The 60,948-nt window shown below is 43.9% G+C and overlaps 2 protein-coding genes and 1 non-coding gene across 7 annotated transcripts; 1 reads left to right on the top strand and 2 right to left on the bottom strand.

Annotated features, from left to right (window-relative positions):
- Positions 1 to 8,078: 8,078 nt before the first annotated feature.
- Positions 8,079 to 15,804, bottom strand: LOC123628254 (bone morphogenetic protein 15-like). The gene is made up of 3 exons (XM_045537876.1): positions 15,613 to 15,804; positions 9,701 to 10,070; positions 8,079 to 8,206 (listed from the first exon to the last, which is right to left on the bottom strand). Exons 2-3 carry the CDS (start codon positions 10,023 to 10,025, stop codon positions 8,079 to 8,081), a joined length of 453 nt encoding a protein of 150 aa, XP_045393832.1. The 5' UTR covers positions 10,026 to 10,070; positions 15,613 to 15,804.
- An 8,777-nt stretch (positions 15,805 to 24,581) lies between these two features.
- Positions 24,582 to 31,659, top strand: LOC123628527. Of its 5 annotated transcripts, XM_045538284.1 has the most exons (5): positions 24,582 to 25,298; positions 25,991 to 26,734; positions 27,634 to 27,854; positions 28,482 to 28,561; positions 29,227 to 31,659. In XM_045538284.1, exons 2-5 carry the CDS (start codon positions 26,687 to 26,689, stop codon positions 29,484 to 29,486), a joined length of 609 nt encoding a protein of 202 aa, XP_045394240.1. In that variant the 5' UTR covers positions 24,582 to 25,298; positions 25,991 to 26,686; the 3' UTR covers positions 29,487 to 31,659. The 5 variants fall into 5 exon arrangements, 3 of the variants coding, with proteins under 3 accessions (XP_045394240.1, XP_045394242.1, XP_045394239.1); XR_006731685.1 differs by having other exon boundaries at positions 24,582 to 26,734; positions 27,677 to 27,854; XR_006731684.1 differs by having other exon boundaries at positions 24,582 to 26,734; positions 27,444 to 27,854.
- Positions 31,660 to 42,017: 10,358 nt separating this feature from the next.
- Positions 42,018 to 42,133, bottom strand: LOC123628927. The gene has a single exon (XR_006731807.1). It is a non-coding gene; the product is annotated as a U5 spliceosomal RNA (small nuclear RNA).
- Between the last annotated feature and the right edge of the window lie 18,815 nt (positions 42,134 to 60,948).

Below are 60,948 nucleotides of genomic sequence, written 5' to 3'. Positions count from 1 at the left end.
TGAGGACACCTGAATTGGGTTGGATTGGCCCTAATAGCTTCCTTAGGATGGGCACTTAACTAATAGCCAACAGATGGTAGCACCAGAAAGTCCCGTAGTGTTGTTTACACTGCCGAATAGGTCATAGTGATGACCCTCACGTTAAGCATCTTTCTTTGCAAAAGTTTTCAAGGTATCCTTAGGAGAACTCTCCCTATGGAAGCACACTCATGATTTCATAATGGAAGTCAATGGGTGTCATGGAATTCACTGTAAACACTCTTTAACATTTGAATCTTCCCTGTGGGAACTTGTGGGAATTAATCTATCCCACAAAGTAAAGCATAAGTACTTCATGCCATCAGGCTTTTTGAGAGCAAACAAATAATACTGATTCCATGACCAACCAATTCACTCCTGCCAGCAGAGAAATCAAATTGCTACAGGTTTATCTTTAACTCATGCGAACTTGATTTTAGTCAGCCTATCTCCCTGACAAACGGTTGTGTGTTTTATACCATGTTTCTTATTTTATTGCCAGTTTTATGCAAGACCAAATCCAAAGCTTGATAAAGTGAAGATTTAGTCTATCCAACATTTACTCACTATAGAGTCAGAGTCAATGTTCCCGTCAGCCATTTGTTTCTGGATGAACCCCATAGACTTGGATTAAAATCAAACTTTGGGATTTTATTGTGACAAAAATTACTGAAAAATGTCCCTTGGTGTTTGCATAAGAGACAGAGTTCAGTACTTTTAGTCTCAAAAATTGACCCCAGTTCTGATGCCCTTTTCAGTTGTCCCAAGGACGTCAAGGAAAGCAAGTTAATTCTGTGATCCTCTAGTTAGGTCTTGAACCCCGAGATGATTTCAAGAATGCTTGAATCTCTGGGGGTATTTGTTTAGAACAGGCTTAACTTCTCCAGGCTTACTTCTGACCAGGCCAGGTATCTGAACCCCAGGGCATCTCTGGTATAAGCACGTTTCTGACTCAGTCTCAAGGCACCTGCACAATTCAGTTTGATGGACCTCTCACATGTCAACATTCTTGGAGACTTTTGTGATTTTGTAACATCTTCTCTTCTACATAGTTGCAAATTGAAGAATGCTTTGGTTCCAATAACTTTCCATCATTTTTACTGCGATTGCCTTTAACATTGGCTACCTACTTCTCTGACCATGTGTACTGCAGCAGTGTAACAGATACAGTCCTGGTTTCCAGAATTTAGACTTTTAGGAATTACATTTACCTGCTTACCCCCCAGCCCTCCAGAACTCTTCTGCAGGGGACTTTCTGTTTCATTCTTTTCAATTTGTTATCAGAACTTGGGATTTGAGATATGATTCACAATACCATACAAATTATCCATCTGCAGTGTACAATTTCAATGTTTTTAGTAGATTCACAGAGTTTTACAACCAACAGCGCAACAAATTTTAGAACACTTTCATTACCCCACAAAGAAATCCCACACCCATTAGCAGTCAATCTCCATTTCCCTGGCCTGCCAGCCACTGGCAGTGACTTTCTGTCTCTATAGATTGACCTATTCTGGACATTTTGTGTGAATAGTATCATGCATGTAGTCCTTTGTGCCTGGCTCCTTTCATGTAGGACAATGTTTTCAAGGTTCATCCATGTTGTAGCATGTGTCAGCACTTTTTCCCTTTTTATAGCCAAAGACATTTCATTGTGTGGTTACACTACATTTTATTTATTCATTCATTGGTTAACATTTGGATTGTTTCTTCTACCTTTAGGTATTACGTATCATGCTGCTATAAACATTAGAGAACAAGTTTTTGTGTGGACATATGCTTTTATTTTTCTTGGATATATACCTAGGACCGGATTGGTAGGCCATATGATAACTCTAGGTTTAACTGTTTGAGTAACTGCCAGACTGTTTTCCAACGTGGCTGTACCGTTTTACATTCCCACTAGCATAGGGTTCAAATTTCTCTACATCATAACCAGTGCCTGTTACGATCCATCTTTTCTATTATAGTCATCTCACTCAGTGTGAAGTTGTATCTCACCATGGTTTTGATTTGTATTTCCCTGATGACTAATAATTTTGAGTAACTTTTCCTGTGCCTACTTGCCATTTGTGTATCTTCTTTGGAGAACTGTTGATTCAGACCTTTTGTCCATTTTTGTCTTTTTATTATTGAGCCACAAGTACTTCATATATTCTGGATGCTAGACCATTACCCAGTATATGATTTGTAAGCTTCTCCCGTTTTGTGATAAGTGTCCTTTAAAGAACAAAAAGTGCCCTTTCCTGATAAGTGCCCTTTAAAGTTCAAAATTCACAATTTTGATACAGTTCATTTATTTTTTCCTTTGATGCTTGTGCTTTCGGTATTATATCTAAGAAACCATTGACAAATCTAAAGTTACAAGGATTTGCCCCTATGTTTTCTTCTAAGAGTTTTATAGTTTTAGCTATTACATTTAGGTCTTTGGTCCATTTTGCATTCATTATTACATATGATATGAGGTACAGTCTGCCTTAATTCTTTTGTATACATATATCCAGCCGTCTCAACACTATTTGTTGAAAAGGCCATTCTTTCCCCATTGAATTGCTTTGGCACCCTTGTCAAAAATCAGTTGATTATAAATGTGAAGGTTAACTTCTGTACTCTCAATTTTATTCCACTTATCCTTACATCAGGCCTTATTAATAAGTCTTCTGATCTGTGAACATGGGTGTTTCCCCATTTATTTAGATCTTCTTTATATTTTTTAACAACATGTTGTAATTTTCAGTGTATAAATCATGCACTTCCCTGGTGAAATATATTCTTAAATATTTTATCCTTTTTGATACTATTGTAAATGGAATTATTTACCTAACTTCATTTTAAATGTGTTAATTGCAAGCATACAGAAATCCAATTGATTTCTGTACATTGGTTGTATGTCTCAGGGGATTTAGGGAGTCCGGTTTGCAAAGCTAAAATTATATATACCATGTAAGACAAACTGGATGTATGTGTGTTGTTTGTTTAGAAAATTTTAGATAAAGGGGGGCAAGGTGGCTGACTAGAGACATGGCTTGCTGGACTGTCTCAGAGGGAAGGAAGGATTTCGGATAATGGGGAGGAGAGAGGGGACACAAGTCAGGCATAGGTCAGAGAGACAACTGCCAGACCCTGCTGGGGACCTCCCAGAGGAAAATTGCAAAGCAGGGAAGGAAGAGGATAAAGGAAAAAAGGATATCGGCAAGGATCAAACCCAGAGAAACTTGGAGCCCAGTGAAGGGGTAAGGGGGGGATCCCTTTCTCCCTCCGGCACTCCTTCGGTGATCAGTGGACTACCAAGTTACTTGGGAGCATTTCTGTCCCCATGAGCCCAGGCACCGTGGTGACCAAGGAATTGGGGGGAGAACTTGCCTAATCCCAGAGCTTGGACGTTCTGTGCAGAGTTGCCCTCCAAGGAGAGTGACCTGAGAGGCCGGAGAGCCAGCTTTCTTCCATTCAGATTGTTGTCTTTCCCTGCCCCTCCCCAACCCACTTCAGGCAGGAGAGCAGTTTGAGCCAAGAATTGGCAAGTGGCCACCTCTCTCCAGTGGGTGGGTCCTCCGGTCTGAGGTTTCCACAGAGAGTGGGGCCCACACCTTTCCCCTTGAGGACCTGCAGTGGACCCGGGGTGCCCGATCTGGGAGCTCCCTGCACCCTGGGGTTTTTTGGAGATGCACGCTAGTGGGTCAGACGTGTAGGCCTGATCCTGTGCCTCTTGGACTCAAGCGGGTCCCTGGGGGACACAGGGGGAGGTTTAGGAGTTGGACTTGGCAAGGGAGGCAAGGGAGGACATGTGGGGGGAACTAATGGGAGAATACTGCGGGGGTCTGAGACGTGGAGATCTGGGGAAGCACGTATCTCCCCCAAAGGAAAGCCACACCTTCAGACTAGGGTGGGTCCTCCGGCAGGGAATATCCCAGCCTGCGGTGCCATAGCAACCAAGTGTGGCATGTTTGCAACCTGACACCTTTGCAACCAGACACTGGAGGGAAAGGGCAACATAAGAGGGGCAGAGTTCACCCCTGACAGCCAGCTGGGGAATTGCGGCCCTTCCCTCACCAGCAGACTTCCCGGTCTGGAAAGCCTGCCTTGACCCTCCTCCCCCTGGCTTTCCACTGTCGCTGGGAAAATGAACTTGGAGCCTTACTGAAGCTCAAAGCCGCGCTGTCAGACTAAGGAGGGTCCCCCAGTGGGGAAGATGTCAACCTGCAGTGCCCTAGAAACCAAGTGCGTTCAGGCACGCCCATGTGCAACCAGACACCAGAGGGCAGGGGTGAGGCAAGCAGGGAGGAGCTCCCTCCCAACATCCAGTTGCAGCCCATTCTTCATGAGCAGTCACCCTGGTTTGGAGAGTGTGCCTCCACCCTCCTCCCAGCACCTCCCCCCTAGCCTCTGGGAAAATGATCTCTGAGCCCTTCTGGGCTCAGCCAACCTAAACATGCCCAGTCTCCATCCCCAACCCACCACTGCTGTGGTGGAGATCAAGCAACCCCCCTGGGGGCTTCAGGGCTCCTCCCAAAGCCTGGGGCATTCAAGTGCTCCACCTCAGGGACTAGAGCTTATCACAGGCACAAAAGAACATCTCTGCAGTTGGCTCATTCCTGCAAGGATCCACCACTGACAGGAAGAACAACTCTCTAGCTCACTAGCTGGCTCATCCAAAGAAGATGTGCCAGTTGCCAATAAACATATGAAAAGACGTTGAGCTTCATTAGTCATTAGGGAAATATACATCAAAACCACAATGAGATTCCACCTCACCTCCAATAGTATGGCTAGAATATAAAAGAAATGATGAGTGTTGGTGAGGCTGAGGAGAAACTGGAACCCTCGTACATTGCTAGACTGTAAAATGGTACAGCCACTTTGGAAAACAGTTTGCTAGTTCCCCAAAATGTTTAATATAGAGTTACCATACGATCCAGCATTTCTGCTTTGAAGCATATACACGAGAGGATTGAAAACATATGTCCACACCAAAACTTCCACATGAACATTCATGGCAGCACTAATCATAAAAGCCAAAATGCAGAAACAGCTTGAATTCCCAAACTGATGAATATTTAAGCAAAAGCTGGTATATCCTACAATAGAATATTATTCACCAATAACAAGAAATGAAGTACTGATCCATGCTACAACACATCTGGCTACAACAAATCCAAAAATTTTATGATTTGATTTATGTAAATATCGATAATCCAGAGAAAAAGCAGACTAACGGTTGTCAGGGGCTAGTGGTAAGGGGTGGTAGAATGGAAATTGACTTCTAATGGGCACGGGGTTTCTTTTTATGGTGAAATTAGATTGTGGTGATGTTTGCACAGGTCTGTGAATATACTAAAAACACTGCATTTACACCTAAAATGGTGGCTTTTATGGTATATGAATTATGCTTCAATGAAGCAGGGTTTTTTTTAATGGGACTAATACCTCCCACTTCATATGCTATTGGGAGAATTAACTGAAGACATGAACTATTCTTTTCCAAGATTAGACACCCAAATATTTTGTGGAACTGAAGATAAATTTTGTCTGTGTCCCAACTTTGCCCAGAATTAGTTGTAATATACCACCAAGGTAAATGTGAAGGAGCTCCAGGCTCAGAAGCAAGTTTCAATGCCTGCTCCTTTTGCACCCACGCATTGAATGAAGTTCTGGCCTATTTGCTGGGATTGTTGGGACAAGAGGAACTTTGCTTTTTACTTTCCCTTTCCAGACCAAATAGCAATTTCTCCCCACCCACCTGGGCAGATACAAGCCCCCTCCTCATCCATATACCCCCTCCACTAGCAACCATGTCTTCTTCCTCTCAGAAGGTGGTTTGAAGTACAGAGCTCTTATTGTGGATTTGAGAAAAAGTGTTGAGCGGAAGCAATATTTAAAAAGAAAAGAGAATCTGTAATATCAGCCACAACTAACCCCATCCTGCCAGTATTTTTCTTGGGTATTCTGACAATTCAAGGCTTACTGGATAACAAGGCCAATTAATCCTGAGCTCTCCATAAATAGATTGTTTCCGACGCACTCAGGACTCAAGCCTAGGAGATTTTCAGAAAATCCCTAAGAACCCTTTCTGAAAATTCCTAAGAACCAAGATGCTAAATTCTTGATCTGATCCTATAATGAAGGTCCATCTTCAGGCCTGCTAGGTATTTGCACCTCGCCCAGGTAGGCTGGGGAAACGGCTAGACTGGAAGCCCATAGTTCATCTCCCAGGTCAACTTGCAGCATATATAATGATTACACCAACTGTCTTACTCAAGAATATGGCTGTCATTTTCTATTACAATTTAAATTATGATTTTGAAATAACGAGGCACAAAAATGAATCATCTTAACTTTATATACAACGTATATCTTGTATTGCAATGAAAAACTAGTGAAATGTGAACACTGAAATATTCCATGTTGGGAAAAATATATCACAAAAATGTCACTTTGTGTGTTTGTAGTCATCAAGGACCTACTGGGTGGCAGGCTCTTGTAATATATAGAAGGGTAGGACAACTGAAACCCCTCAGGAGGAGCTCCATCTTGTTGCAAGAAAGATAATTACAATAGGCCGTATTAAAGCAAATAGTGCTATGTGAACACAGAGGAGGGACACCTGCCTGAGTCTGGGGTGTCTTGGGGGTACTGAGGAGATGGCAATGTCTGAGCTGAATCCTAAAGATGAAGAAAGTAGATGGGGAAAAAGGATGTTAAGGAACAGCTCCCCAGGCTAAAAATAATACAATTTGTGTATTTATAGGTTTGCAAAATATTCAGTCTAGCTGAAACCGACTGTTGAGAAGGGATTGGTAAAATGAGTTAAATTACAATGGTCAGGTAAGAAAGAGATCGGGATTTACATTTGGCAGACACATGAACTCAACCTAAATTAGTCCCATCCCACTGAGAATGGCCAGAACACTGGGCAGGAACTGTTAGGCAGGGAAAAGAGTTACTGGGCTTCCTCGAGGGAAGTACCCGAGGGCAGACTCCCTTACAGTAGTTCCGGGTATAGTGATGGCTAGCAATGTGCCTTAAAGGAGCAGAACTTCTGAGGACCCAGCTCTGCCCCTCGGGGATTAGGGTTGAATTCCTGGCCATAGTTAAAAGAAAAAAGTGCCTTCCTTCCACCCGCTGTCTCCCAATCCCAAGAACAGTCAAGATTCTCTTCAACTGCAACAAAAGAATTTATTTATTTGCAAAACAGCCCAGTGCCATCACTTAAATACACAATCACACTGCAGAGATTGTGGAGAGCTTTCATGTGTTTATATTAAACTTTAGCCAAAAGATTATGGAATTCTGAAAGCTATTATCTTCGCTTTTACCTGCAGGTACTAGAATGAACAATCATACCCTCATACTCCTTGTACAAGATGTTCCCATTTGGGCCAATAAGGAGGACACTAAGGGGGACAAACTTATAAGGGACACACGAGGGCCGAGGGACACTCTGGTACACGAGCTCATTTACCAGGCTCTGAATAATGGCGTGATTCGGGGAATTGAAACCATAGAGAAGTACCCGAGGGCAGACTCCCTTACAGTAGTTCGGGGTATAGTGACGGGGAGCAATGATCCAGCGATCCCAGCCCAGCTGGCGAAAGCTGACTTGGAAACGGTGGAGGGAACACAGGTCATTTCCACGACCATTACGTTCCCGGGAAGAGCCAGGAAGCTGAGATGTAATGCTGCTTTCGAGGGGTTCTCTCCAAGAGGAGAGGACATTCCCCTTCTTCAGACTCATCCAGGATCCTGGAAGAAGACTGAGCATTTTGAACAATTTTATAGATCTCATTGATATATACTAACAAAAATGCAAGGTCCAATGACAAAGTGTCAGTCCATCGTTGTTCAATACCTCTACTCCCATTTTCCTGGTGACATAGAAAATGGAGACGTAGGACCCTGGGCCCCGTGTGATTCCAGAAACTTTGCCCCGTGTGATTCCAAAGCCCTTGCCAAACCTCTTCTGTGATATCCGTCTCTCTCCAAGATTCAGACAGCACGGAAGGCCTTGAGCAACCTCCTCCTGAAGGAGGAAAGTGCTTGGTTGGGCTTTTCCTGAACCCGGGCTACACATGGCAGAAGTGGAAGCGATCTATGTAGACTTCTTCAGGGTAAACAAGAATGGCTCTCACAAGCCTGTGTGCTGCCTGGTTTCCTGTGAAACGAAAGTCCAGGGTCCGTAAATGCCAGGGGCCTGCACAGGTAAGAGGAAACAAGAACAGAGGATTAGCTTCTTACCTCCTAGCCTGAATCTTCCTTACAAACCTGCTGAATATAGACCGATGGCTGCAATCACCCCTAAAATTAACTCAAGATAATAGCTATCGTTTATCGAGCGGTTACTAATGTACGCGATGCTTTACATGCATTAGCTCTTTACTCTTCCATAGCCTTACGAGATAGTCAACATCTCCATTGTACAGACAAGAAAACTGAGGCTCACAGAAGCTACGTCACAAAAAAAAAAAAAAGCCCACAGCCATTGTTTGGGTAGAGTTAAGGTTTGAACAAAGTCTGTTTCTCTAAAGTGAAACTGTCTCTTTTAGATCACTTACAACACTAGGCTCAGGGAAAAATCTCAAATGTAGAACTATTTTGTGTGTATATTGTGCATATGGGAGAAGATCAATCATATCACTAGTTGACTATTAAAGGTAACCAATTAGATTTGTTGAGACATACGTGGATTAACAAAAGTCCTCATGTCACATCACTATACAGATGCGGCTTTGGGGCCACAATCCAATATTGGGTGCTGTGACCTGCCATCATTTCAAATCTAGGATCACAGGCACTACAAAATAATTTGTTGATCCACTCCTAGCAGGACAGCTATTCTGCCATGTCTGCATTTCTGCCTCCCACCAACTTCAAGTGTTGCCTCTTGAGCGTCGTTTCCTCCTTTGGTCATTTCCCTATTAGCCCTCAATTTCTCTTATCATTTCTTGCTGGAAATGGTTCTCCATTTACCCTATTCATCTTACCACTATTCCCCTAAATACGATTTTCAACAAGGCCTTGACCACATAAGTATTTTTTTGCTGAGAAGTCTACTGGAAGTTTCAGGTCCCTTCCTGACTGAGAGCTTGAATCCAAACTGTAGCACTGACACCCAGTGGCCAAAGGGTTGGAAGGTTCGGCCCACAGCGCTCTGAACTTCAGCGCCCACTTCCTGGCAAGTGTCAAGAGCAAAGATTACAAAAACCTGGCCTCTTACGAAAAACCCTTCTCTCATCCTCAAGCATATTTCCATGTTAATTTCTGTATCATTCACCTAACCGTTCTTCTCCACTGAATCCGCAAGCCTGGAATGCACTGGTATTCCTGGCACATAGATAGCCCTCCACGAGAATGTAGTTGGGTATTTCTCAATCACAGTTTTCAGAGCTCTGTCAAGCAGTAAGACGTTTTGTCAGAAGAAAGAGGCTGACACGTCACTCAGTTGTCCTGGGTCCGGGGAAAGTTCTACAGTAGGCACCAAGGCAATCTGTGCTGAAGTTGAAGCCCCAAAGGGAAGTGGACTTGGAACCAGCTTCTCCCAAGCTTGCTATCCTTTGAAAACTAAGCCTGAGAGAACCACCCACCCACCAGACAACGAGGCCCGGCAGTAAACCCACAGCTTCCCTTTTCTCTACACTCTCCTCCACCTCTCTCCCCTCCAGAGCAGCATGAGGACATGATAACTCACCTCTGAGAGGCTCTGCTGCGTTGGCCGAGGGCCTCACCAGCGCCACCATGGTGGCCCCAATGGTGTGGTTCTCCCTAGGGTTCCCAAGTGGGTCAGCTGAGCTCTGGTACAACTTCAGCATGTATTGCAGTTGGGGTCCTTGGAGCTGTGGCTTCCTCTGCTGCTTGCCGGGAGCCTCTTCTAGCAGCTCCCGAACCAGGGGCCAGCTAGGGTCCTCAGCCAGGATGGCAACGTCAGGCTGCCCTACCTTTGCCAACGCGGCCCTGTGGTCGATGAAAAGCACCAGTTCCCAAAGAACAAGGATGCTAAGAATACTGAGGACCATCTTGAAAGGCCTGGTGTTCAGCAACAGGCTCCACCAAGGATGAGTCTAGGAAAAAAAAAAAAAGTAAGGCTGTATGTTGTCTCCCCTGGGAGGATCTCCTAAGCCAAAGGAGGTCTCCAATCTTGGTCCCTTATGAATCAAAACAAACATAAAGTGAGACAAGGCAGCATGAGAACAAGGGCTGAGAAGAAGATACTGCTTATTAAGAGGCTGAGGTAAATTAAAAGGAGAGGTCCATTCCAGGACCTAGTCTCTTACCTTCTCCGTTAGGCTGAAGGAAAGCAGCATTATGCTACGATACTCCTCAGGCTTATAAGCAGTCCCTTAATAGGCCCTTAAAGGGCCAGAATCCTCCTGCTCCCATCCAACTTCCATGCCTCTAATAAAGCATTTCCCAAAATACGGTCTCCTAATAATTTGCAAAGAAACTATCTGGGACGATGGATAAGAATGTAGACTCCTGGTCTGGACCCAAACACAGACTCTCTGGGAGTGGTGTCCAGAAATCTGGAACTTAACAAGTTCTCCAAAGAAATATGGAAATTACTGAGTGAACATGGCTGCTGGAGCTTGAAGATGCCTTAACAACATTTCTCAATCTTGACTGTACATTGGAATCACCTGGGGAGCATTAACTATTATGGATGCCATAATTATGTACCCTCCCTAGAGATTCTGATGTAATGGGTCTGAGGTGTTACCAGAGTATCAGGAATTTTTAAAGTTTACAGGTGATTTTATTTTTCTTTTGTGTAACATAATACATGTTCATTTCAATCACTCAAACTATGAAAAATACACAGAGAATGAGAACACTTATTCCAAATAAAACTTCAGAGAGTTGTTGTGAGGGTTATATTGTACACAGTAATGTACAAGTAAGGAATATAAAGAGATGATTCACAGTGGCAAAACCTGAATGGCCCAAATATATGAAAGATGTAATAGAAATCAGAAAAATAAAACTGAAAACCACATATAATATTAGGTCATTAAATATGAAATATCAAATTATGAAACAAGTATAGTTTATTATCTCTCAAACAAGAAGCAGTACAATTAATGAGACTGTGCACCTGAACTATCTACAGAGTGTTGCCGTCTTAACAGTAGCTTGTTTATGTCAGCAGTGAAGAAGCCTGGACAGCAAGTGGTGATAAAATCACCAAAGGCTTTATCCACAGCTTGTTGAGAATTGAATATTTTCTCCTGCAAGAAGTGGTCCAAAGCCTGGAAGAAGTGGTAGGTAGTTGGCGCAAGGTGTGGTGAATATGGTGAATGACAGAGAGTTTCCAAGTCCAGATGCTGTAGTTTGAGCAGCGTTGTTTGCATAACACGTGGTAGAGCGTTGTCTTCCAAAAGGATTGGCCTGTCTCTATTAACCAATCTCAGCTGCTTAATCACAAACATCCTCATAATTTCATCCAACTGGTTGCAGTAGACGCCCGCTATAATCAACAGACCAGGTTTCATAAAGCTGTAGTGGATAATACCGGCGTTGGACCACCAAACAGACATCATTAGCTTTTTTTGATGACTATTCGGTTTTGGACTGTATTTCGGCATTTGTCTTTATCCAACCATTGTGCCGAAGACTTGCGATTGTCAAAAATAATCCATTTTTCATCACACATAACAATACGGTGTAGAAATGGTTGGCCTTTATGTCATGACATCAGAGAAAGGTAAGCTTCGAGATGATTTCCCTTCTGACGTTCCTTTAATTCATGTGGAACCCATCTCTGCAGCTTCTTTACCTTGATGATTTCTTTCAAGTGGTCCAATATTATTGGAATAGTAATATCAAACCTTGTTGCTAATTCATGCATAGGTTGAGATGGATTCACTTCCACTACAGCTTTCAGCTGATCATTATCCACCTTAGTCTCAGGTTGTGGACTTGTCTCATTTTCAAGATTAAAATCAGCAGGACGGCTGCTCCTGCAGCCCCCGCGGGCGATGGTCTGGCCCGCCCCAATGCGCACTGTCTGGGGAATGGACATGCTTGAAGCTCTGACTCAGGGGGGATGGGGGGGCATGGGCAATATACATAACCTGAACTTTTGTACCCCCATAATAAGCTGAAATTAAAAAAAAGCAGGACAGAAGTTCTCAAACCATCCACATACTGTGTGTTCATTAGCCACACCTTCCCAAACACTTCGCTGTCGGCACTGCACTGTTTCCACAACGGAACTCATATTTGTAAATAACATGAATTATTTTTTTTTCTTTTTCTTTCATTTTTTTTTTTTCTGAAATGGTCTCACTCTGTTGCATGGACTAGAGTGCCGTGGCATCAGCCTGGCTCACAGCAACCTCAAACTCCTGGGCTCAAGCAATCCTTCTGGCTCAGCCTCCTGAGTAGCTGGGGCTACCGTGAGCCACCATGTTCAGCTAATTTTTTTCTATATATTTTTAGTTGTCCAGCTAATTTCTTTCTATTTTAAGTAGAGACGGGGTCTCGCTCTTGCTCAGGCTGGTCTGGAACTCCTGAGCTCAAACGATCCTCCCGCCTCGGCCTCTCAAAGTACTAGCATTCCAGGCATGAGCCATCACGCCCAGCCAATAACATGAATTTTTTACTTATCCATGGATTCACAATAATTGCTCTTAAAAAAATTGGAAAGATAATCACAAGCCAAAACGTGCATTTGGAAGACAGAGGATGTACCTTCACGAGAAACATAAAACAAGAAGCATCAATGTGAAATGTCAGAGATATCAACTGTCAAACTTAGTACTTAAGGAAATTGGAGATTTCATGCTCAGTAACCTAATACAACTCCACGTTTACTGAATTGGCAGCACATTAAAAGACTGACACTATTAAGTTCAGGTGAAGACAGAGAACACAGGTAACTCTCTTACACTACTAATGGGAATGTGATTTGGTATAATCATTTTGGGCAGCAATCTGACATTATCTCTGGTAAGGTTAAACGTCAGAGTGTGGGTTTCACGTCGAAAAAAATCATTAACCTGCTATCTCGCTTCTGTAAAACTGCTTGCTACAGACAGTGCCCCCAGCGTGGGAATGCAACACCCATGTTCTGCATGACCAGGCCCTAAAACTGCCCAGATCCTGTTGCACCAGGACATGAGAGTGATGTAATGCTGCTTTTTGCCCCTGTAATTATGCTTGCTCTGCCCCAGTGATTTTTCACCCGTGATAAAAGCTTTCCGTTTCAAAAGCTCAGGGCTGCTCTCTGTGCCTTTATTCTCCACAGCACAGGAGTAGTTGCTGGCCTGCTAATGAAGACTCCTAATTTGGCTCAATTCGGTCTTTAGGGTCATTTCTCGCATCTCAGACCGTAACATTTGGAGGCCTCAGCGAGATTCTGCCCTAAAATAGGGCACCTGGCCACCACCGGTGCCTGGAGACCAGGTGAGGAGTGTCTTGCCTAGGGGAAGGCCTCTGAGAGACGTGCCTCAGCGCCGGGCAGAGGCTTGACAGCGCGCCGGCCCCCGACACCATCAAAACCGCAAATTCTTCTGGACCAGTCTTCTGGGTCTGTCCACCAGTGAGTTCTTTTCTGGTCTGTTTCTGGCTCCGGAGTTGTCTGGTGCCTCAGGAGATTGGCTGGACGCAGCTTCACTCCTCAGGCATGTTCCAAGAGGTGAGACGTCACCTGGAACTTACTGTCAGGATCTGACTCTGTTTCCCCTTCTCCTCGGGCGAGTCCTGGGGATGTGAGACATCACCTAGGACTTGCGAGTCCTGGTCGGATTCCTGAGCATTTTCTTTCCGATTACTCTTCTATTTTCATTTCTCTCGGCTTCGATTCCATTTCGGTTTCACCTGCCATCTGGGTCCTACGTTATGTTTTGAACTTTAAAGAACGGCGCGCGCTTATCACCGGGGTCCGTGATTGTCAGTTTCCTACCAATCTTTTTCCTGAGTCCGGCCCCAGAACCGGGCCTCCCCCTCCCGCTCCCCCTTCGCCCCGCGCCCCCTCCCACTCCCCCTCCGCCCCGCGCCCCCTTCCGGTTCCTCCGCCTGGCGCCGCCGATGCCGCTGGCCGCTTGCTCTCTCCGCCCCCCTCCGTCTCTCCCTCTCCCTCTCTCTCTGTCCCTGCCTTTCTCTGTGTGTGCTCTTCAGATCTTTTTAGGCGGCTGAAATTTCTGGTTTTCTGGTTTTCTTTTTGAATGGGATTTAAAGAGTCCACTGTGGAATCGGCAAGGCGCCAAATTAATCCAACTGCACCGGTCAAGCCAAATGGGCAGCTCCCTGACTGCCCTTGGAGTCCGCGGGTCCGAGGCCCTTATTATCACAATCAAGAGAGGGGTGGATGGCCTATGCCGCCAGCACCATCTTGGGTCCCTCCGGGGCAGCAGCTACAGTAGTGAGTCCGATTTTTGCGCGCTGTCATCATTGGCCAATTGTCTTGTCCTGTCCTCCATCCTTTATGTCCACGTGTGGTGTGAGTGAGTGACAGTGTCACGGTTGCATGGCCGAAAGGCCACGGAGCTTGAGAAACCCTCCCCTGTAAAACAAGTCTGTGTCTCTGCGTGTCGTCGCCGGCACAGGTGTTTAATAAATGTAGACTGTGTATAAAAATTGTCTTTGAGACACACTACTCAGGTCCCCTGGAACTGAATGACTGAGTCAGCTTCTTACATTGCCTTTGGCCTGTTCGGGTTGACTCTATTGCTGGGTATCGGGCTTTACTCAGTGGCCCCACAGGATTGGGGGCCAGGGAGAAGGCTGTCATTAGTGGTTGTAGACTGAACTGTAATAGGTTTCCTTTTCTGGTTGCGATGTTGCTCCCCATTCTGACCGTTGCCTGGATCTTGTGATATTTAGGCTTTTCATCATGGACCAATCTCAGCCCTGTGTTACTTGCTCTCCTCTTAAATGCTTCTTGAGAAATTTCCAAGACTTTCAGTGTTGGGCCGGGCCCTATGGCTTTTCATTTAACACCTTTGACTTACAAAAATTTTGTGAACGCGAGTGGCCCACATTTGGTGTCGGACGGCCCCCGGAGGGCAGTGTCCAAGTTACCCTTGCCAACAGGGTGCAGGCCATAATGTTTGGAAATCCAGGACATCCAGATCAAATCCCTTATATACAGATCTGGAATGACATCTTAATAGACAACCCTAAGTGGTTACAGTCTTGTGTTAAACCCCACAAAAACAAGGCTGCAAACAAAACATCAGTTCTCTTGACTGGGCCCCCTTTAAAGGGAAAGCCCGGGCCTCCAAATAAAAGAGAAAAACCGAGCCCCATTCTAGTTGACCAGCCAGAGGATCCCCTACTACTGGGGCCCCCACCATATCCAGCTGCCCCTCCCCCGATCCAGCTCCTAGAAGAGTCCGTGAGCCCTGCAGCCCTCCACACACCCGGAGTGGCTCACACTATAACCCTTCCCCAGATCCCCCCTGGCCGGGGTCCAACTCCTCAGGGGCGCCAATCCTTCCTCTCAGACAGGTCCCTTCCCCACTGGGACCTGACTGCCCTCCATTCATGATTTATGTCCCCTTCTCAACTAGTGACTTGTATGACTGGAAAAAGCAAAACTCCTCTTTTTCTGAGAAGCCTCGGGGACTAATTTCTCTCCTGGAGACTGTCTCTTATACTCACCAGCCAACTTGGGAGGACTGCCAGCAGCTCCTCCAAACCCTCTTCACTTCTGAAGAGCCTGAGCAGATGAGGAGGGAGGCTGTCAAAACCATCCCTGGCCCGGATGGGCAACCCACAACTGTCCCAGTCCGGGTAGAGATTGTTTTCCCCTCTGCGCGACCAGACTGGGACCCAAATGAGGAACGAGGTAAGGAGGAACAATTGGTATCGCCAGACTCTGCTAGGAGGCATAAGGGCAGCAGCTAAAAAGCCGACTAATCTGTCCAAGGTAAGCGAAACCATACGGGGACCTAACCAGTCCCGGGCGGTGTTCCTAGAACGCCTTTTTGAAGCTTACCGCCTGTATACTCCTATAGACCCAGAGGCACCCGAAAATAGACGTGCCATTAATATTGCTTTGCCACTCGGTCGGCCCCAGATATTAGGAGAAAGCTGCAGAGATTAGAAGGATTTGAGGGAAAAATGCCGTCTGAGTTAGTAGAAATTGCCCAGAAGATTTATAACAACAGAGAGGACCCTGGGGCTGCACAGTCTAAAAGAATGGCCAAAATTCTAGTATCTGCCATGATGGAACAAGAAAAACATGAGGATAAAAAGGGGAAGGGGGCCAAGGGACAGGAGTGCAGCGACAGAAAAAGAGAGGGCCTAGACTGTGACCAGTGTGCCTATTGCAAGGAACGCAGCCACTGGAAAATTAAATGTCCTTACCGAAGAAAAAGGGGGGCTAAGCCTGTGCTGGTCCTCATGGAGGACACAGACTGATGGGGCCGGGGCTCCATCCCAATAAGCCCCCAGGAGCCCAAGGTAACTCTCAATGTCGGGGGCAAGCCTATAGAGTTTCTAATAGACGCCGGAGCCACACAGTCCGTTCTCCAACAGGCCGAGGGACCCATCTCTGAAAAGAAAACCCTTATCCAAGGGGCCACAGAGAAAACCAAGGCCTATCCCTGGACTAGAACCAGAATAACCAACCTTGGGGCGGGAACCATCACCCACTCGTTCCTGGTAACGCCAGAAAGCCCGTACCCTCGCCTGGGAAGAGACCTGCTCCAAAAATTGCAGGCGACCATATCCTTTCAGGGGGACGTGGCCGAATTCTCATTCAACTCAGGCCCATCCACTAGTCCTTCTTACTTGCCCCTTGTCAGAGGAGTATTTGCTGGCTATGCAGGCCCCCTCCCTAGGGGCCTCAGGTCCCTACCTATGAGAATTACGGAACAGGATTCCTAATGTTTGGGCAGAAACAAACCCACCTGGGCTGGCCTCCCACTGGCCCCCCATCATTGTCCAGTTAACCAGTACAGCCACCCCGATCCGGGTCAGACAATACCCTATAAGCCTAAAGGCAAGAAAGGGACTTGCGGTCCACATCAAAAGACTCCGGGAGGCAGGCATTTTAGTTCCTTGTCAGTCGGCCTGGAATACGCCTCTGCTCCCGGTCCAAAAGCCGGGGACCGACGACTACCGACCAGTGCAAGACCTCCGGGAAGTCAACAGAGAATTGAGACCATTCACCCCACTGTGCCTAGCCCGTATACACTTCTGAGTTTGCTGCCTCCGAGTCATCAGATCTACACGGTGCTGGACCTGAAGGACGCCTTCTTCTCACTTCCTCTATCCGCAGTAAGTCAACCCATCTTTGCTTTTGAATGGACTGACCGGGAGGGAGGGTACTCTGTACGGTTAACCTGGACAAGGTTGCCACAAAGGTTTAAGAACTCACCAACTCTGTTTGATGAGGCTTTAAGCCAGGACTTAGCCCACTTTAGGCAAGAGCATCCAGAGATAACTCTCTTACAATATGCAGATGATCTCGTCCTAGCCGCAAAGGATCAGGCAACACGTAAAGCGGCTACTGAGGACTTACTAACAGAACTAGCGCAGTTAGGATACAGAGTATCAGCTAAAAGGGCCCAGCTCTGTGCCCCGGCAGCAACATACCTAGGGTACAAATTAAAAGAGGGCAAACGCACCTTGTCCACTGGCAGGATTGAGGCTATCCTAAAGATACCACAGCCTAAAACTGAGAAACAGGTGCAAGAGTTTCTAAGGGCAGTGGGGTACTGAAGACTTTGGATTCCTAAGTTTTCTGAGATAGCAAAACCCCCATACGCCTGTGCCGGTGGAAAGGAGGAATCTCTAGTCTGGACTGGAATTGAAACCCAGGCTTCTGAGACTGTCAAACAAGCGCTCACAAATGCTCCTGCATTGGCTTTGCCTGATCTAACTAAGCCTTTCCAATTATATGTTGCTGAGAGCCGGGGCATAGCAAAAGGGGTATTAACCCAGACGCTGGGACCCTGGAAAAGACCGGTGGCTTACTTGTCTAAAAGGCTGGATCCTGCAGCATCCGGCTGGACAAACTGTCTGCGAGTCATCGCTGTGACTGCCGTGCTAGTCAAGGAGGCCTCCAAACTAACGTTGCGGCAGGACCTGCAAATTGTAGCCCCTGATTCGGTGGAGGCCTTGCTAAAGAGTTCCCCCCGAGAGCTGGCTCTCAAACTCCCGCATAACCCAATATCAGGTGCTGTTGCTAGACCCCCCCAGAATCCAGTTCCTAAAAACAGCCTCCCTCAAGCTTGCCACCCTACTCCCAGATGATGAGCCGTCGGAGCCACTCCATGACTGTCTTGAAGTGCTCGAGTCTCTTGCCAACCTAAGGACAGATCTTATGGATCAACCGTGGCCAGATCCTGACGAGAAGCTATCCACAGATGGAAGCAGCTATATGTCTGAGGGAGTCAGGTACGCAGGGGCGGCTGTAGTAACTGCCGACCGGGTCATTTGGACACAAGCCCTTAGGCACGGGACAGCGGCCCAAAAGGCAGAGCTCATAGCCTTGACCCAGGCCCTAAGATGGGGAAGAGACAAAACCGTCAACATCTACACAGACAGTAGATATGCCTTTGCAACGGCACACACACATGGGGCACTCTACCAGGAACGGGGGCTTCTAACCTCAGGGGGAAAGGAAATAAAGAATAAGCCAGAGATACTGGCCTTGCTAGAGGCCATTTGGTTACCTAAAAAGGTAGCCATCATCCACTACAAAGGGCATCAAACTACTGATTCCCCAGTGACGAGAGGTAATGCTTTTGCTGACGCGACCGCAAAGGAAGTTGCACAAAAACCAGTGGGGCCTCTCCAGATTCTTCCTGTTCTCCCTGAATGACTCTTGCCAAGCTCCCCCCAATATACTGAGAATGAAATTAAACTGGGAGACGCCCTGAAAACCAAAAATGACTCAAAGGGGTAGAGGATTCTCCCAAACAACAAGGTCTTAGTCCCTAGACATCTAGGACGAGACCTAATCAGACAAATACATCACAGCACACACCTTGGCGGCACCAGGTTGACTGAACTTCTCCACAGGGACTACTACCTTCCTCGGCTACATCAGATGGCCCAGCAGGTAACAACGAGATGCCACATCTGTGCACAAGTCAACTCAGGTAAAGGAACTAATCCTCCCCCCGGAATTAGGTTCAGGGGACAAGCCCCAGGGGAACAATGGGATGTGGACTTTACAGAAGTAAACCCAGGCAAATACGGATGTCGCTACTTGCTTGTATTCATTGATACCTTTTCCGGATGGGCAGAAGCCTTCCCTACAAAGTCAGAGACAGCACAGATAGTTGCAAAAAAACTAATCACTAAAATTGTTCCCCGATGTGCCTCCCACTTGCACTGGGGTCCGACAATGGCCCGGCGTTCATCCCCCAAATGACTCAATTATTAGCCAAGACACTGAAAATTAATTGGAAATTACACTGTGCTTATAGACCTCAGAGTTCAGGACAGGTAGAAAGGATGAATAGGACTTTAAAAGAAACATTAAGCAAGTTAAAGCTGGAGACTGGCGAAGACTGCGTAAGCCTCCTTCCCTTTGCCCTGCTGAGAACCAGGTGCCCTCCTTATGTTAAAGGCATAACCCCATATGAGAGCATGTTTGGTCGACCACCCCCACTCGTTCCTAAACTGGGGGAAGAAAAACTGGCTGAATTAAATAACCATTCCCTCCTTACGTCGTTGCAGGCCCTACAGTCTGTCACCCAGCAGACCCGCGATCTTATAAAGGCCGCTCATCCCGGACCAACTAACCTTCCCTCTGAAAAAGCTTCATTTCAGGTGCAGCCTGGAGACCTCGTCTGGGTAAAGGAACTTCAACCTGCTAGCCTGGAAGCCAAGTGGACTGGACCGCTGCCTGGGATCCTTGCCACTCCTACTGCGGTGAAAGTCGCGGGAAAGCGCCACTGGATTCACCACACCCACATCAGAAAGGCTTCCCCGGACCAGCTTCCAGAGAGATGGACCGTCCAGGCTACCGAGGGCCCACTAAAGATAAGACTTCCCAAAGACTCCTCTGGTTCCTCCTAATTGCTTGTGTCAATCTCACCACAGACACCCTCCCCCCTACCGACCTATACACTACATCTGGGTACTAACTAAAACGGTAGACGGAACTGTTATAGCCCAAAACTCCACCCTACCCCAGCCGGTCCTCCACTTTGACCTCTGCCAGTTGTTCAGGGATGAGAACAAACAATGGCATTGGGGAGGATACGGGGGACCGGGCTGTGGGTCTGACAGACTAAAACTAGGGTTACAAGCTTATCAGCACTATGCCTGTCCCACAATTGGGCCACAGCAATGTCAGAAAGAGGGTGAGTATCATTGTGCCAAGTGGGGTTGTGAAACTATAACATCTTGGGTTAACAAAGACCCCCATATTTCTCTAACTCAGGGCACACGCAGTTGCACCACTAATATATTAGGATCCCGCAACCCCATAACAATCAAAATGTATCAGTGGCACACTCAAGAATGGGCTTCTGGGAAGACATGGGGTTTCAGACTATATGCCACTTACTGTCCGAACTCAGACCCAGGAGTCCTGTTCACCATACAGAGATTCACTCCTGCAAGGCCCAACAACCCTATAGGACCTAACCGAGATCTATATCTTAGTTTGTCACCTGTACAACCCCCCAAGCCCATTGGCCAACCTACCCCCTCACTGGACACATCTTTAGCCCACCCTTCTCACACCCTCACACCCGTTCCATGCAGGCAGCCCCTACTGAACTTGTTAAGCTCAGTCTATAGGTTCCTAAATCAAACTAGTCCTAACATAACCGAGGACTGTTGGCTCTGCTTAAACCCTGAGCCCCCTTATTACATAGGGATCGGGGCCACCCGCCACTGGCCCCACAGAGACAGATATTAAAAACTCAACAACAAAAGAAGCCCAAAAAAGACATTATTGCAAATGGGGTCAGAAGCCTAAGCTCACTCTAAAAGATCTCCAAAAACAGGGGACTTGCATTTGTTCCCCTGAGTTTATCTTAGCCAGGTCCCCTACCGTGACTCCTGTAGCTCTGTTATAAAGATAAATTCCACTGATCTGGAAGGCAAGATGCTGTTAATCACCCCTGAAGGTGCCTGGTTTGCCTGCACAACGGGAATCCCCCCTTGTGTGCGGCCATCCATAATATACCAAAAAAACAAGCTCTGTGTCCTTGTACATATTGTTCCCCAAGTATACTATTATTCTGGCGAGGGGCAAAGAGAGCATTTACAAGCTCCAGCCCCCTCTCGTGTCAAACGAGCTATACCTGTGTTAGTCCCTGCGCCTATAGGTTTAGGAATTGCGGGTTCTACAGCTGTAGGAACCTCTACACTTATAAGCAGCAATCAAAATTTTAAAGCTTTAAGTCAGCAAATAGACCTTGATCTCAGTGACTTAAAAAGTTCTGTCAGTCGCTTAAAACAATCAATACACTCCCTTGCAGAAGTAGTCCTCCAAAAGCATCGGGGCCTAGACCTCTCATTTCTAAAACAAGGGGGTCTTTGTGTGGCCCTCAGCAAAACTTGCTGCTTCTATGCAAACCACTCCGGTATTATAAAAAATAGCCTCTCCCAGGTACAAAACATACTAAGAAAAAGAAAGCCAGAAAACACACAATAACTGGTATAAAAACTTATTTTCCTGGTCCCCGTGGATGACAACACTTTTGTCAGCTATAGCGGGACCTGTTATTTCCATTCTGCTGGCACTGCTTTTGGCCCCTGCATTATAAACAGCCTGACTTCCTATGTTAAACAAAGAATTCAGGCTGTCAAGCTTATGGTTCTCCAAACTCACGATCCACATATTTATAATACTAATAACAAAGAATCAATGATTTGATTCTCCCTAAAAACCAGTGGGGAATGTCAGAGTGTGGGTTTCATGCCAAAAAAAATCATTAACCTGCTATCTCGCTTCTGTAAAACTGCTTGCTACAGACAGTGCCCCCAGCGTGGGAATGCAACACCCATGTTCTGCATGACCAGGCCCTAAAACTGCCCAGATCCTGTTGCACCAGGACATGAGAGTGATGTAATGCTGCTTTTTGCCCCTGTAATTATGCTTGCTCTGCCCCAGTGATTTTTCACCCGCGATAAAAGCTTTCCGTTTCTAAAGCTCAGGGCTGCTCTCTGTGCCTTTATTCTCCACAGCACAGGAGTAGTCGCTGGCCCGCTAATGAAGACTCCTAATTTGGCTCAATTCGGTCTTTAGGTGGTCATTTCTCGCATCTCAGACCGTAACATTTGGAGGCCCCAGCGAGATTCTGCCCTAAAATAGGGCACCTGGCCACCACCGGTGCCTGGAGACCAGGTGAGGAGTGTCTTGCCTAGGGGAAGGCCTCTGAGAGACGTGCCTCAGCGCCGGGCAGAGGCTTGACAGCGCGCCGGCCCCCGACACCATCAAAACCGCAAATTCTTCTGGACCAGTCTTCTGGTTGTGTTCACCAGTGTGTTCTTTTCTGGTCTGTTTCTGGCTCCGGAGTTGTCTGGCGCCTCAGGGCATTGGCTGGACAGAGCTTCACTTCTCCAGCGGGTTCCCAGAGGTGAGACGTCACCTGGAACTTACTGTCAGGATCTGACTCTGTTTCCCCTTCTCCTCGGGCGAGTCCTGGGGACGTGAGACATCACCTAGGACTTGCCAGTCCTGGTCAGATTCCTGAGCATTTTCTTTCCGATTACTCTTCTATTTTCATTTCTCTCGGCTTTGATTCCATTTCGGTTTCACCTGCCATCTGGGTCCTACCTTATGTTTTGAACTTTAAAGAACGGCGCGCGCTTATCACCGGGGTCCGTGATTGTCAGTTTCCTACCAATCTTTTTCCTGAGTCCGGCCCCAGAACCGGGCCCCCCTCCCTCTCCGCCTCCGGCCCGCGTCCCTCCCTCTTCGCCTCCGCCCCGCGCCCCCTCCCTCTCCGCCTCCGCCCCGCGCCCCCTCCCGCTCCCCCTCCGCCCCGCGTCCCTCCCTCTCCGCCCCCGCCCCGCGCCCCCTCCCTCTCCGCTTCCGGCCCGCGGCCCCTCCCGCTCCCCCTCCGCCCCGCGTCCCTCCCTCTCCGCCTCCGCCCCGCGCCCCCTCCCTCTCCGCTTCCGGCCCGCGGCCCCTCCCGCTCCCCCTCCGCCCCGCGTCCCTCCCTCTGCTCCTCCGCCCCGCGCCCCCTCCCGCTCCGCCTCCGCCCCGCGCCCCTCCCTCTCCGCCTCCGCCCCGCGCCCCCTCCCGCTCCGCCTCCGCCCCGCGCCCCCTCCCGCTCCGCCTCCGCCCCGCGCCCCTCCCGCTCCGCCTCCGCCCCGCGCCCTCTCCCGCTCCGCCTCCGCCCCGCGCCCCTCCCGCTCCGCCTCCGCCCCGCGCCCCTCCCGCTCCGCCTCCGCCCCGCGCCCCTCCCTCTCCGCCCCGCGTCCCCTCCCTCTCCGCCCCGCGTCCCCTCCCTCTCCGCCCCCGTCCCCTCCCGCTCCGCCTCCGCCCCGCGTCCCTCCCTCTCCCTCTCCGCCCCTCGCCCCCTCCCGCTCCGCCTCCACCCCGCGTCCCTCCCTCTCCCTCTCCGCACTGTGTCCCCTCCCTCTCCGCCTCCGCCCCGCCCCACGCCTCCGCTGCCGCTGGCCGCTTGTTCTCTCCGCCCCCCTCCGTCTCTCCCTCTCCCTCTCTCTCTGTCCCTGCCTGTCTCTGTGTGTGCTCTTCAGATCTTTTTAGGCGGCTGAAATTTCTGGTTTGCTTTTTCAATGGGATTTAAAGAGTCCACTGTGGAATCGGCAAGGCGCCAAATTAATCCAACTGCACCGGTCAAGCCAAATGGGCAGCTCCCTGACTGCCCTTGGAGTCCGCGGGTCCGAGGCCCTTATTATCACAATCAAGAGAGGGGTGGATGGCTTATGCCGCCAGCACCATCTTGGGTCCCTCCGGGGCAGCAGCGACAGTAGGGAGTCCGATTTTTGCGCGCTGTCATCATTGGCCAATTGTCTTGTCCTGTCCTCCGTCCTTTATGTCCACCTGTGGTGTGAGTGAGTGACAGTGTCACGGTTGCATGGCCGAAAGGCCACGGAGCTTGAGAAACCCTCCCCTGTAAAACAAGTCTGTGTCTCTGCGTGTCGTCGCCGGCACAGGTGTTCAATAAATGTAGACTGTGTATAAAAATTGTCTTTGAGACACACTACTCAGGTCCCCTTGAACTGAATGACTGAGTCAGCTTCTTACATTGCCTTTGGCCTGTTCGGGTTGACTCTATTGCTGGGTATCGGGCTTTACTCAGTGGCCCCACAGGATTGGGGGCCAGGGAGAAGGCTGTCATTAGTGGTTGTAGACTGAACTGTAATAGGTTTCCTTTTCTGGTTGCGATGTTGCTCCCCATTCTGACCGTTGCCTGGATCTTGTGATATTTAGGCTTTTCATCATGGACCAATCTCAGCCCTGTGTTACTTGCTCTCCTCTTAAATGCTTCTTGAGAAATTTCCAAGACTTTCAGTGTTGGGCCAAGCCCTACGGCTTTTCATTTAACACCTTTGACTTACAAAAATTTTGTGAACGCGAGTGGCCCACATTTGGTGTTGGACGGCCCCCCGGAGGGCAGTGTCCAAGTTACCCTTGCCAACAGGGTGCAGGCCATAATGTTTGGAAATCCAGGATGTCCAGATCAAATCCCTTATGTACAGATCTGGAATGACATCTTAATAGACAACCCTAAGTGGTTACAGTCTTGTCTTAAACCCCACAAAAACAAGGCTGCAAACAAAACATCAGTTCTCTTGACTGGGCCCCCTTTAAAGGGAAAGCCCGGGCCTACAAATAAAAGAGAAAAACCGAGCCCCATCTAGTTGACCAGCCAGAGGATCCCCTACTACTGGGGCCCCCACCATATCCGGCTGCCCCTCCCCCGATCCAGCTCCTAGAAGAGTCCCTGAGCCCTGCAGCCCTCCACACACCCGGAGTGGCTCACACTATAACCCTTCCCCAGATCCCCCCTGGCCGGGGTCCGACTCCTCAGGGGCGCCAATCCTTCCTCTGAGACAGGTCCCTTCCCCACTGGGAACTGACTGCCCTCCGTTCATGGTTTATGTCCCCTTCTCAACTAGTGACTTGCATAACTGGAAACACCAAAACTCCTCTTTCTCTGAGAAGCCTCAGGGACTAATTTCTCTCCTGGAGACTGTCTCTTATACTCACCAGCCAACTTGGGAGGACTGCCAGCAGCTCCTCCAAACCCTCTTCACTTCTGAAGAGCATGAGCAGATGAGGAGGGAGGCGGTCAAAACCATCTCTGGCCCGGATGGGCAACCCACGACTGACCCAGTCCAGGTAGAGATTGTTTTCCCCTCTGCGCGACCAGACTGGGACCCAAATGAGGAACGAGGTAAGGAGGAACAATTGGTATCGCCAGACTCTGCTAGGAGGCATAAGGGCAGCAGCTAAAAAGCCGACTAATCTGTCCAAGGTAAGCGAAACCATACGGGGACCTAACCAGTCCCGGGCGGTGTTCCTAGAACGCCTTTTTGAAGCTTACCGCCTGTATACTCCTATAGACCCAGAGGCACCCGAAAATAGACGTGCCATTAATATTGCTTTGCCACTCAGTCGGCCCCAGATATTAGGAGAAAGCTGCAGAGATTAGAAGGATTTGAGGGAAAAATGCCGTCTGAGTTAGTAGAAATTGCCCAGAAGATTTATAACAACAGAGAGGACCCTGGGGCTGCACAGTCTAAAAGAATGGCCAAAATTCTAGTATCTGCCATGATGGAACAAGAAAAACATGAGGATAAAAAGGGGAAGGGGGCCAAGGGACAGGACTGCAGTGACAGAAAAAGAGAGGGCCTAGACCGTGACCAGTGTGCCTATTGCAAGGAACGTGGCCACTGGAAAATTAAATGTCCTTACCGAAGAAAAAGGGGGGCTAAGCCTGTGCTGGTCCTCATGGAGGACACAGACTGACGGGGCCGGGGCTCCATCCCAATAAGCCCCCAGGAGCCCAAGGTAACTCTCAATGTCGGGGGCAAGCCTATAGGGTTTCTAATAGGCACTGGAGCCACACACTCCGTTCTCCAACAGGCCGAGGGACCCATCTCTGAAAAGAAAACCCTTATCCAAGGGGCCACAGAGAAAACCAAGGCCTATCCCTGGACTAGAACCAGAATAACCAACCTTGGGGCGGGAACCATCACCCACTCGTTCCTGGTAACGCCAGAATGCCCGTACCCTCGCCTGGGAAGAGACCTGCTCCAAAAATTGCAGGCGACCATATCCTTTCAGGGGGACGTGGCCGAACTCTCATTCAACTCAGGCCCATCCACTAGTCCTTCTTACTTGCCCCTTGTCAGAGGAGTATTTGCTGGCTACGGAGGCCCCCTCCCTAGGGGCCTCAGGTCCCTACCTATGAGAATTACGGAACAGGATTCCTAATGTTTGGGCAGAAACAAACCCACCTGGGCTGGCCTCCCACCAGCCCCCCATCATTGTCCAGTTAACCAGTACAGCCACCCCGATCCGGGTCAGACAATACCCTATAAGCCTAAAGGCAAGAAAGGGACTTGCGGTCCACATCAAAAGACTCCGGGAGGCAGGCATTTTAGTTCCTTGTCAGTCGGCCTGGAATACGCCTCTGCTCCCGGTCCAAAAGCCGGGGACCGACGACTACCGACCAGTGCAAGACCTCCGGGAAGTCAACAGAGAATTGAGACCATTCACCCCACTGTGCCTAGCCCGTATACACTTCTGAGTTTGCTGCCTCCGAGTCATCAGATCTACATGGTGCTGGACCTGAAGGACGCCTTCTTCTCACTTCGTCTATTCACAGTAAGTCAACCCATCTTTGCTTTTGAATGGACTGACTGGGAGGGAGGGTACTCTGGACAGTTAACCTGGACAAGGTTGCCACAAAGGTTTAAGAACTCACCAACTCTGTTTGATGAGGCTTTAAGCCAGGACTTAGCCCACTTTAGGCAAGAGCATCCAGAGATAACTCTCTTACAATATGCAGATGATCTCGTCCTAGCCGCAAAGGATCAGGCAACACGTAAAGCGGCTACTGAGGACTTACTAACAGAACTAGCGCAGTTAGGATACAGAGTATCAGCTAAAAGGGCCCAGCTCTGTGCCCCGGCAGCAACATACCTAGGGTACAAATTAAAAGAGGGCAAACGCACCTTGTCCACTGGCAGGATTGAGGCTATCCTAAAGATACCACAGCCTAAAACTGAGAAACAGGTGCAAGAGTTTCTAAGGGCAGTGGGGTACTGCAGACTTTGGATTCCTAAGTTTTCTGAGATAGCAAAACCCCTATATGCCTGTGCCGGGGGAAAGGAGGAATCTCTAGTCTGGACTGGAATTGAAACCCAGGCTTCTGAGACTCTCAAACAAGCGCTCACAAATGCTCCTGCATTGGCTTTGCTTATCTAACTAAGCCTTTCCAATTATATGTTGCTGAGAGCCGGGGCATAGCAAAAGGGGTATTAACCCAGACGCTGGGACCCTTGAAAAGACCGGTGGCTTACTTGTCTAAAAGGCTGGATCCTGCAGCATCTGGCTGGACAAACTGTCTGCAAGTCATCGCTGTGACTGCCGTGCTAGTCAAGGAGGCCTCCAAACTAACGTTGCGGCAGGACCTGCAAATTGTAGCCCCTGATTCGGTGGAGGCCTTGCTAAAGAGTCCCCCCGAGAGCTGGCTCTCAAACTCCTGCATAACCCAATATCAGGTGCTGTTGCTAGACCCCCCCAGAATCCAGTTCCTAAAAACAGCCTCCCTCAAGCTTGCCACCCTACTCCCAGATGATGAGCCGTCGGAGCCACTCCATGACTGTCTTGAAGTGCTCGAGTCTCTTGCCAACCTAAGGACAGATCTTATGGATCAACCGTGGCCAGATCCTGACGAGAAGCTATCCACAGATGGGAGCAGCTATATGTCTGAGGGAGTCAGGTACGCAGGGGCGGCTGTAGTAACTGCCGACCGGGTCATTTGGACACAAGCCCTTAGGCACGGGACATCGGCCCAAAAGGCAGAGCTTATAGCCTTGACCCAGGCCCTAAGATGGGGAGGAGACAAAACCGTCAACATCTACACAGACAGTAGATATGTCTTTGCAATGGCACACATACATGGGGCACTCTACCAGGAACGGGGGCTTCTAACCTCAGGGGGAAAGGAAATAAAGAATAAGCCAGAGACACTGGCCTTGCTAGAGGCCATTTTGTTACCTAAAAAGGTAGCCATCATCCACTACAAAGGGCATCAAACTACTGATTCCCCAGTGACGAGAGGTAATGCTTTTGCTGACGCGACCGCAAAGGAAGTTGCACAAAATCCAGTGGGGCCTCTCCAGATTCTTCCTGTTCTCCCTGAATGACTCTTGCCAAGCTCCCCCCAATATACTGAGAATGAAATTAAACTGGGAGATGCCCTAAAAACCAAAACTGACTCAAAGGGGTAGAGGATTCTCCCAAACAACAAGGTGTTAGTCCTTAGACATCTAGGACGAGACCTAATCAGACAAATACATCACAGCACACACCTTGGCAGCACCAAGTTGACTGAACTTCTCCACAGGGACTACTACCTTCCTCGGCTACATCAGATGGCCCAGCAGGTAACAACGAGATGCCACATCTGTGCACAAGTCAACTCAGGTAAAGGAACTAATCCTCCCCCCGGAATTAGGTTCAGGGGAGAAGCCCCAGGGGAACAATGGGATGTGGACTTTACAGAAGTAAACCCAGGCAAATACGGATATCGCTACTTGCTTGTATTCATTGATACCTTTTCCGGATGGGCAGAAGCCTTCCCTACAAAGTCAGAGACAGCACAGATAGTTGCAAAAAAACTAATCACTAAAATTGTTCCCCGATTTGCCTCCCACTTGCACTGGGGTCCGACAATGGCCCGGCGTTCATCGCCCAAATGACTCAATTATTAGCCAAGACACTAAAAATTAATTGGAAATTACACTGTGCTTATAGACCTCAGAGTTCAGGACAGGTAGAAAGGATGAATAGGACTTTAAAAGAAACATTAAGCAAGTTAAAGCTGGAGACTGGCGAAGACTGCGTAAGCCTCCTTCCCTTTGCCCTGCTGAGAACCAGGTGCCCTCCCTATGTTAAAGGCATAACCCCATATGAGAGCATGTTTGGTCGACCACCCCCACTCGTTCCTAAACTGGGGGAAGAAAAACTGGCTGAATTAAATAACCATTCCCTCCTTACGTCGTTGCAGGCCCTACAGTCTGTCACCCAGCAGACCCGCGATCTTATAAAGGCCGCTCATCCCGGACCAACTAACCTTCCCTCTGAAAAAGCTTCATTTCAGGTGCAGCCTGGAGACCTCGTCTGGGTAAAGGAACTTCAACCTGCTAGCCTGGAAGCCAAGTGGACTGGACCGCTGCCTGGGATCCTTGCCACTCCTACTGCGGTGAAAGTCGCGGGAAAGCGCCACTGGATTCACCACACCCACGTCAGAAAGGCTTCCCCGGACCAGCTTCCAGAGAGATGGACCGTCCAGGCTACCGAGGGCCCACTAAAGATAAGACTTCCCAAAGACTCCTCTGGTTCCTCCTAATTGCTTGTGTCAATCTCACCACAGACACCCTCCCCCCTACCGACCTATACACTACATCTGGGTACTAACTAAAACGGTAGACGGAACTGTTATAGCCCAAAACTCCACCCTACCCCAGCCGGTCCTCCACTTTGACCTCTGCCAGTTGTTCAGGGATGAGAACAAACAATGGCATTGGGGAGGATACGGGGGACCGGGCTGTGGGTCTGACAGACTAAAACTAGGGTTACAAGCTTATCAGCACTATGCCTGTCCCACAATTGGGCCACAGCAATGTCAGAAAGAGGGTGAGTATCATTGTGCCAAGTGGGGTTGTGAAACTATAACATCTTGGGTTAACAAAGACCCCCATATTTCTCTAACTCAGGGCACACGCAGTTGCACCACTAATATATTAGGATCCCGCAACCCCATAACAATCAAAATGTATCAGTGGCACACTCAAGAATGGGCTTCTGGGAAGACATGGGGTTTCAGACTATATGCCACTTACTGTCCGAACTCAGACCCAGGAGTCCTGTTCACCATACAGAGATTCACTCCTGCAAGGCCCAACAACCCTATAGGACCTAACCGAGATCTATATCTTAGTTTGTCACCTGTACAACCCCCCAAGCCCATTGGCCAACCTACCCCCTCACTGGACACATCTTTAGCCCACCCTTCTCACACCCTCACACCCGTTCCATACAGGCAGCCCCTACTGAACTTGTTAAGCTCAGTCTATAGGTTCCTAAATCAAACTAGTCCTAACATAACCGAGGACTGTTGGCTCTGCTTAAACCCTGAGCCCCCTTATTACATAGGGATCGGGGCCACCCGCCACTGGCCCCACAGAGACAGATATTAAAAACTCAACAACAAAAGAAGCCCAAAAAAGACATTATTGCAAATGGGGTCAGAAGCCTAAGCTCACTCTAAAAGATCTCCAAAAACAGGGGACTTGCATTTGTTCCCCTGAGTTTATCTTAGCCAGGTCCCCTACCGTGACTCCTGTAGCTCTGTTATAAAGATAAATTCCACTGATCTGGAAGGCAAGATGCTGTTAATCACCCCTGAAGGTGCCTGGTTTGCCTGCACAACGGGAATCCCCCCTTGTGTGCGGCCATCCATAATATACCAAAAAAACAAGCTCTGTGTCCTTGTATATATTGTTCCCCAAGTATACTATTATTCTGGTGAGGGACAAAGAGAGCATTTACAAGCTCCAGCCCCCTCTCGTGTCAAACGAGCTATACCTGTGTTAGTCCCTGCGCCTATAGGTTTAGGAATTGCGGGTTCTACAGCTGTAGGAACTTCTACACTTATAAGCAGCAATCAAAATTTTAAAGCTTTAAGTCAGCAAATAGACCTTGATCTCAGTGACTTAAAAAGTTCTGTCAGTCGCTTAAAACAATCAATACACTCCCTTGCAGAAGTAGTCCTCCAAAAGCATCGGGGCCTAGACCTCTCATTTCTAAAACAAGGGGGTCTTTGTGTGGCCTTCAGCAAAACTTGCTGCTTCTATGCAAACCACTCCGGTATTATAAAAAATAGCCTTTCCCAGGTACAAAACATACTAAGAAAAAGAAAGCCAGAAAACACACAATAACTGGTATAAAAACTTATTTTCCTGGTCCCCGTGGATGACAACACTTTTGTCAGCTATAGCGGGACCTGTTATTTCCATTATGCTGGCACTGCTTTTGGCCCCTGCATTATAAACAGCCTGACTTCCTATGTTAAACAAAGAATTCAAGCTGTCAAGCTTATGGTTCTCCAGACTCACTATCCGCACATCTATAATGCTAATAACAAAGAATCAACGATTTGATTCCCCCTAAAAACCAGTGGGGAATGTCAGAGTATGGGTTTCATGCCGAAAAAATCATTAACCTGCTATCTCGCTTCTGTAAAACTGCTTGCTAAAGACAGTGCCCCAAGCGTGGGAATGCAACACCCATGTTCTGCATGACCAGGCCCTAAAACTGCCCAGATCCTGTTGCACCAGGACATGAGAGTGATGTAATGCTGCTTTTTTGCCCCTGTAATTATGCTTGCTCTGCCCCAGTGATTTTTCACCCACGATAAAAGCTTTCCGTTTCAAAGGCTCAGGGCTGCTCTCTATGCCTGTACCCTCTGCAGCACAGGAGAAGTCGCTGGCCAGCTAATGAAGACTCCTAATTTGGCTCAATTCAGTCTTTAGGTGTTCATTTCTTGCATCTCAGACCCTAACATTAAAGACATACAACTCAGCAATGCTATTGCTAGAGCAGTAGAGCTTTCAGACATTTTTGTCTCAATCACAAAAATAAATACATTGTACATAAATACCTTTGCAACCCAGCACAAACATGTCCATGGAAAAGTGAAACTCTGTAAAATAATTTAAGGAAGTTTATTGTGAGCCAAGTTTGAGGATCATGACCCGGAGCCACACCCAAGAAGTCTTCAGAAAGTAGACTGACTGTGGTTGGGTTGCAGTTTGGTTTTATACATTTCAGGGACACAGGAATTACACAGAAAGTCATAAATCAATATGTGGAAGGTATACATTGGTTTGGCCCAAAAAGGTGGGACATCTACAAGTGGGGGCTTATAGGTTATAGGTGGGTTTAAAGACGCTGATTTGTAATCGGTTAAAGAAATGAAGCTTTCTCTAAAGGTTTGGAATGTTTTAAGTTACGGAAAGAGGTCCATTCATTCAGCTGGGGAGAGCTCAATATGTTTAGTTCACAATTCCTCCGCTTTTGGCCAAGATCTGCCAGAGGCAGCAGCAATGGCCAAACTCTTATTTTGTCCCCTCGTTGCCAGCTTGGTGTGGCTACCTGCCCTGGTCTATCTAGGCCCTTGGTGGGACCCTTGTGGCCAACAGGACTTAAAAGCCAAAAGGCCTTACAGGCAATTAAATGACGTAAGCCAGATGTGACTGGAGGTGGACAGGCACTCATCAACGCTTAAAAACCTTCTATGCAACATAAGAGTGAAAACCAAAATGTCAAAGGCAAGGCTACAAAATTAATTTATCTATAAGTGTTAATCTGCTATATTCTTGGGTTTACTTGAATACTTGTAGCAATTTGTTATATAAAACATAAGCATTGTTAACCATTTAAGCTAAGGAAGTTAGAGAGTTTTGTCGTATCACCATATTTTAGCCTCTTTAGTAATTTGTCCTAAGGTGGATGATAAATTCCTTGTCATATCTCCTTTTGCATAAACCCCATAACTGAAAAATGTTATACTCAGGAAGCTCTAAGTCTATGGGAAGCAGGAAATTCTTTATGGTTGGGATGGTCATTTATTTAACTGAGAGGGATAGTCAACAGAAGACTTTAAAGGTAATCTAGGAAGTTATATGGGTGTAAACCTTAACCCTTAAAATTTAGTTTTTCTAGTTACTCAAAAAGCTAATGAAGACAACACAGAAATTATCTTGATAAAGCATAAAATCTTTCTTTCTTTCAGGCCAGTTACCAAAACGGTAAAAATAAAAACAAAATAAAAAACAAAACAAACAAACAAACAAAAAAAACCTTCTGTAGTGCAAGTGTTTTGTTTGTTTGTTCTTTATGGGAAGCCCATTTAGATAACTTGGAAGTTAAACCTGATGAAAGGGCACTTGAATTAATCAGATGCAGGAAGAATGTATCCAGGGTCATGAGTGTATGATATATTATAGAGGAATGTGAATAAGAAAAACTAGCACCTTGAATAGGGGAACAAATGACTCTTAGAGCATATGAAAATTTCTGACAATATTAAATAATTTAGACATATCAAGAAAGGTCAAGAGTTTATTATTAAGTTACATTGGAGGAAAACATTTTTTTCTTAAACCTTTAAGATAAAACATTCTAGCATCAGGCCATAACAGCAGACTTAGAAACAGAAGGAGACAAATATTACAGGAGCTGACAAAATTTGAAGGTGAGAGTTACCATCCCAGCCTTTTTAATGGGAGAAAAAGCTGAAATCAGTAAGACATAGAAAGAAGTTGAACTTTTAAGATATAAGTCTGAGAAATTTTTAATTTAAAAAGGAAACAGCTTATAGAATTAAAACTAATATGGCATGTAATTTCATTATAAACAAATTGGTATTTTAAGAAAACGTTTTTTTAGCCAAAAATTCTGTTTTAATTATAGGTAACTTGATCACATACAAAATTCTTTCATAACTTCCTTTCTAAGAACCTTATACTGACTTACACAGATTATCTACCGTTGTGGTCCCCGGCCCCCAGCCATGACCCGGTCCCCGTCCGTGGCCTGTTAGGAAAACAGGGCCGCACTTCACCGCCTGAGCTCTACCTTCCGCCCTACCTATGATAAATAGAGGTAAATTCTAGCCTCTCCAGTTAGGCAAAAGGCCAGAGTCCACCCCAGATACACACACACACGCGCACACACACACACACACACACGCACACACACACAAAAGGTCTCCTAATTATTAACTGTGTTAATAATTATCTACTAACATAGTACAATGGGTAAATAATCAAAGTGACCCAAGACAGGTCCTAAGTCCAAGGGAAGGGGGAGTCAATTTAACAATACTGACCAACTATATAAAGTTAAATTTTACAATACTTATTTAGGTTGTAAAAACATTATACTTTGTTCTAACTAATACTATCTACTTCTATAAACCTACTTACATTTACTCAATTGTTTAAAATAAATAATCAAATAAAACCGTAGGGTCTTTAAATAATCTCATAACCTTAAAACTAAAAATTATTGCCTAAAATGTCCCAAGATATATATGTTTAATGTTCCATATGGTACAATGGTAAAGGATATATAAGTTGTCACAAAACCCATACTCAGGGCCATACTGCAAGCTCGGTAAAATTCCCTGCCGGAAAACGTGCCCCTGGCCAGCTAATAAAGACTCACCAAATGTCAATCAGTCTTTCGCGGTTGACTTTCTCGCTCTGGTCCATAACATTTGGAGGCCCCAGCGAGATTTCAACCACTGGTGTCTGGTGGGATTGCGGAAGCCGAGCCTGCCCTCGGAGGGAGCTCCTGAGAGACGTGCCTCAGCTCCAGGACATTGCCGGCTCCTGCAAAGCTCACAGACACCCCAAATTTAGTCAACAATTGGTGGAAGGTGAGTCAACTTGTCCTGTCTATCTGTCTGGAGGGCCCGATAGTCTGAAATTCCTGTGGAAGCTGGACGCAGCCCTAACTCCCAGGAATTAACTCCAATGAGACGTCATCTGGAGTTCTGGAAAGCAGAAATAGCTGCACCTGGAAGGGTTGTGTTTTTCGTTATACGTATCCTGGTATGAATGAGGAACCGAATGTATGTGTGGATGAATGGCCGCTCCACGGCCAAAAAAGCCACGGAGCATGAATGGGCCCACAGCTGCGGTTCTGTGGCCACGTCAGACAACATAACGGTGATTCCCTCTCCTCGTCAGCTAGAGGGGGGCCGAGCCTGGGGCTTATACGGGAACACCTTAGCCAAGACGCGCCTAAATCTCCGCGAGGGGAGCAGCCAGGCGGGCATCTGAAGGTATACCCCACCTTCATATTTGCAGTGTTGTATGTCTATGTGTTTGGCGTTTGTACGTCTGTGATGGCTGTGCGGCCTCATGTTGTCTATTTGTGTCTGTCTTCATCTGTTACCCACGGGCTATAAGGAACTGCCCACAGGGATTGTTTTTAACCAAGGACCATGGCAGACCCCAACAGTGAGTCATTGATATTCCTTTAGGCCGGCCTATTGTCCGGACTGCCAGTTACATTTGTTACACTCCAAGGAAGGCCGAGAAATCTTATCAAGCTTCTTGAGTGTGGGAGTACCGCTCCTAATACCCCAGCAGCAGTTACAGGTCATTCCGGCTGGGTACACATTCCTAAGAGAGCTCACTGGATTGTTTGTTTGACTTCCCCTGTGAATTCTTTATAATTCTTTGTAATTCCTATGGCTATCTCTAGTGTTTCTGAGGGTCTGATCTGTCCCACCCTATGTGAAAAATCTGTGTTCCTGTGTCTCTGTGTCTTGTCATTGTGAAAAAACACTACGGCACGAAGGAGTGTCCACCAAGTCGTGCCCAAAATCTCCGTGCCCGGTAAGTTTAAATTGGAATCTGATAAAAAGTGTTGCCCTTATTGTAACAAGAAGCAACTGTGGAAAACAAGGGAATTTTTGCCAGTTGCCGCCTCATCAGCACCTATTTCACCTAACAACAAGTCTCATTTGTCTCCCTCTCCTCCTAGTCAGTAAATCCACTAATTGTTCTCTGTCGCCATTCCAGTCTGTTACTTATGGGTTATTAAATTTCACTATACGAACTGCCCTCTGTCCAACGGGGGAACCATGTCCGGCGCTGAAGATCCTGCCTGTGTATATATTTTAAATTATAACTGGACTAGTGTTCTTTTTCTCTTTCAAAGTGACAGTTCTGATGGGACGTTGTTTTTAAAGTATTTTTCCTTTCCAGGAAAAAATTTTTCCTAAATTTCTTTCCCTTCCATCATGAGTTTTAAGAAATTAACTGTAAAACCTGGCCGGGATCCAGCTAATAATTTGAGACCTTATGGCCAGAGAGGGCGGCCAACTAAACCCAGCCTGGGGTCTGTTAGTTGTAATCGATGCCGCCCTTGCCAAAGATGGCTTTTGGCAAAACGACTTGTGTATTATATTCGGTGGATTCATGAACGCAAGGGGGTACCTCTTCTGGTGAAATTGCCACCACGGGAGTAAAAAATGGCTAATCAAAAAAACCAAATGTATGACCTAGTAAAGGGTTTCCTGGACTACAAGGTAAGGCAGGTGAGATATCCTGTCCCCTTAGGACCTCACTCTGATACTCCCCTGCTGAGGACAATACAAAGGGCAGGGGATGTGCTCGAGTCATGGTGTTGGCCTGTTTTAAAAGAACTACTGATAAAACTACATCCTTCGCCAGTCGTGACATGACAACGATTTTCCCACATAGCCGAGAAACTTTTCAGGGATAAGATAAACTGGGGTAGAGTGGTGGGCTTCTTTGTTCTAACATTGTACATCCAGTATACTAATAAAAGACAAAACTTTGACAAAAAATTCATACAGGGATGGATACTGGACTTTTTAAAAGTCCGACTAACTCCCTGACTGACAGAAAATGGTGGCGGGGAAGCCTTCATTACATTATATGGGGAAAAAGGACAGGTCACAAACCTCCCAACTGTCACTACACAAACTCTCTTACTAGGATTTATACTGAAAACTCTTCTGTATCTACACACACACTGGTCTCCTATCTAAAAATGACTTACTCGTTTCTATTTGTCTGACTGTCTTTTACAGGCTTTCTGGTTGCAGTTAGTATTGTGTCTTCAAAAACTTCTACAGAAACTGCTATTCGTGTTGAAACTACTATAACCTGGTACCATGGGCCAAGCTGGGTCACGTAAAATTTGTACCCCTCTTGAGTGTTTCCTTTCAAATTTCCAAAATTTTAAAAAGTGGGCCAAGCCATATAGGCATACTGTAAATCCTTTTGATTTACAAAAATTCTGTGAACAAAAATGGCCCAACTTTGGGGTCAGATGACCCCCTCAGGGAACTACCCAGATAGCCATAGCTAACCGGGTACAGGCTATAGTCTTTAGTCAACCTGGACATCCAGACCAAGTACCTTACATTCAAATCTGGAGCGATGTCCTGTTTGATAACCCCAGGTGGCTTCAATTGTGTAAAAATCATCCTGGAAAGGCCCGAACTGTTTTATTATCAAAGCCTGTGGGGCCAGGAAAAAAAAAAAGTCAAAATCATTGTACCTGGTTCTATCAGGACCAACTGAAGACCCTTTACTAAGTAAGCCTCCCCATGTATACCCCACCCGGCCTCACACCCCAGTTCCCAACCCGTTTCTAAATTCAAAGGTGAGACGGAGTCTTCACCAAGACAAGGGGGGAAACGAAGGAGTCCCAACAGCTTGGCGAGTCCTCCCCATACTCAAAGTGGATTTCAGTACCAACCTGGGGCCCCAATCCTCCCTTTAAGGCAAGCTCCTGTTCCCCCAGGATTTAACAGGGCACCCTTCATAATATGTGTGCCGTTTTCTACTAGTGATTTGTACAATGGGAAAAATCAAAATCCTTCTTTTTCTAAAAAACCTCAGAGACTTATATCTCTCTCAAAGACAATCTTTTTCACTCATCAACACACTTAAAATAATTGTCAACAGCTATTACAGGCTCTCTTCACATCGGAGGAAAGGGAGCAAATCCAACAACAAAAAAAAAAACAAAAAACAATCAAAACTGTCCTGGGCCCTGACGGCCAGCCCACCACTGACCCTACTCACATCCAGGCCCAATTCCCTTCTGTTCGACCTGATTGGGATCCTAATAAGGATCAAGGCAGGATGACTCTAGACCAATATCGCCAGACTCTACTCTGGGGTATACAAACAACAACAAAAAGGCCCACTAACCTATCAAAGGTAAACGAGACTGTACAGGGACCCATAAAAGCCCCAGCTACTTTCCTTGAACGCCTTTTCAAGACATATTGTTTGTATACCCCTATAAATCCTAAAGCACCTGAGAATAGGTGGGCCGTTAATATTAATTTTGCTACCCAGTTGGCCCCAGACATTAAAAAAAAAAAACTGCAGAAGCTAGAAGGGTTCAAGGAAAAGTTACTGTCTAAATTAGTAAAAATTACCCAGAAAATTTACAATAACCAGGAGGATCCTGGAGCAATACAAACTAAAAAAATGACAAGAATGTTAATAACTACAATGTCAGGAAACCAAACAGTAAAAACTAAGGAAGAGGGAAGACGGAGAAAACCCGGAAAAAAAAAAAACAACCTTAAATCCTCGCCAATGTACATACTACAAAAAATTCGGACATTGAAAACATCAGTGCCCCCATAAAATTAAGACAGAGGAGACAAAACAGTCTACAGCTGTCCTATTAAAAGCTAATACATAAGGAGGCTGGGACTCCGTCTTAATGAGCCCCTGGGAGCCCAGGATGACATTACAAATCGGGAACAAATCCATTGAGTTCCTGGTAAATACAAAAACAACTTTTTCTGTACTACAAGAGGCAGAAGACCCTCTTTCAAAGGACACCATGATAATACAGGGGGCAACAGGAAAAACAAAAGCCTACCCATAAACTCAAACAAAAATCACTAACTTAGGGATAGGAACAATCACTCATTCTTTTTTAATAATGCCCGATTACCCCTATCTGTTGATGGACAGGGACTTGTTACAAAAGCTAAAAACCACTATTTCCTTCCAAAATGACGGGGTTAACTTTTCCTTTAATCAACAACTTCCAACACGCCCAGGGGAGATTTCACTAACGTGCCCGCTGTCAAAAATATATATATATATTAATAAAAACTAAGATGTCTCCTCAGAAGACCACCCCATTGTTACAGGAACTGCAATTCAAAATTCCTGGGGTATGGACAAAAACCAATCTACCTGGACTGGCGAGACACAGGCCTCCTATTGTGGTACAGCTAACTAGTTCTGCCAGCCCTGTTCGGGTAAGACAATGCCCCATAAGCCTGAAGGCTCAAAAAAAAAAAAAAATCACAGTCCACATTAAGAGACTTCATGAGGCGGGTATTTTGGTTCCTTGCCAGTCGACTTAAAATATTCCCCTGCTCCCGGTCCAGAAGCCGGGGACTGATGACTATCAGCCAGTACAGGACCTCCGGGAAGTTAACAAAAGAATTAGGACCATTCATCCGACTGTGCCTAACCTGTATACACTTCTGAGCCTGCTGCCCCCAGGCCATTGTGTCTACACTGTATTAGATCTAAAAAATGCCTTCTTCTCACTTCCCCTATCCACAGTAAGTCAACCCATTTTTACTTTTAAATGGACTGACCCAGAGGAAGGCTATTCTAGACAGTTGACTTGGACAAAATTGCTGCAAGACTTCAAAAACTCGGCCACGCTGTTTGATGAGACTCTAAGTCAGAACCTAACTCATTTTAGACAAAAACACCCAGGAGTAACTCTCCTGCGGTACATAGATGATCTCCTAGCCACGGAGGACTACGCCACGTGCAGAAGGGCAACTAAGGACTTACTGTTAAAATTGGCCCAACTGGGATACGGGGTTTCAGCTAAAAAGGCCCAGCTGTGCACCCAGACTACAACTTATCTAGGTTATGAACAAACAAACAAAAAAAACTCTCTACCAGTAGAATTAAAACTATTCTAAAAATCCCACAAACCCAATCTAAAAGACAAGTGCGCGCGTTTCTGGGGACAATAAAATACTGTAGGCTCTAGATCCCCAAGTTCACTAAAATAGCAAAACCCCTGTATTCCAGCACAGGGGGAAGAAAGGACACCCTGGTCTGGACTAAAATTAAGTCTAAAGCCTTTAAAAATCTCAAGCAGGCGCTTGTAAACTCCCCTACACTGGCACTGCCTAACCTAACCAAGCCTTTCCAGTTATATGTTGCTGAAGCCCGAGGAATAGCAAAGGGGGTCCTAACCCAAAAGTTAGGGCCCTAAAATAGACCGGTTACATACTTGTCTAAAAGGCTAGACCCGGTCGCCTCCGGCTGGCCAGGATGCGTGCAGGCCATCGCCGCTACAGCCGTCCCGACAAAAAAAGCCTCTAAACTCACACTGGGACAGGACTCGTATATAATAATAGCCCCTCAATCGGTAGAGGCCCTACTAAAAAGCCCACCTAAAAAATGACTTTCCAACTCACACATAACCCAGTACCAAGTGCTGCTGCTAAATCCCCCCAGGATTCACTTCCTAAAGATAACTACTCTTAACCCTGCCACTCTGCTGCCAAATAATAAGCCAGCAGAGCCGCTACATAACTGCCACAAAATACTGGAGTCATTGGCCAATCTAAGGACAGACCTCACTAATCAGCCATGGCCAGACCCTGATAAAAAATTATACACGGATAAAAACAACTACATGTCTAAAAAGTCAGGTATACAGGGACAGCTATGGCCACTACTAACCGGGTTATCTAGACACAGACTCTGAGACATAAAACCTCAGCCCAAAAGACAAAACTCATAGCCCTAACACAAGCTTTAAGATAGAAAAAGGACAAAACGTTAACATCTGTACAAATAACAAATATATATTTACAACAACACACATACATAAAACACTCTATCAAAAGCGGGGCCTCCTAACCTCAAAAGACAAAAAAATAAAAAATAAACTTAAAATACTGACTCTACTGGATGCCATTTAGTTACCAAGAAAGGGACCATCATTCACTATAAAAAACACCAAACTACTAATTCCCCAGTAGCAAGAGAAAATGCCTTTACAGACGTGACAGCTAAAAAAATAACACAAAAACCAGTGGGACCACTTCAAATCCTCCCCGTTCTGCCTGAGCAGCTCTTGCCTAGGTCCCCCAATTATACAAAAAAATTAATAAATTAATTAAAAAGCTTTAAAAATAAAAAAAGACCCAGAGGGCTGGAAGCATCTTCCAAATGATCGAGTTCTAGTGCCTAAACAAACATCTGGGACAAAAACTAATTACACAGATTCTTCACAGTACCCACTTTAAAGGGGGATGCTAAAAAAGACTGAGAAAGATTGGAACAAGAGTAAAAGTAAATATAAGAACACCTTCAGCACAGACCAGCCCTTGGTTGCCCCATTTAGAATTTACTGTACCCTAAGGACTCCATAATTTAATCACCCTTACCTCCCTTGTACCCCCCCAAAAAAAACCAGAAAAAAACACCTCCTGACTACATTGGTCGGTTGAACCCTTTTTTTTTTCACCTAACCATCTCAGAGGACACATAAACTTTATGTGTAACCTGCCCTTGAGGCTAGGAGCTAAGAGTTTTGTTCATTTCTATATCTCTAGCATGTAGCATGTTGTCCTGTGCATAATAGAATTTAACTAAACACTTAAGGAATGATTAATGGATGGATGAGATGACTCCTATCACCATGGATGGAATTGATGTTCCAATCGGTAGAACTCATCTTTGCGGTGAAAAGAATGTTACATGTAAAATTAACCATACGCAAGGACACTTGGGGATATATTGCTTTGCTTTATTTTGGCCTACTCCAATGGCTATTATTTCTGCCTTTGCTTTCAATGCATCCCAGCCTGACAACCTTCTTGCCCAGATTGCCCTGGTCAGTGGAAGTTCTGTAGGCTATGTTGGAATAATAAATACCCATATTTCCAGCTTTTGCTGAATGCCCACTATAAGCCAGACACTGGAAGCACTGTACTAGGCATTTGTTGAAGGGACGTAGATAAATGAGGAGCTACTTTGCTTGTATCTCTTTTTTATTTTTATTTTTTAAATTTTTAAAAAAAATATATTTTTTTATTAAAGAATATTACGGGGGTACAAATGTTTAGGTTACATATACTGCCTTTGCCCTGCTCGAGTTAGAGCTACAAGCGTGTCCATGTCACAGACAGTGAGCACCGCGCCCATTCGGTGTGAATATACCCATCCCCTCCTTCCCCCCCAACCTGCCCAACACCCGATGAATGTCACTACCATATGTGCACGTAAGTGTTCATTTTTCTTTGCTCTCAAACAGCCCTGCAAATGCAAGGCCTCAAAAAGTTGAGTTAAGACTCAGAATTGTTCCTCTCTATGGAAATCTTTCGTACGAGGTGAAAGATTTATACGATCTGAAGAGAAACCAGAGTATACTTTGTGTCTCTTAAATTTGCCATTCCACTCACAGAATGTTGAGCTGGAAGCCACCTCCAAGATCTTTGGAGTCAATCCCCTTGTTATAATAATCAGAGCTCATGTTCCTGGAGGACTGAGTTCCCCCAGGTACTTCATGTACTAACAGTCCAGTGAGGAGGCTATTCTTGTTCTCTATATTACACATATGAGGTAATTGAGACACAGAGATGGTAGGTAACTTGCTCAGGGTCACACAGCTAAGAAGTCGTACAGCCAGGATTCAAACTCAAGTTGGTCAGATTTTGAAGCCTGCCCTAAGGTAGGAAAGGGCCTGCCAAAGGTCAGTTTGCTAGAACCTAGCTCTTCTGCCTCTAATGTGTGTGTATATTTTGCTATGCCATGCTGCTACTTTAGCCACACCGTGGGGTTCCTTCCAAGCATCATTTTCTTATTTAGAAGAGCTACTCTCCCCAGATGGACTGTTCATTCCTCCGGACAGGGATTGCATCATTTCTGTGTTGCCTCCTTCCTCAAGGGCTTGCCCAAACTTTACCTTCAGTAAATAATGGCCTGTGATCAGCTCCTGAGCAACTCCTGGGAGTTGCCTGGAACAATTCCCCAGTACAACTTGTGGCTCTGGGGTTGGGAGGAGTGGGAAGTAGAATTTTGGGGAGAAAGTTGCCTCACCACCTGCTTTCTGTTTTTTTCTCCACAACACAGATTGAAGATGGAGGCAAGGCAGCCTTGTCCCAGAAGATGAGGACTGGTGATGAGCTGGTGAATATCAATGGCACTCCACTGTATGGCTCCCGCCAAGAAGCCCTCATTCTCATCAAAGGCTCCTTCCGGATCCTCAAGCTGATCGTCAGGAGGTAAGGTACAGAGAGATGCTGTTAGGTGCAGAAGCCACTGAAACCACTTGGTTGATGATAAAGCCTCGATAGAATCATGTCTCTATCAATATCGTCAAGGAAAGAGGTGTTTCAAGTGAACAGAATTTTGCAGACAACTGAAGCAGAAAGGCATAGGCGAAAGAGCCTTCGGTTCAAATCCTGATTCTGCCACATACTAGCCATATCATCTTAGATAATTTTATTTTACCTCCGCAAGACTCAATTTCCTCATTTGCTATTGAAAGTACTAAGTGACTCACTACACACCAAAGGCCTACCTAACCCAGCATTTTTCTGTCTCCTCCTTTATAATAGACTGCCAGTCCTCAACCACGTTATCAGTGAAGGCTTAAAGACACCCTACTGCCAGCCATGGTAGGCACCCTGGAGGCTGTGGCAAACTCTGAGACAGAAACTCTGCCCTTGAGGAGAATACAGTCTGAGAGGGAAGAAAAGACACACATGTGACAAATTAATTAGCAATGCATTTTAAAAGAAAGCAATAAAGGAGGTTTCGCGGTGTGGTGTGTGATTGTCAAATGGATTGTTCAGACAGAAGTTATTAGAGTTAGAGAAAGAGATCACTTCAGAAGGGATTGATAGGGTAAGACTAAATAGAGGAGGTGGAATTTAAGTTAAAGGGTGGGTAGAATTTGAAGAATAAGCCATCAGAGGGGGAAGGCATTCCAGGTAATGGAGTGGCATAAGCAGAAGGAAGGTAAGGACATATGTGAGCACAGTTACTCTGCTGCCACCAAAACATCTCCCTATTGGTGAGCTTTCCATATGGCCTTTCTTTCATTTTGCTGCTGCATCTTTGCTTTGTACTACTGGAGCTCATACTTCTCCCTTTCTATGGGTTTGTTTCCTTTATCCTATATACATGCTGAAGTTTTTCCATCTTAATTATTTTTATTAGAAAAAAATTAAAAAGCATCCTCCCACAATCCCACTTCTCCCTCTGGCTACTGCCCCATCTTCTTCCTTTTGTTCATATTCAGTCTCAAAAGGAGAGTTATATTCACTGCCTCCACTTCTTTACCTGCCATTTAACTTTCCACCCTCTATAGTCTAAATTTGATCCCCAGAATCCCACTGAAACTACTCTGTCAAAAGACACTAATTATCTCCTAATTGTCAGAGTCAATGGATTATTTTCAATCTTCATCAAATATGACTTGTATATGGCATTTGACATTGTCACTGTATGTCATGCCCTCCATTCTCCTTTATGAAACTCAGTAGCAAAAAAAAAAAAACTCATATAGCAACTCAATAGCAAAACAAAACAAATAGTCTGATTTTAAAAATGGGCAAAGATCTGAATAGACATTTCTCAGAAGACCTACAAATAGCAAAAAAGTATATGAAAAAATGGTCAACATCACTAGTCACTGGAGAAATGCAAATAAAAACCACAATGAGATATCATCTTACCCTAGTTAAAATGGCTTTTATCGAAAACACAAAAAATAACAGATGCTGGTGAGGACATGGAGAAAGCAGAACCCTCATACAGTGTTGATGGGAATGTTAATTTGTACAGCCACTATGGAAAACAGTGCAGAGGTTTCTCAAAAAACTAAAAATAGAACTCCCATATAATCCAGCAGCCCCACTGCTGGGTATATGTCCAAAAGAAGGGAAATGAATATATCAAAGAGATATCTGCACTTCCGTGTTTATTGCAGCACTATTCACAATAGTCAAGATATGAAATCAACCTAAGTGTCCATCCACAGATGAATGGATAAAGAAAATGTGGTACATATACACAATGGAATATTATTCAGTCATAAAATGAATGAAATCTTGTCATTTGCAGCAACATGAATGAAACTAGAGGTCATTATGTTAAGTGAAATAAGCCAGGCACAGACAAATATTGTATGTTCTCATTCCTATGTGGGAGCTAAAAAGGTGGATCTCATGGAGATAGAGAGTAGACTGATGGTTACCAGAGGCCAGAAAAAGTAGAAAGGAGGATGAAGAGAGGTTGATTAACAGGTACAAAAATATAGTTAGATAGGAGGAATAAGATCTAGTGTTTGATAATTCAGTAGGGTGACTATAGAGTTAACAATAATTTATTGTCTATTTCAAAACAGCTAGAAGAGAAGAATTCAAATGTTCCTAACAAAAAGAAAAGATAAATGTTTGAGGTGATGGATATCTCAGTTTTCCTGATTTGATCATTACACATTATATGTATGTATCAGAATATCACATGTACCCACAAAATATGTACAACAATTATATATGCCAATTTAAAAACTCTTACTTTCAAGATACCTTGTTTCCCTGTTCTTTTCCTACCTCTCTGTCCATTTTTTCAGCCAGGCTTCATTACTATCTTCTCTTCTTCTGACCATCCCTTAAATATTGGCATTCCCCTAGTTCTATCCTTTCTAACTTCATTAATGTACTGTGGAAAATCTTACCCAGTCCTATAGATTCAATTATTATCTATATGTGAATGAGTACACCTCTTGCACCCCAGACCATACAACCAACTTTCTACTGGACATTTACACTTAGATGTGTCAGAAGCGTTTCAAACACAGCATGCTCAAAACCTAACATATCATTTCCTTCTCCTCCTAAGCTCCCTAATTGCACCCTCAGGACCATGATACACTCGGTCAACCAAGCCAGAAACACAGAAGGCATCTTTAATTCCTCCATTGTCCTTGTGTTCTGCATCCAAATGATTTATCCTGAAGAGAGAATACTTAGGCAGAAAAGGGCTTGGAGTTAGGAAGGGCGACGTTATGTAAGATCTTACTAATTTATATTAACTGCTGGTACCTAAGTTAAGCCATGCCTGCCCATGTACCTGGATAGGAAGTGACATGTTGGGTAATGCCTTATACAATAGGCCCATTATCACTGACTCAATTTGGATTTATCATGATTAAGTTTAAATAAGGCTTCTTGGAGAGGTAACTTGGTGAATTTGGGAAAGTTTTTGTTTTAGAGTCAGTCCCATGTATGCAACTTCCTAGTTCTGTCATATGAGAAATAATAATTACTATATAATGACGTTATTGTAGTGATTAAATGAGACAATTTATGTAAAAATGCATTTCACTTAATGGGTTCTCAGTCAATTTCATTCCCATTCCTTTCCCCTAGGGTATCAAAGAAGCGTGATTGGAAAAACCAAGCATTGTTAAACAGGGAGAGCATCAGAACCGTAGTGTGCTTTGCAACCTAACCCGCAGAGAGTGTGATTTCCTGGGAAATGATTACGGGTGGCAAAGATCTGAGCAGGAAATAAAGGCCCCTGTGATACGCTGGTTGTATGGAGATACCGGCACTTAGAGGGAGGGTGGACACTATCCAGAGCAGCTTCTGAGCCAGTCACAAGAACGAGAGGTTTTGAGTGTTTCACCCACTCATCCTCCCATGGTGAGCTCCATGTCCTCTTTCTTCCTACTGTGGCAACGTCTGCCACTACCAGTCACTTAGGAGTGGCTGTAATTATGGCCTTGGAGATAGCAGGGCCCTTTGGGTTTCATAGTGTGACAGGTCCTATGACTCCCTGAACCCACTTTCTCTACATTTGTCAGCCTCCTCATCTCAGCCTTTATTGGTTGAGGCTGTCAAAGACATAATTTATTAGGTGATGCTGCCCTCTTGTGGAAAACTTAACCTTTACCTATGGACTACCCTGGGCGTGGTATAAGAAATTAATTCCCTCCTGCTTAGTGCAAATATTTCCTCCAAATTTATAAAAGAGCTCTTAGCACATAAAATAAATGTGATTTCCCTGAAGTTTGTGAATATGCAGCCTAGTGTTTTATACAAAGGTAGAAGGCCTTTGGTTTGACTAAACAATCAACTGACAATCTTGAGTCTTTTTGAGATGAATATAAAGAGAAGGAACTTTAGAAAATGGCCTATTCTGAAAAGCCAGCTCAGCTCTTCCTCCTGTGTTGCCTTCTAGGTGATGGTCAATAAACCAGAAATCTAGGTGTCACCCTCAACTCTTCCTGGCCCCACCTCCTTGAATCCAAGTAATTCCAAGTGTTGATGTTTCTAACCTGCTATAAACCTCTATTGCCTTTGTCTTAATCCATTGGCTCGTGATTTCTCACCTGCACTATTTAAAGAGCCTTCCCACTGGCTTCTCGGCTTTCAGTCTCACCTTTTTCCAATCAATCCATTCTCCAAATAGGCATCTGAGCACGTCACTTCTCTATTTGAAAAAACAAATCAGGAACAATAACCATGCAACTATGTGGATCTTAAGAGATTCAGTTTGTATTGATAGAAGCTACAAACCATATTGAAGTTATTCTACTCATGAACCATTTTTTCTGCAAAAAACCATAGCATCTAAATATGTAAAGAAAAAAACTGTTAGCAATACAAAAGAAAAATGATATAAACGTCTATATGGGAGACTTTCACAGAATCTAAGTATGACAATAAAGTAGACCTGAAAAAAAAGTACTTAGAAGATTTGGAAAACATAATTCATTAGACCTAATTAATACATTTCAAAATTATATTTGATAGGTAGTGCATGTACCCTCTTTTCAAATATTCAGAGAACATTTTTTAAAATGATCATATTATGCCACAAAGAAAACCTTTATAAAGTCTTAAAAGTAGAAATTACATTGGCCTTATTCTCTGATGATAATGTACACTTACAAATTAAAACCAAATTTAAACAAGTCTTCAACTACTTGAGTATTTTAGAAAACATTTATATGCATTTATTAGCCCAAAGAAACACTAGAAAACTAATAAAAAATACCAAAAATGAGATAATGACTTACCAAAACTTTTAGAACAGTATTCAGAAGTAAATTCTTAACTTTAAATATTCTATTATTAAAAATGGGAAGAATGAAATTGCATGATTAAGAATCCAATATAATATGAAATCAAGGGCTAGGTTTTTAGGGGGAGAATGAATTAAATAGATAAGCCTTTAGCAAATTTAATCAAGGAAACAAAAATCAATTATAAATAAAATTTAAATGATAAATGGAATATAACAACAAAGAAATTTTCTTAAATTAAAGGCACACTACTATAACTATACCTTAATAAATTTGAAAATCTCAGAGAAATTAAAAATATCCGTAAAATGTTAAATGGCAAAAATTATTGAGAAGTGGAAAGCCAAATGGACATGTAACAGTAGAAACATTGAGAGCAATTATCAAAGATAAACTTTCAAAAATACTTTAGAGCCAGATGTTTTTATCAGCGAATCCCTTCAAGTTTTCTAGGAATAGCCAAGTTTAATTCTATAAGTATATTATAGAATTGAAAATGTTACAGTTATTCACGTTGTTTTTGAAGCTACCATCACTCTGATACCGAAACTTGACAGACTGCTCTAAGAATATTTCATCGAATTTGTGAATTTAGATGCAAAAACCCATAAATTAAACTTTATGAAACCTAATTCAATAGTATAGGACAATAACAATTCATTACAAGTGTTAAAATATAATTTTTAAAAAGGTAAAATCTTGTCTCTCATACAGATATAAAAATGAACATATGTTAAAGATTTTATTTAACTCATTAATGAGCAAACTGTAAGGTGTTAAAACCAGCTCAAAGGAGAAGCCAAAGGAGCACAAATTTAATTTAAAGGTAAAGACCACGATAACCAATTAGAAGCTATATGAAGAAATATATCCCATTCACAATAGCAACAGAACTCAAAATACTTCAGAAATGCCCTTAAGAAGAAATATGCATGAAAAAATAGGATATATATGAAGGAAATTACAAAACTCTACAGAAAGAAGAAATGTGTATAAGTAATTTTTTATGGCGTAGGTAAAGTCTTAGGGCTCTGTATTAAGTGATTTTTTTTTAAAGACACATTTTAACAGTATATTCCCATGTCCTGGTTTAGCCATGCTCTCCATAGACAACTTTCAAGCCATCGTTCCTCCGTCCTCATACAAGATCCTTTCACTTTTGAAGTTCAAACAAGTAGCTGTTATCATTCTCATTTCCTTACCAGTGTCACCTGTCAGCCTCCAGGTCATTCTCTCACTTCCATTTTTTAAAAATTTTATTTATTTTTTAAATTGATACATAATAGTTATACATATTTATTTTTAATTGACATAATAATTATGCATATTTATGTATAGTAATCAGATCAGGGTAATTAGCACATGTATTATCACAAGCATTTATCATTTCTTTGTATTGGGAACATTCTTTATCCTCTCTTCTAGCTATTTGAAAATATATATTAATGTTAACCATTGTCATCCTACAGTGCTATAGAGAGAGCACTAGAACTTATTTCTTCTATCTACCTGTAATTTTGTATCCTTTAACAAATCTCTCCCTCACTTCCCCCTACCCTTACCAGTCTATACTAACCACTATCCTACTGTTTACTTCTATGAGATCAGCTTTTTAAACTTCTGCATATGAGTAAGAACATGCGGTGTTTAACTTTCTGTTCCTGGTATATTTCACTGTTCCTGGTATATTTCATCCTCCAGGCTTATCCATATTGCTGCAAATAACAGGATTTTGTTCTTTTTTATGGCTGAATAATACTCCATTGTGTATATATATCACATCTTCTTTATTTATCTGTTGTTGGACACTTGAATTGATTCCATATCTTGGCTATTGTGATTAGTGCTGCAATAAATATTGGGGGTTGCAGATATCTTCAATATACTTATTTCCTTTTATTTGGATAAATACCCAGTAGTAAATAGAAAAAATAATCTTAAAATTTATATGGAACCACAAAAGACCTTGAGTAGCCAAAGTAATCCTGAACAAAATGGACAAAACTGGAGGCATCACACTGCCAGATTTCAAACTACACTGCAAAGCTATAGTAAACAAAGCAGCATGGTACTGGCATAAAAACAGACACATAGACCAATGAAACAGAATAAAGAACCCAGAAATGAATCCATATAGCTATGGCCAACTGGTTTTCCACAAAGGCACAAAGAACATTCATTGGGGAAAAGACAGTCTCTTCAATAAATAGTGCTGGGGAAACTAGATACCCATACACAGAAGAATGAAACTAGACCCCATTCTCTCACCATATACAAAAATCAACTCAAAATGGATTAAAGAGCTAAATGAAAATATTCTCAAGGTATATGTACAATAAAGGGCTAATAACCAGAATCTCCAAAGAGTTCAAGCAAATCATCAAGAAAAAACTCAAACAACCGCATCAAAAAGTGGGCAAAAGACATGAACAGCTTTTCAAAAGAAGACAGACAAATGGCCAAAAAGCATATGAAAAAATGCTCAATGTCACTAATCATCAGGGAAATGCAAATTAAAACTACGATCAGATACTGTCTTACCCCTGTTAGAATAAAGTCCAAAAACAATAGATGCTGGCGTGGATGCAGAGAGAAAGGAACACTTATACACTGTTGGTGGGACTGCAAATTAGTACGACCTCTATGGGAAACAGTATACAGATACCTCAAAGAACTAAAAGTAGACCTACCATTTGATCCAGCCATCCCACTACTGTGTATTTACCCAAAGGAAAAGAAGTCACTTTATCAAAAAGACACCTGCACTTGAATGTTTATTGCAGCACAATTCACAATTGCAAAGATGTGGAAACAACCTAAGTGCCCATCAATACATGAGTGGATTAATAAAATGTGGTATACGTATACCATGGAGTACTACTCAACTACAAAAAACAATGGTGAACTAGCACCCACCTCTTATATTATCCTGGATAGAGCTGGAGCCCATCCTTTGAAGTGAGGTATCACAAGAATGGAAAAACAAGCACCACATGTACTCGCCATCAAATTGGTACTAACTGATCAACACCAAGGTGCTCACATGGAAGTAATATTCACTGGGTGCTGGTCAGGTGGGAGGGGGTTCGTGGGGTAGGTAAACCCACAACTGATGGATGTGGAGCACACTGTATGGGAGAAGGGCACACTTGTAGCCCTGGCTTGGGTGAGGCAAAGGCATTGTATGTAACCAAAATGTTTGTACCCCCATAATATTCTGAAATTTAAAAAATGGGCAAATGATCTGAACAGACATTTCTCAAAAGAACACATACAAATTTGCACACAAATGTGTAGTAGTTCTATAAATAGTTGCATTTTTACATCTTAATGATCAATACTAAAAGTCAAATTTTGATCAATCATGCTAGCAGAAGAAGTTCATTATCTTTGTCTTCTCCCATAAATAAGGATATTACAAAATCACTGGTAAATTAAGAGGCAATGAAAGTGTATGCAGTCAAAAAATCAGAGAAAAAATAGTATTAAAGATACATGTTTGGCACTTAATAAAATATTGTTACTTTTCTGGATTTTTTAATATCTGTGGTATTTGACAGCTTTTTAAAAGTTTGTAACTTGTGTTGATTTCTTTTCTTATTCTAAATAAGAATAAGACTGTATCTATCACTTCTGTATCTAAAAAAGTACATTCCAATGGTCAAAAAATATATGAAAAAAATGTTCAACATCACTAAGCGTCAGGGAAATGCAAATCAAACCACAATGGGATATCATCTCACCTCAGTTAGAATAGCTATTATCAAAAAGACAAAAAATAACAAATTCTGGTGAGGATTCAGAGAAAAGGGAACTCTTATACACTGTTGGTAGGAATGTAAACTAGTGCAGCCACTATGGAGACCAGTATGGAGGTTCCTCAAAAAAACTACAAATAGAACTACTATATGATCCCACTTCCATTTTACACTTTTGGCACTGGTTTCACAATTAACTTCCCTACCCCAATTCCAGCTGTCATGCTGAAAAATTTTGTTATCCTTATAGAGGATCACAAACTTTATAGTCTTATAGGTCCTTGATCGTAACTTCATTGTTGAAACCTTCTGTATCAGCAGCTGAGTCCTCCAACCTGACTGTGCCATGAACCTTGCCAACCTTTCAGTCAACAAATATTAGTTGACTGTTTGACCTATGCTGGAGTCCGGTGATTCAATCATGAACCACTTAGGTGTGGTCCCTGCTCTCACGGACTCCTGACTCCTCAAGTGTTTCTCTGTTGTGGTTCCCCATCTGAGTCACAGAATACAGAAAATAATTTGTGACCATTATTTCACCTTTTCCGAGGATAGTACATAACTAGGAGCATTCTAGGTGCCTAAGAGAGATGTTAATTCATTACATATAATAGATGCTTTAGGGCCATGGTTCTCAATGGTGAGCATCTCTTAGGAACCTGTTAGAAATGCAAATTATTGGACACCACCATAGACTTACTAAATCAACACTCTGGGGGTGGTTTCCAGCAATGTGTTTTAACAAGCTTTCCAAGTGAAAAGCTTACAGTTTGAGAACCACTGCCTTGAGGCATCAGGGCTTAATTCTCAAGAATCAGTTCAGAAAGACTAAATTCAACTCTCTGATGAGAACCTCTTCTCCTTCTAGCTTTCTCATACCCCATTCTCTTTATATGTGTTCTTCAATATCATTAAGGCCTTAAGCTGTGTTTTCTCCTATTCTATCAGTCTCCCTTTAACCATCGTGGCTGATGACTCTTCTTATTCTACTCATTTAATCTGAGCTACCCCATTCACTCATGGTTTTAACTACCACCTCTGTGGTAATGGCTGCATCCCTAGTTCTAATTCTCCCCTAAAATCAGAACCTGTACAGCAGCCAGATAGAAATCTCCACAGGAAAACCCAACATAAAATTGAAATGCAGTGTACGTAAGTCTGATTTCACTATCTAGCCTGTAAAACTCTTTCCCCTGCCAGTGGCAGTTGGTGGTACCATCATCCACCCAGCTATCCAAGTGAGAAACCTAAGAGTTACTCTTGACTCCTTTCTCTCCATCACTAAGCCATGCTGCTGATTTAACCTTTTAGATACTTCCAGAATCCATCCTCTTCTCTCCATTTCCACCGTCACTGCCTTGGTTCAGGCCCTCATCATCTCTCCCCAGACTATTTTGGTAGCCTCTCAGCTGCCTCAGCTCTGTGTGCCGAGGTGTTGCCACAGAGACGAATCTACAACACAGATTCAATTATATCAATCCCCTGCTGAAAACTTGTCAGTGGCCTTCAGAGTACAGAGGTGTAGTATCTAAGACATTTTAGATCCTCATCCTTATTCACACCTGCACCTTCATCTGGCACTCTTTGTTTTTTATGCTGGAGCATAACCGTTCCTCAAGAATAGCATGCTGCGTATCACCTCTGTGACTGTTTATTCTCTCCTTTTACCTGGAGCATCCTTTTTCTTTTCTTTCCCTGGCAGGCACTTGCCTCCACATTAACATTCACATTCTTTAAGACTAAGCCCTGGGGTTGTCGTTCCTAGGATACCGTCTTTGACACTTTGGGTTGACTTAGGTGGCCTTTCTCTGGCTCCCATAGGACTCTACCCTTTATTATACTGTATTCAAATAATCTATTTTTATATTTGTTTTTCCCACTAGACTAGACCAGAGGTTGGCAAACTACAGTCCAGCCCATGGCCTGCCTTTTGGATGGCCTGCTACCTAAAAGTGTTTTTTAAAAATATTGTTTAAATGGTTGGGGGGGTGGGGAAGAAGAACAATATTTCATGATATGTGAAATTATATGAAATTCAAATGTAAGTGTCCATATGTAAACTTTTGTTGGACTAGAACCATACCTATTCATTCATGTACTATGCTGCTATCATACTAACATGGCCAGTTGAGGAGTTGTGACAGAGAATGTATGATCTGAGAAACCTAAAATATTTATTATTTGGCTCTATACAGAAAAAAGCCTTCTGACCCTTGGACTAGAACCATGAGGGGAGGGGCTGCTCCTTATTTATTGTTGCATCCTCAGCACCTAGTACACCGTATGGTCCATGGGGAGGACTCAGGATTTTTTTTAACCCATCTGATGTAGGGAAGTAGGAACTATGAGTAACTGCTTCACCTGATAGTTATATTTTTCATGGTCACCCAAATTGGCATATGAGATTCCATTACATCTCTTATGAGTGTGGTTATTTCTGAGACTGTTTTTAAGTAACTTATCAACTCTGAGTACACTGAACTAAAAGCAAAAAATCTAGTTTTTATTATGCGAACCTGGTATCCAGATCTTGGACCAGCATAAAGATTATGAAAAAGAACTGCTTTATCTTGGGGCCTTGTCCAGGCCACCTGCCAAATTCCTTAGCTGTCCTCTTTTTGTCCTCATAATAATCCTTACATCTACAATTAAGTGGAAGGGGTTAAAACTTGTTAAAACTTGTTTAAACTGACATTGTCCTATCATGTATTAATATATCAGGACTAGGAGGATCTGCACAGTTAGCACAGTATTGGGGAAGTCCTGGAAAGGCAAGAGATAGAAAAATCAAAGTAATATGATAAAGCAGGGGTGGGTAAACTATGATCTGTGGCCAAATCCAGCCTGACATTTGTTTTTGCAAATAGCATTTTATTGGAACACACGCATGCTCATCTATCTATGTGTTGTCTATAGCTGATTTTACACCACAATGGCAAAGTTGAGTAGTTGCAACAGATACCATATGATTTACAAAGCCTAAAATATTTACTACCTGGCCCTTTACAGAATAAGTTTGCTGGCCCCTGGTGTAAAGCATCCACCAAAAAAGGAAAAGAGCTTGAGACTGTATCTCAAGGTTAAAAAGATTGAAAGAGAACCATCATGGTCTACAAGTGAGAATGAATCAAAAATCACAGAATATTTAAAGCAATAAACATGGTAGGCAAACTGATGAGTTTTGAGATTCAATTACTCTTTTGAATTTGGGCAATGATTTGGTTGGCATAAGGCAAAATGAACAGTATTTGAGTTCACACGAGTATATGTTTGCTTGCTTCCTTCTACTCACAAGATATTTATTATGTGCTACTGTCATCTAGATACTGAGTTAGATGCTGGGGATACCATGGAGAATAAGACATACACATTCCCTACCCACATGGAGCTTATAATCTGTTGTATTTTACCCTGGAATGACCTGGTATCCAGGCTTGGAATGACCCCTACTAGTTCTGTGACTTTGAGCAAGTTTATGTAACCTCTTTTAGTCATTCTTTTCCTATCTGTGTTATATAAACAGTAGTGTCTCTTTTACAAGTTTGTTGTAGGGATTAAATGAAATTATATACACATATTATATATTTTTTCAAGTCAAAGAATATTTGAGTGCAACTATGTGCTAAGCATTCTTTCAGATATTTGTGATATATCGGTTGATACAAAAGATTTAAAAGAAAATCTTGCCCCCACGGAAATTACCTTTTAGGTAAATATATGAAAGTACCTGAAATAGAGTAGGCATTTGGTAACTGTTGTTTTCTTTTTCTTGAGAAAATAAAAGGAAGGCAGTGCTTATACTTTAGTACTGCTTTTATCAGGGAGTACAATGCTGGTTAAAACTTCATTACACAAATTTCCTTTTAATGGCTAGCACATTTGACATTGTAGACCAATTGCTATCATCAATTACATAGTACCTTAACAACTGTAAATCACAATAATCACGAGGTTGGATGGCTCAAGTTGTGAAAAACAACTAGTTGCAAAATGCTTTATTTCTCTTTTCATAAATGTGCCTCTTTGCCTTTTCTTTATTGTTCCTTGACCTAGAAAGTTTTTGACCCCTCTCTGCTAAACCAAAGACTGGCCATACATCAAAGTCAAGCTCCAATCAGAGGAAAATGTATTGTTAGAGCTAAAAGAAGCCTCTGTAACCACTGTACTCGGTGGCCCCATTTTATAGGTGAGACAACTAAGGCCTAGAATGAGGAAGGGCTTTCCTAAGGCCACACAACTAGGAAGTGACAGAGGTAGGACTAGAACCAGCAGCTTCTGCTTACCAGTCAAGCTTTCTTTCCGCGGTTTCCGGGATGTCTCACATTTTTTGTCTCTAAGAAGCCTGTCCGCACTTGAGGGAAATATTTCCTTCCTATGCCTGCAGCAAGTTTGTGATTCTATCCTTTACCTTAACTTTTCCTCTGCCAATTCGTCTTTTATGAATTGATCCACTTCCAAGGGTTTCACCTCTCTCCTGGATATAGGAGACTGCCAGATCTCTCTCCCTAGCTTTCTCTTCTTCCTGAGCTCCAGACTACCATTCCAAAGGGTGCATTACCCTCCATCCAACCCCTCAGTGTCCCAATATCTCTATTTCTGTCTATGGCACCTTTCCCATCCTTTATGTCAAGCTCACAATTATAGAATCCTCTTAAATTCCCTCTTCTATCTTCAATAGTCCCCAAGTCCTTACTGAGCTCCCTCTGCAGTATTTCTAATATCCATCTCATCGGTCTCCTTTGCCTTCTTCCTGCTACTGCCAGGGACTCATTACTTCTTTTCTGGATGCCCTCCAACCCATTCTCTGCGCTTCTGCCAAATTAATCTTCCTAAAGTACATCTCTGTATTTATTTCAATCAGCAATAATTGTGCTTTGGGTAAACCTCATGAATTATGAGGTCTCTATTGTGCTTAGCCTGGGCCATGTCATTCCCTTTCTCAAAAAAGCTCCAGTTGCTTGAGAAATAAGCCAAAAATACTTCAACTCAGCACTCAAGACCCTGTATAGATGGGCCTAAATGACATTTTTCTATTCTTATCTTTCTGAAACCCAAAAGGGTATATATTAAAAGAGTTTATCTCCTTACTTGGACATACCCAGTTCTTTTGCCTGTGTCCTGGACCTCATTCCCCTTTACTTCCTTAAGAAATCTTGCACTTTTAATTTCCACTCTCCCTTTTACAGGTATTGTCAGCCTGTTGTCCTTCTCTTTGCCCTAGTTCCTTACCCTAAATCTACAAACCAGCTCAGATCTCTCCCATCTTGAAAATAACCTTTCTCAGACCTATGGTGATATGTAGGTATTGCCCTTTCCTTTTTCTTTCACAGTTAAACTACTTTGAAAAGTTGCCTTCAGTCACTATTTCTACTCTTTCACCTTCCATTCACAAGCACAACTCTTAACAATCTAACTTGGTCCCCCACCACATCCCTCAAGAAACTCTGGTCAGAATTACCAGTGACCTATTAATTATTTAAAGCAATGAACTCCTTTCAGTTCCTGTCATACTTCACCTCTGTATTGAAGTCCTCGGGCTGCCATAATAAAGAACCACAGAGTGGGTGCCTTAAACAGAAATGTTCTCAGAGTTCGGGAGACTAAGAGTCTGAAATCAAGGTGTCGGCAGGACCATGCTCCCTCTGAAGGCTGTAGGGAAGAATCCTTCCTTGCCTCTTCCAGCTTCTGGTGGTTACCTCTCTCCATGTCTGTGTGTCTGTATGGCCTTCTTAAAAGGTTACCAGTCATTGGATTTAGGGCCCACCTTAGTGCAGTCGGACTTCATATTAACTAATTACAATTGCAATGACCCTATCTCTAAATAGGGCTGCATTCTAAGGTCCTGGGTGGACATGAATTGTGAGGGGACACCATTCAACCCAGTGCAACCTCTCATCAGCACTTAACACTATTGAACACTACTTCCTTCTCACATTTTCCTCTTCTTTGGCTCCAGTAATACTATTCTTCCCCTGGTTTTTATTGCTCTCTCTTGTCTCTTCCTTTTTTAAGGTTCCTCTTCCTCTGCTTTCCCCTTAAGTATTAATATTCTCTAAAGTTCTGCACAAGTTTCTCTACTCTTCTCACAGTATGTATTCTGGGTGATTTAATTCATTCCATGGCTTAATTTAGCAATTCAGACTTCTAAGTCTCTCACTCCATCCCACACCGCCCTCCCATATATCATACTTCTTTCAGGATATCTCTATTTGTATGGCCCCACAGGTATCTCCCGAACTCCACATGTATACATTAAACCCATTAACCTCCGCCTCCGAACCCTGATAAAATCTGTTTCTCCTCTGGTGTAATTCTATCAAAGTGAATAGTTCACACTGAACCCAGTTTTCTCAACTCCTCATTTCTATATGTAATTGATCAAGTCTAGGCCATTTTTTGCCTGCTGAAAATTCGTCAAATTTCTCCTCTCTTGCTTGTTCACTGCAACAGTCTCTCAGCTAGATTATCTACCTCTAGTCTTGCCATGCTCCCTACATCCTGAATTTATTCTCCACATTGAAAGCAGAGTCATCTTTTAAAGTGTAAATCTGGTCATGAAACCCTTACTCACCAAAATGCTTCAAGGATCCTTATTGTGTTCAGGATAAAATCCAAACTCTTTAACTTTGTTGAACAGGACCCTTAAAACATAACCCCTGTTTATCTCCACCATCTCCACACAAGCTTGCACTTTATGTTATGGCCACATTCAATTGCTTATACTTCCCCCGTTATAACATATTCTCTCATATCTCTTTGCCTTTTCTCATTCTGCTCCTTCTTCCCAGAATGACAACTGCCTCCTCCTCTTCTTTGCTTAGCTAACTCTTACTCAACACTCAAGACTTGACCTGAGGTTTACTGCTTTTAAGAAGCTTTCCTTAGAACTTTCATTCACGGACTGTATTAAGTCTCATCTCATAAACAACACCCTCTGATTTCCTCTATCTAGAATTGTAACAGCCTGTTTACTTGTCTGTTTCCACATATAAATTTTGGGGAGTGTCCATGTGTTGTTCATCCTTGTATCTCTAGTATAGCCGTCATAGTTCCTAGCAAGGTTACATGCTAAATACTCATTGAATAGCTAATTGAATTGAGTGAATATGTGCCAGACAAGGGCAATGAGGTTCATTACAGTAAGGACTAGAGGCCAAGAATACCAGGGATGTTGCACTATCAGGCATCCAAATGCTTGAAAGTTGAAGTGGTGGGTTCAGTAAAGAAAAGAGATATGAGTCAAAGAGGAGTCCAAGGTTTCTTATTAAAGAGACTGGATAAAGTTATAAGTTACAGATGCTAGTTATAGAATATAGCATTTATTGAGTACCTACTGAGTACTGAGCACTTGATCAGGTACTTATATACATTATATCAGAAGGAAGGAAAATAATGATATAGTTTTAGAAATGTGGAGTTTGAAGCATCTGTAAAACATCCAAGTAGAAATGTCCAGTAGGCAGTAGTAACTATGGTTCTTGTGTACAGGAAAAAAATAAGGACTCAATAATTAGACTGGGAGTTATTTGGGTAGCTAGTAATCGAAGCCATTGGAATGGATGGGATCTTCCACAAACAGTAGTATAAAGAGTGAGAAAAGAGGACCAGGTACCAGATCCTGGGGAACATATATTTACGAGCTAAACACAGGGAGAGGAACCATTCATTCATTCATATGACAAATATTTACTAGGGCCACACCCTGTGCCAGGCACTGTTGTGGGAACTAGGGAGATAGCAGTGAACAAAATAGTCCTTTCCCTCATAGAGCTGATATTCTAGTGGAGATGGGAGAAATCGACAATAATCAAAATAAGCAAACATATTATAAATATCAGTTAGTGATAAGTGATATAAAGAAAAATAAGGCAATGTAAGGGCATATAAAATGACTAAATGTGGGTGTCATCGGTTCAGCAGGGGCAGGGGAGACTTTAGCTAGCTTAAGGAAGGCCTCTCTGAAGATATTTGAACCAAGAATTAAATGATGAGAAAGAGGCAGCCACATAAAGATCTGAGAAGAGCATTCTAGACAGAAGGATACCAAGTATAAAGGCCCTTAAATGGGAACATACACAGTGTATTCAAGGGTCAGAGAGAAAGCTGTTGAAACTGGAGTATAGTAAGCAAAAGAAGCATGAAGGGAGATGAAGTTGTAGTCAGGGATACAATCACATAGGGTCTTGTAGGCTTTAGTAAGGAGTTAAAATGTATTCTAATTGTTAGCGGGTTCTAAGTAGAACAGTGGTATGAATGGTTTTGGACTTGGAAATGATCACCCTGGCTGCTGTATGGGAAATAGACTGTAGGGGGCAGAGAGGAAGCAGGAACACTTGTTAGGAGGCTAATTGGAATAGTTCAGGCAAGAGACAGTGATGGGTTGGATTTCGATTTTAGTAATGGGGATGGTGAAAAGTGGTCGGATTTAGGATTAGTTTGGGAAGACTTGCTGACGGATGAGGTGTGAGTTGGGCAGGGTTGTAGTAGGGAATGGGTAGGCAGGGAATAAAAGGTTCACTGGTTTTGGCCTGAATAACTGGATGGTACCAGTTACTGAGGTGGGAAAGACCAGAGGAGGAGCAAGTTTGATGGGTGGTGGGAAGAAGTAGGAAACAAGTATCTTGATTTTGTAAATGTTAAGTTTGTACGTGTAATGAGATGTCTGTTGGACAGCTACATTGTAATGTTAAATAAGAAATTAGATGAATAGTCTATAGAGTTCGGGAAATAGGTCAAGGTTAAATATATAAAATTTTAATTTCAGCCTCTGAATTATCTGAATTATCAGAGTCAGCCTCTGGTAATTAAAGCCTTGATACGAGGTGGGATCACTAATGGGTTAAGTGTAGACAGCAAAGAGGAGAGGTCCTTGGACTGAGCCCTGGGATACGCCAATATTTAGAGATAGGGCAGGGGAAGAGCAATTGAAAGAACAAGCTGAGAAGAAGTGGCCAGTGAGGTAGGAGAAAAGCCCACAGGGAGTGGTGGCTCACAGTCCAAATGAAGAAACTGATTCAAGAAAGAGGGAGTGGTCAGTTGTGTCAAATGTTGGTGAAACATCAGTTCTGAGAACTGACTGTTGATTTTGGCAATATGAAGGTCATTAGCAACGTTGACAATGGAATGTTAGAGACAAAAACCTGAATGGATTGTTTCATAAAAGAATGAGAGGTGAAGAAGTGAAGACAATAAGTCTTTCTAGGAGTTTATGTAAAGAGATACAGAAAAATGGAGTATTATCCAGAAGGACAATTGGGATAAATATACAATTTTTATTTGTCAATTAATAAAATTAATTTTAAAAAGAAAGGAATAAGTTCTAGTGTCTGATAGCACAGTAGGGTAACTATAGTTATCAATAATTTATTATATATTTTAAAATAG

Source organism: Lemur catta, chromosome X (assembly GCF_020740605.2).
Source record: "Lemur catta isolate mLemCat1 chromosome X, mLemCat1.pri, whole genome shotgun sequence".
Classification (NCBI taxonomy): domain Eukaryota; kingdom Metazoa; phylum Chordata; class Mammalia; order Primates; family Lemuridae; genus Lemur; species Lemur catta.
The sequence above is the reverse complement of the archived record's forward strand: the minus strand, read 5'-3'. Positions and strand labels throughout refer to the sequence as shown.

What these genes read in the sequence shown, in the direction of transcription:
- LOC123628254 (XM_045537876.1), bottom strand. Translation starts at nt 10,025, where the DNA reads ATGGTCCTCAGTATTCTTAGCATCCTTGTTCTTTGGGAACTGGTGCTT. An exon ending in CGCAGCAGAGCCTCTCAGAG is followed by an intron (nt 8,207 to 9,700) that starts GTGAGTTATCAT and finishes TTACCTGTGCAG; the next exon opens with GCCCCTGGCATTTACGGACC.
- LOC123628527 (XM_045538284.1), top strand. Translation starts at nt 26,687, where the DNA reads ATGGTGCTGGACCTGAAGGACGCCTTCTTCTCACTTCGTCTATTCACA. An exon ending in TCTCACTTCGTCTATTCACA is followed by an intron (nt 26,735 to 27,633) that starts GTAAGTCAACCC and finishes ACCCAATATCAG; the next exon opens with GTGCTGTTGCTAGACCCCCC. An exon ending in CTGTGCACAAGTCAACTCAG is followed by an intron (nt 28,562 to 29,226) that starts GTAAAGGAACTA and finishes CCTCTGAAAAAG; the next exon opens with CTTCATTTCAGGTGCAGCCT.